The sequence below is a fragment of the Schistocerca piceifrons genome, chromosome 2 (assembly GCF_021461385.2).
Source record: "Schistocerca piceifrons isolate TAMUIC-IGC-003096 chromosome 2, iqSchPice1.1, whole genome shotgun sequence".
Lineage (NCBI taxonomy): Eukaryota > Metazoa > Arthropoda > Insecta > Orthoptera > Acrididae > Schistocerca > Schistocerca piceifrons.
Window position 1 is genome coordinate 894,579,463 of NC_060139.1, and position 72,089 is coordinate 894,651,551.

At 43.2% G+C, this 72,089-nt stretch overlaps 1 protein-coding gene across 1 annotated transcript; it reads left to right on the top strand.

Moving 5' to 3' along the window:
- The first annotated feature begins 17,666 nt into the window (after positions 1-17,666).
- LOC124777271 lies at positions 17,667-35,703 on the top strand. Its single transcript, XM_047252603.1, has 3 exons — positions 17,667-17,799; positions 32,632-32,890; positions 35,407-35,703. Exons 1-3 carry the CDS (start codon positions 17,677-17,679, stop codon positions 35,637-35,639), a joined length of 615 nt encoding a protein of 204 aa, XP_047108559.1. The 5' UTR covers positions 17,667-17,676; the 3' UTR covers positions 35,640-35,703.
- Positions 35,704-72,089: the final 36,386 nt, after the last annotated feature.

Genomic DNA, 72,089 nt, shown 5'->3' on the forward strand with positions numbered 1-72,089 from the left:
TCAGGATAGCAAAGCAAAAACTTGTTCATAGCTATGGCAAAATAAATTTGACTCAGTTTAACTTTACCAACAATCTGTCCATTTTTCCAGTAGCAAATACGTCTTTCGTGTTAGTAAATTTGTTTTATTAACATTTGGTCGTTTCTCACCATTCTTAGGACATTTGATCAGAAACATAAAAAATTAAAATACTCTGGGCAGAATTTTCCCATTTAACTTTCTTTCTGAAATCAGCGAATAACTGCATTATATTCATCAAATAATAACAATTTTCCCCAGAATGTATTCTCTTAGGAATTTACATATGTGCCTCTAATCAAAACCCTTCCAAAACAACATGCATTATAGATTTAATCTCACAAAACATACCCCTAAAATTTTGCTTGTACTTTGTATGTAACCACATATTCTACTCTCACGAGCAGTTAAAATTTTAGTGAGGTCTGATAATTTTCACACACCAAATTCTGCTTGAACGATAGCTACAAATAAACTAACTCAAGTACATAGAAATCCATCCATTATGCGACAAATAACTTATTTGAATAACAGCTTGAAGTTTTCCCCAAATCTTAAGTTCTGTACAAGTTATAGTTCTCCCTTTCGTAAATACTGTAATTATTTACGTTCTGGGGGCCTCCGCGTACCAAGATTTATTGCATGAAGTTGTGCCTCCATGCTTTACAACATGCATCTTAAATTCACCGAATTAGCCCTTACACGGGACAGAAATAATCCCCAAAATTCTTAATACTACAAATAAAATTACACTTACTTACATTTACCCACAACACTTTCTTCTTCACTTGGTGCAACCCTGCAACTGTTTAATCTTACACATTTACCTCTCGAGTGCATCTTTTAACCCTCATTTTTCTGAGTTTTTTGAACTGCTCAAATTCGTGGTCTTTTTCCTCGTTCGCCAATGGACTTATACGTTTACATTGTAAATTTTTGACTTTCGATGGACCACAACTTTTAGATTGGAGAATAATCTCCTTTCTTTTCTCCTCCATAGTTATGGTAAACATTATATCTTCAAACCATCCTTCAGTCTGATTGTCCATTCCTAGATTGTCCTGGTCTATCTTTAAATTACTTGTACTATTTAAATCATCCTCTAAGCCCGTCGTTCCATCGTCCTCTTTAGCATCAGGCATACTGTTCCCTTCCTACCCAAGGTTTGATAACATCAAATCATGACGGCGTTATCCTATAATCACCAATATGGTGATAGGCCTGCACTTTTATGAGTCTTAGAGTTACAAGTGGTGACAAAATATGACAACAAAGTATCCCTATCGGTATAATCGTTAATTACGTAGTGGCTTTTTGCTTTCCCTATTGTCTGTTGCACCCTCTCTGTACAGTTTTTGTGCTGTGAATATATTGCGCTTGTTCTTCACATACGAATACATGACTGGTGACACAGTTATTTCATTATCTCTGACATAAAACTGATGCCCTGATCCATAACTAACGTTTTTGGAACACCAAACTTTAGTCTCCATTGCCTGTTCCACAGTGATGGGTTGCTGATTCAGGATAGTTATCACACTAATGTAGTGACACCACACTGGTGTTGGTATAAAGATTACCCAGGATATCCATCCCAATCGTTTCAAAAAGTTTACTAGCTTCCAGCAACCTTCGCAGTGGAGAACATTGAGAGCTCAATTCAGTCCGTTGTGCACGTGGTACACGTTATTTCACGTACTGTTCGACATCCTGTCTATGTACATTCCACCAGTAATTCTCGATTTCAAGACATACTGTTGTTCTACGACCCTCGTGGCTAATTAACAAGCGCCCAATTGGCTTTTTTAACAACGCCTCCCACAGTGTTACAGAAACTGCAATATGCAGGCCATGACTTGTTGTCTTGCATTACACACCATCGTGTGAAATGAACAGTGACTGCATTGCAGGTGGTTTGCAGTCCTCATCACGTACTTGCACATTTTGTCACTCCGCAAGTCATTGACTACCTTTCTATAATAAACTGACTTTCCTACAATGGCCATCTGAATTCCTACGATACTTACCAGGTTTATGGAACACTTCAAAGTTGAATTTGCTTTGTATCCACCACGTTAATCCTTATTTTATCGATATGTTATTCCATACCATTCGCAACAACAATTACATTGTCCAAATACAACACAAACTGGTGCGATTAGAGTCCCCTTGGCATGTCGTTCAACAAATGCTAGAATGTGGTTGGCATATTTTTTAACACCGATGGTCATACAACGATGGTGGAGTGTCCCCAAACTACTGTAAATGCCATTTTGGGTCGATCCCCTGGCGGTCCAACCAGGTGATGACTACCTGTCGCAGATTATCCAGGAATCCATTAGATTTAGGACTGGATGTACATTCATAATTGTATGATTATGGAGGTTCCTATAATTGCAACAAATTCATTATGCCTAAGTTCTAGTTGTGCTCATCTTCGGTACAATCTCTGCTGTTCTATGTTGTTGTACACCATGCGATGATACTTTCTTCAATATTACTGTCGCTTAATTGTTGGTTAATGAATTCCTCCTTATATGTCTATGGCTGATGAGGTATAGAATATGGTATACAGTATGCAAGTGATTCAATCTCAGTTAGGATTCTACTTTGTGTCAGCGGAGTTGATGTTAAAGGCCGCTGAGTCCTCAAATTAAAATAACAATTTATGCCTAGCTAATTTCTACATTCCTTTCAAATGTTTCACTTAGCCACATAATCCGGTTACACTGAAAGCTGTCTCATGGTTGAGTTTCGAATCTACCCTCTCCAGATCATCTGCATCTAAAATGTTCAAATCGACAACTGACAACACTTTAGAAAAATCATGCCTTTAGTCCAAAAATTTTATGTACCAGGAAGCAGTATCTTACTACTATATCTGACACTTACCGTATCTGTTCAGTACTCCTGTGCACAAATAACCATGCTGTAACCAGTTCATCTGTTGCTCTCAGTGGTTCAACTACACATAGCACATTTACCAGCAGATCTGTTCCCATGCCCACTCAAATCAGTTTCCTTGTACCTTGCAGTAATTTAGCGCACAAATTGATCATTAGTGCTATTGCACGGCATTTAATCTGTCATATTTCGCGAGAGATAAACCTTGCAGCAGACTGTCACAACAGTTTACACCGGGAAAAAGGTGCTTCACCAAGTTCTATCATGCGTTGCCTTACGTCAACTTTAGCTTGATGTCTGTAGAAGAAATGTAATTCTACCATCACATAGAAACCATCGCCTATACGAAGTATAAGTGTACTATTGGCCATTAAAATTGCTACACCGCGAAGATGACGTGCTACAGACACGAAATTTAACCGATAGGAAGAAGATGCTGTGATATGAAAATGATTGGCTTTTCAGAGCATTCACATAAGGTTGGCGCCGGTGGCGACACCTGCAACGTGGTGACACGAGGAAACTTTCGAACTGATTTCTCAGACACAAACAGCAGCTGACCGGCGTTGCCTGGTGGAACGTTGTTGTGATGCCTCGTGTAAGGAGGAGAAATGCGTACCATCACGTTTCCGACTTTGATAAAGGTCGGATTGTAGCCTATCGCGATTGCGGTTTATCATATTGCGACACTGCTGTTGCGTTGGTCGAGATCCAATGACTGTTAGCAGAATATGGAATCTGTGGGTTCAGGAGGGTAATTCGGAACGCCGTGCTGGATCCCAACGGCCTCGTATCACCAGCAGTCAAGATGACAGGCGTCTTATCCGCATGGGTGTAACGGATCGTGCAGGCACGCCTCGATTCCTGAGTCAACAGATGGGGACGTTTGCAAGACAACCACCATCTGCACCAACAGTTCGACGACGTTTGCAGCAGCATTCACTATCAGCACGGAGACCATGGCTGCGTTTACCCTTGACGTTGCATCACAGACAGGAGCTCTTGCAATGGTGTACTCAACGACGAACCTGGGTGCACGAATGGCAAAACGTCATTTTTTCGGATGAATACTGGTTCTGTTTACAGCATCATGATGGTTTCATCCGTGTTTGGCGACATCGCAGTGAACGCACATTGGAAGCGTGTATTCGTCATCGCCATACTGACGTATCACCCGGCGTGATGGTATGGGGTGCCATTCGTTACACCTCTCTGTCACCTCTTGTTCGCTTGTCGGCACTTAGAACAGTGGACGTTACAGTTCAGATGTGGTACGACCCGTGGCTCTACCCATCATTCGATCCCTGTGAAACCCTACATTTCAGCAGGATAATGCACGACCACATGTTGCAGGTCCTGTACGAGCCGTTCTGGATACAGAAAATGTTCGACTGCTGCACTAGCCAGCACATTCTCCAGATCTCTCACCAATTGAGAACGTCTGGTCAATGTTGGCCGAACAACTGGCTCGTCACAATACGCCATTCACTACTCTTGATGAACCGTGGTATCGTGTTGAAGCTGCATAGGCAGCTGTACCTGTACAAGCCATCCAAGCTCTGTTTGACTCAATGCCCAGGCGTATCAAGGCCGTTATTACGGCCAGAGGTGGTTGTTCTGGGTACTGATTTCTCAGGGTCTATGCAACCAAACTGAAAATGTTGTCAGATGTCAGTTCTAGTATAATATACACTCCTGGAAATTGAAATAAGAACACCGTGAATTCATTGTCCCAGGAAGGGGAAACTTTATTGACACATTCCTGGGGTCAGATACATCACATGATCACACTGACAGAACCACAGGCACATAGACACAGGCAACAGAGCATGCACAATGTCGGCACTAGTACAGTGTATATCCACCTTTCGCAGCAATGCAGGCTGCTATTCTCCCATGGAGACGATCGTAGAGATGCTGGATGTAGTCCTGTGGAACGGCTTGCCATGCCATTTCCACCTGGCGCCTCAGTTGGACCAGCGTTCGTGCTGGACGTGCAGATCGCGTGAGACGACGCTTCATCCAGTCCCAAACATGCTCAATGGGGGACAGATCCGGAGATCTTGCTGGCCAGGGTAGTTGACTTACACCTTCTAGAGCACGTTGGGTGGCACGGGATACATGCGGACGTGCATTGTCCTGTTGGAACAGCAAGTTCCCTTGCCGGTCTAGGAATGGTAGAACGATGGGTTCGATGACGGTTTGGATGTACCGTGCACTATTCACTGTCCCCTCGACGATCACCAGTGGTGTACGGCCAGTGTAGGAGATCGCTCCCCACACCATGATGCCGGGTGTTGGCCCTGTGTGCCTCGGTCGTATGCAGTCCTGATTGTGGCGTTCACCTGCACGGCGCCAAACACGCATACGACCATCATTGGCACCAAGGCAGAAGCGACTCTCATCGCTGAAGACGACACGTCTCCATTCGTCCCTCCATTCACGCCTGTCGCGACACCACTGGAGGCGGGCTGCACGATGTTGGGGCGTGAGCGGAAGACGGCCTAACGGTGTGCGGCACCGTAGCCCAGCTTCATGGAGACGGTTGCGAATGGTCCTCGCCGATACCCCAGGAGCAACAGTGTCCCTAATTTGCTGGGAAGTGGCGGTGCGGTCCCCTACGGCACTGCGTAGGATCCTACGGTCTTGGCGTGCATCCGTGCGTCGCTGCAAAATGGCTCTGAGCACTATGGGACTCAACTGCTGTGGTCATAAGTCCCCTAGAACTTAGAACTACTTAAACCTAACTAACCTAAGGACAGCACACAACACCCAGCCATCACGAGGCAGAGAAAATCCCTGACCACGCCGGGAATCGAACCCGGGAACCCGGGCGTGGGAAGCGAGAACGCTACCGCACGACCACGAGATGTGGGGTGCGTCGCTGCGGTCCGGTCCCAGGTCGACGGGCACGTGCACCTTCCGCCGACCACTGGCGACAACATCGATGTACTGTGGAGACCTCACGCCCCACGTGTTGAGCAATTCGGCGGTACGTCCACCCGGCCTCCCGCATGCCCACTATACGCCCTCGCTCAAAGTCCGTCAACTGCACATACGGTTCACGTCCACGCTGTCGCGGCATGCTACCAGTGTTAAAGACTGCGATGGAGCTCCGTATGTCACGGCAAACTGACTGACACTGACGGCGGCGGTGCACAAATGCTGCGCAGCTAGCGCCATTCGACGGCCAACACCGCGGTTCCTGGTGTGTCCGCTGTGCCGTGCGTGTGATCATTGCTTGTACAGCCCTCTCGCAGTGTCCGGAGCAAGTATGGTGGGTCTGACACACCGGTGTCAATGTGTTCTTTTTTCCATTTCCAGGAGTGTATTTGTCTAATGAATACCCGTTTATCATCTGCATTTCTTCTTGGTGTAGCAATTTTAATGGCCAATAGCGTATTATATATTCTCGGAAATATCTTTCTGCCACCTGAAAACTGAACATCGCTGAACGTAGTGAAAGCGCGCTATAACACCACTTTACTTGCAGCATGGAGGTCTTTATCAACACTTTCTCATCATATCCTAACTCTCCATTGACACGTGTGCATCTTTGCCCAATAAAACTTGTGTTCCCTGCCATCCACGATGCTCATCAAGTAAAACTCCCCCTCTGCACATGTTTCGGTTGTCCTAAATTTCACACAGAGCTTTGCTGATGGGCCCTGCAACTCTTTTGGCCATTTATAAGTTATCACCATTTCGTCCATACCTATTACATCTACATCTCCATTTACATAAATACACCGCTAGCCACCCAGCTGTGTGTGGCAGAGGGCACAATTCGCGCTGAGGTCATATTCCGCCCCCCCCCCCCCCCACCTCTTTTCCACTCGAGGATAGCGCGACGGAAAAACGACTGTCTCAACGCCTCAGTACGAGCTCTTATTTCCCTTATCCTTGAATCGTGATCATTGCGCGATTTGAAAATTGGTGGTAATACTATACGCTCTATTTCCTCGGTGAAGATCGGATTTCGGAATTTAGTGAGCAGCCCCTTCTGTTTAGCGCACCGTCTATCTTGCAAGTGTGTCTCACTTCGAACTTTCTATGAAACTTGTGCCGCTTTCGCGGTGGTTAAATATACCAGTCACGAATCTTGCCGCTCTTCTTTGGACCTTCTCAATGTCTTGAATCACACCCAACTGGTAAAGGACCCATACAGACGAACAGTACTCCAAGACTGAACGAACTATCGTATTGTAAGCTATTTCCTTTGTTGAAGGACTGCATCGCTTCAGGATTCTACCAATAAATCGCAATCTAGAGTTTGCCTTACCCGTTACTTGTGTAACCTGATCATTCCATTTGAGATAATTTCGAATAATCACACCCAGATACTTGACGGACGTTACCGCTTCAAAAGACTGGACATTTATTTTGTACTCGTACATTAATGGGGATTTTCGCCTTGTTATGCGCTCTAGTCCCACTTCTTCCATACTGTGACTGACGATAGTTTCGTCATCTGTGGCCCCAACGATGAGATTTCTCAAGATTTTATATCAGTGGAAAAATAATACTTCTTTTGACATAGACTCAAGTTAGGACGTCCATTTCTTTTAGAGGCGTCGCTGTTCCTGTGGCATCAATTAGGTCCTGACTATATTCTGAATATACTTTTACCGGGATAGTAGATGGAAGAAGGACGCTATTTGTGCTATAGCTCTCCAATAATTCGTAGGCACCAACTTTGGGTTCTCTTATTCTATCCACGATTCGCCGTGTCACTGCGACACACCTTTTAATCTTTTCGAATAATACTTGCAATAATTTTGGCTTCTATACCACGGTGATAAGATTTTCTCAGTAGTATAAATGTGTGAGAATTTCCTCAGATCCTCGTGGTGCATATGTTTTAGCATCACGTCTTTACAGTATCTGTCCTACGATGGATTTCAGCAGGAGGCCGTCCATCATGTCGTGTTCTGTGTCTCTCCCTTCGTCTCTTTGTATGTTCATTCTCTTATAATGTCATACGTCATTCCATTTCTCTTCCTACCCCTTCCGCTCATTTCTTCTATTTCTGCCTCTGTAATTGTTGTTGCATACAATTACTATCCAACTTGTGTCCCAGCAATGAATTTTTTCTCTGTCTGATCATTCCAACAGCCTTCTGCGTTCCCCTATTTCCCCCTTGTGTTCTGCATTCTTAAGTCTCTCAGTTCACTTCACCTTGAGCATTTTTTTCCACAGCCGCATATCCAGACTTTCTGTATACACTGACGAGTCAAAATATGATGACCACCTGCTTAATAGCTTGTTTCTCCGTCATCCATGCCTATCAGGGATATGATTGATTGTTGTTACGTTTGTGGAACTATGTGACATTAGATGTCAACGCACAAATCATGCAATTTGCGTAAATAATGGGCCGCTGATTTCCGTACGCGGTGATGGCCCCGCATATGAGTTCCAGAGGATTCACATCAGGTGAATTTGGTAGCCGAGACATCAATATGAGTTCACTGTAATTCTCCTCGAACCACTGTAGCAAAGTTGTGGCTACGAGAGACGGACAGCTATACTGATGCAAGATTGCCGTCGGGGAAGACATCAAGCATGAAGAGATGCAGATGGTTCGATGAGGACGGTTCGCAGTTGTCAGAGTGTCTTCGATTAGTGCCACAGGTCTCGTGAAAGCGCAGAAGAATGTCTCCCATAGCGTAATACTGCTCCCACCAGCCTGGGACCGTGACGCACTGCACGTTTTGAGCCACCATTCACCTCGTTGATGACGTCTGTGGAGACGACCAGTGACTGACGAGAAGAGCCGACACGTTTCCATTGGTCGGCGGTTGAATGCTGATGGTCCCATACCCACTGCAATTGTAACTGGGTCAACAGCATTCTGATCTTTCGGAAGAGATGCCGCTGATCACCATCTATCCTACTTTACCGAGCAGACAAGCCTCCGAAACCCATCTTATGTGAAGAGTCGTGGACGTCCAACCATTCACCTAGAGAAGGATGCTCACGAGAATAGTACTTGAACATTCAATCAGCTTCACTGTTTTCGAGGTACTCGTTTAGAGGCTCTGCGTAAAAATAGTTTGCCCCTTGTCAAAGGCGCGTCTCTCATTGGATTTTCTCAGTTAGAGCCCGTGTCTTCCCTAGGGTTATCTCCGTCCGTGTCTGCTCCACTTACGTACTTTTGTTACCGCGTCAGGAGCCCGTAACGCCACCATGCGGAACTCAACGTCGCCGTGGGTAGTGGTAATAATGTTTTGGCTGATGAATGTATCTTAGTTCTTTGTTTTTAATTGTCCATAATCACCGCTGTATTACGCTACACTTCAGAAGTAAGATTTAGTTAATCTTTTCGTCGTCTCCATCGGAATTATTCTAGGTGCTAGTAACCCCTTCACGTTTTCAAACGCTCTCTTTCTCATAGATACCATCCTTCTTATTTCTTCTGTCCGGCATCCATTCCATGTCATTAAACTTCTCAAGTATAGAGAGGATTTTATTCGTTCTGTTTTCCTTCCACGTTAACTGGAGCTTCTTTCCTGGTTATTGTCATTATTTTATCTTTCCCAAATTTTTCTTCATTCAGTACTCCTTGCTTCTATGGGAAACACAAAAGTGATAACAATAAGAAAGAAGTAACGTATTCCAGAATGAAATTCTCACTCTGCAACGGAGTGTGCGCTGATTTTGAAACTTCCTGGCAGATTAAAACTGTGTAGCTCAGTTTCAAAATCAGCGCACACTCCGTTGCAGAGTGAGAATTTCATTCTGGAATATGTTACTTCTTTCTTATTGTCATCACTTTTGTGTTTCCCATAGGAGCAAGGAGTATTGAATGAAGAAAAATTTGGGAAAGATAATGCTGGCAGATTAAAACTGGGTAGCTCAGTTTCAAAATCAGCGCACATCCGCTGCAGAGTGAAAATTTCATTCTGGAAACATTCCCCAGGCTGTGGCTAAGCCATGTCTCCGCAGTATCCTTTCTTGCAGTAGTGCTAGTCCAGCAAGTTTCGCAGGAGAACTTCTGTGAAGTTTGCAAGGTAGGAGACGAGGTACTAGCGGAAGTACAATTGTGAGGACGGATCGTTAGTCGTGCTTGGGTAGCTCAGTTGCCGGCACGGTAGCTCAGCCTGTTCGGTCAGAGGGTTAGCTGCCCTCTGTACTAAAAAAACTGAGGGAAAGGTCCCGAGTTCGAGTATCGGTCAGGCACACGGTTTTAATCTGCCAGGATGTTTGAAGTAACGTATTCTTAGGCATAGAGAAACAAAATGAGCATCCCTATTGAATGTGACTTGAGTGCCAATTGAAAGCAAAACAGCCCTCGGTCACGATTTTTACATAATTAACCGGGTTTCAACACTGCTAGGAGCGTCTTCCTCAGAATTCAAATTAAAGAATGGTCTATAACATGGTCACAGAATTATGACTAAAAACGTATGATACAAAGTATAAGTACAGAATCATCGTGAAAGACTGGCAGTACTTATATGTCATTTATAAAATAAAAAATATGCCAAAAGGGCATTAGTCCCAAAGATATTTAAGATAAAAAATTGTGATGGCGAGCCACTAAGGGCTGCTCGTTACTTACGCGGTTACAGGTTGCAAACGGACTGAGGTGCCCGCGTTAACAAATGCGGCCAGGTGAACATTGCACTGCAACGTGCGCGCCATCTAGTAGCCGCAGATACAATTAGGCTACTTAACATTTAAATCTAGGCAGAAATGATTACAAATGAACAGTATTTGGTACATAACGGAAAGCAATGTTTGTTTGAGAGTAGCATACAAAATAAGATTCTGTCTACATCAAAGCTTATAACAGTGAGATAAAACATGAAAAAATCATTATGAAAATGTAGATAAGACTGAATGACAACTTGTAGAAAGCAATATTGACATGAAATACAGCCAAGAAACATTTGATAATCAGAAAACGTAGGAGTACCTTAGAAAGAAAGGAACATTTCGGCAACCTGCACAAGGAGACCCGAAGTCACATATCGAGTAACGGCTTTATACCGTTGAAAGCGTTTTTGTTACGTAGCTGTAGATGTTCGTCAAGGATGAGGGTATCCTTTCGAGCAAGATGTTTGAAAATTTCCAATTCTTCTAGAATATCTAGTCTACGCCCTTTCTCGCCGGTGTGCAAAATGTTGCTATCGTAGATGGATTTAGGTGAATGACCTGTAATTAGAAGATGGCCGGCAAAAGACGAAATTTGGGGGCAAGTGCTCTTTATATTTGTTAGTGAAGGCCCGTCAAGTTTGTCCTTTATAGTAAGAGGAGCAAGTATCGCAGACAATTTTGTAGACACCAGAATTTTCTAAAGGGGAACGCATAGAATGTAAATTATGAATGTTTTTTTTTCAAATTGTTATTAGTAGAAAAAGCAACGCTGCAATCGTATTTCTTAGTGTCCGAGGGCTCTTTTCTTTCAATTGTAACTATTCACAGTCTCTGAACGTGCAGCCACGTATAAATGTTTGTAGTTTGAGTGTATGTAACAACTTTTCATCTTCACTACAATCCAGCTTTGTGATTGACATCAAATTGCCCTCAAACGTTAAAACATCCTTCACTGACTTACCTGAGAAAGAAGAGCCCAAGATAGAATATTTACAGATAAATTGCACGAATGTTTATCCTCTTTCAAAGGGCCTTATCTGCCCTTCCCTCAGCCATTTGATTCAGTAATGTCCTGTAACGCCGGAAATGCATATCCTCCTATTTCCATCTATTGTACTATTATTTTTTTCCTTGTTTTGTTACCTCAAGATATGACATTTCTGTCTCTTTATATATTGTAATTGCTTTACTGTTTGTATATATATTTATGCATTTATGTCGATGTATAATTGGTTTGTTTCGTAAATATTATTTGTATTTTTACGCTGGGTCTTGCCTAGGGAAAACTGCTATCGAACGATTACATCGATAGGTCGTGTGAAGACTCAAAGTGTGTAGGATCTTTGGTAGTGTTAACTCTGCCGCGTGGAGCGCGGGCAGAACAGTCAGAGTCGGGCTGGAGTAGCGAGTGGAGCAGGTGTGTTGTGTGACGCTCCCGCGAGTTGCCGCGCTTTCAGGGTTTGGCAGCATGTAATTGCGCTCGACTCGCGATGATAGTTTCGGACATGGTGTCGCGGACGGGAAGCATTAGCTGGCGCACATCAAGAGCCCGTTTCGCCTGGTGACCGTGTCGAGAAGAAGGCGCGCCAACATCCAGCTTCTGCAACAGCGACGGCCGACAATGAGTGACTGTCGCCACCTCCTCGATCGACGGCTTCAAACCTTCAATCAACCAACAAGGAAGACTAAAAGCACGTAAAGTTTCAGAACTGTATGGCAGACCTCAGCTTTTCAAATTGTTCCATTTGCCTCGCAAAATTACAGCAACTTAGCATGAACCTTTGTTGCTCATTGTCCCAATTGCATTGCCAAGCAGGGTCCCTTCCTTTTCCGAAATGAGCCCGAGGGTCGTTGAAATTCAAACGCCAGCATCATTCGATTTCACTGCTTTAATTTCAAAGTTCAGCTGGCTACAATATTTAGATTGCACAAGCACAAATTAAGAGTGCGAGTTTTGTTACCGTATTTTAGTTACCTGTGACTGCAGCTCAGCTTGGTACGTACTAAATTTTACTATTGTTAATTGTTCAGAATCATTTAATTCAAGTTCAAAGTTAATTCTCTTATTTCTAAATTGCGTAGATTCAAGTAGCTTTTGAAATGATTGTTGAGGTAGTCCAAGACTAACCTTATTTTACTGAATGTCGATGTGCTTCAGAAAGAAAGCTCACTATTTAACTTCAGTCACTAAATTAACTTTCGATTTTCCAGTTTTATTAATTCTTTTGCTAAATTAAGTCAGAGTGTAGCGAAATTTATTACTTCTGACAAACTTTCAGTTTTCACACTACACGTGTCAACCTTCAGTTGCCACGCTTCTAGTGCTAATTATATGTGTAATAACCTTTCTTTTTCAGTTATTATAGTAATTGTCCATAGGACTGGCGACCGTAATTTCCCCCAAATCTCAAATATCTAATTACCGCTAGTTGATTGTTAACGTAACGGCCGCACATTTACTTTCTTTATTAACTTTATCTCTATTTCAAAATTAATTTCCACCAGTTTCACTTGCATTTTTCCTTTCATTTAGATGTAACCCTTTCCTCCCTCTTTACCGACAGGTTAACTTCGGTGACGATTGCTTTTCCAAAATTCCCATTAGGTACACGCGGTTTCATTTTTCACTGTCATTAAGGTCGATAAGTGAGGGGGAGGTTACAGTCCCCTGACTTACTCATTGTTAAGCACGTGTCTAACAACGGGCCATAAATATAATACGACGAATATAAGGAAAAAGTAAATGTCAGAAATAGTTTTTAACGCTGTTTAATCTTTACATCAAAGCGCGAACCATGTACGCTCGTTGCGTCACTTGGCGTAACGCTCAACCCGTCTACGTTTACAGCAAGTTACAGATAACGATTAAGCAACTGAGGTACCATAAACCACCAAATTACATTGCGTATAACAGGTCTCTATAGTGCTCTCTCTGAACTCGCTCAAATTTCAACCAGAGTCACTTTTACAAAAATCGCACTTTTAACTCCATTCGCCAATATAACTGAACGGACATCTCCATCAGCTCAGACAGCAAACAGCCAAAACAGTTTTTCGTCACTCACCACATTCCGATATCGTTGCTGTAGGCTACCAACAACGCTGCTCAACGTTAATAACTGTTCTTAACCCAGCTATTAAACTCTGGCATGCGTCTGACGCCAGTTGTCACGGGGTAGGCAGCCCCATTAGCGTCAGGGTAGTCCTGTAGTCATTTATACTGTAAAATGTCGGGTTGACGACCCAGTATGGTGAACAGGGCTGTGGATGAAATGCAGCAGTCCCCGGCGTCCGTGTCGTTGATGTGTGTCGGCCTCAGGCAGCAGGACCTGTGTCAGCGTAATACAGGTGTTTTGCCAATAGGCAGCAAGGCAGGCGCAGTGAAGTCGCTGTGTCAACGGCCTTGCGAACGCATCTCAACGCCGGGCGTTTGGCTGACAGTTATACGAGAAAGCGCTGGACAGAACAGCGGTAGAACAGGTACGGGATGTTCCTGATGCGGGCTGCAAGCTCTGGACCACTTGGAGACGTCCAAGAGATGGATGATAACAACTAGGAGGAGACCCCTGTACAACACCGACATCATCGGGCCTAGGAGCAGACCAGAGACCGACAGCTGGCAGAGGCGGCCGTTAGTCGTAGACGAAGCACGGTGACGCACATTATATCGACGGCTGGGTTGCTGCAGTTTTCGGTGTAGGCAGCAGTCGACTAAGGGCGTGAGAGATGAGAGATTGTGCGAGTGAATGCGAGTGAGCTGGGAGTGAGTCAATGCTAGTCATTTTATATGCTACCTCTTTCTTGTGTGACAATTTTATTCACTTTCTCCAAATTCGCTTCTTTTAATATGCACAAGGACACTGAAAACGTCGGTGTTGAGCGCCCGTTAGCACCAAACAAACACAACCCCACACACGCGCGCGCGCGCACACACACAACACACAACAGTCGACTACAGATATTCGCAGGCTGGACTGGATGGTATTTATACTCGCCCGTACTGGATTTATAAGAGCAAGGCACAACATGTGCCGTAGACGGGACGACGAAGCGCAGTATGAGCTTGACACCGTCCACCACCGCTCCATATTGGTGGCATGAGCAACGCCGCCCCAGCAGGAATCTGACCGTGGCTACCGAATTTCCGAGACAGCCGTCTGGTATGCCATGGATTGTGACGTGTGCTAGGGAAGGTGGTGGCGCAACAAATCGTAGCCAATTAGTGATACCTGCACTTTTACTCAAATATAAATTTTTTTCAGCTGCAGCAATACTCGCTGCATGGTTGACGTAACCTAGAACTACTGAAATAAATGTAGATGAAAGTATTGTTTCATTCTCTGTCTGGCACAATCGGGAAATGTGCACACAAATAACACAAGGGCAGGCATACATACCCAAGCTCTGGAAAACAAGCGGAAAGTTCGAGAAGTATATTAGGTTTACGGCTCTTCTGCCTTTATCTTAGTAAACATTTTAGTTGAAATTCTGATACTTGTATCTCAACTTCGTTTTTACGGCTCTTTTTGTAGCTTAAAATAGAGAATTGTTAATTTCTGATATTTTAGAAGATTATAAGGAACGTAGTTATTATAGCTGCAAACTTCAAAAAATTCTTTTTTACGTGTTCGGCAAAAAGTACATCTGGAGCATTAATACACAGAAAATCGTCAAACAAATTCACAAATTTAAATAGGAGAGGAGGTTGTGTTAGTTTCACATGCTGTGTCTGCTAACTTCTAAAAGAATAACTTCCTACTCCTGTGTACATCGTGCCACTGACGCCAGTTATCTTTCATAACAAAGTATAACCATAACTTTACCAGCAACTGCCATGCGACCATAATAGAGTTGCTAATAACAACAGGGGGCGGCACTAGAGGTATCCTATTATGAGCACAGCATGACGCAAAGAAGCGTAGTTCAACTGCTTCGTCGACGATTAACTCACAACAGTGCTGCAGTGTTAGTGATGTTGATGCAAAGCAGAGCCAGTGGCAACGATAAACAGAGCTAACACTGCATTCTGTCTATAAGAACACTTGCCAAAGTTGACATTTCGTCAGAAATGAACCCAATGAATTTCGCAGAGTGAGAAAGATGTGGCAGATGAAATATTAGTTTTTTCTGCAAGCTATGTCAGTGTAATGTGTGGAGTATGCTCTCGACTGTGCGGCCAGTGTATCTGAGGTGTACAATGACGACGATAAGTGCTCAACAAGTGAAAGTGATATTTAAACAGGAGTCGAACCTCGTAGTTCATCTGCCCTGTCGGACAGCGAGCCACAAACCCCGTCTCCAATGAAATGTAGTAAACAACAATCGTTGTCCAGGGAGCGGGTGCTAAACATAAATAAGTACATATCATCCGCACCATGGTAAAAAAAAAAAAACTGTTATGAATAGGTTTCGAGTGAGAAGGTATTTCGAATACGTCAGCGGCAATATGACAGTGTAGTGGATAAGAAAAGCTGCCGATATTCAAGGGAGGAAAAGCCGCACTTGTTGTAGAAACTGGTGTTTAAAGAATGCTGGATACAATTTACAGGAAGTGCGTGATAGGGACTTGCTACGTTATGCACATCAGACAGCGCGTGACATACACTACAGTGATCTCAAGAGAAGCAGTGGATGGTCGCATAATTTCAAGCAACGCTACAAAATTTGGAAGACGTAAGATAACGAAATTTCAAACAAAGAGTCGCCTTAGGGGGAACACAGGGAACTGCGAAATCGGCCCGAAAATTTGTATATGAGGTAAACAAACTCATCCCATCGTTCAGTAACGAATTGGTTTTCAACTCCGACAAATCGCGATTTGATGAGGAAATATATGTGAAAGGAACCCTGGAAATTAGAGGTATCAAGAGAGTTGTATCAAGGTCAACTAACATCAGTGCCTTAACGGATTCGTATAAAATTATGATGACCGTTAATCTGAATGGTAAATTGGCTGGGGTGTTATTTACTGCGCTGCGAGAAGTTGTAGGTGCTCTGCCCTCTGCGATGCCTTCCAGTGTGCGTGATCTTACAAGGGCAGTAGGGAAAATTTACATCACAGTAAGCAAGAGTGGGAAAGTGGGCGTAAAAGAACAATTATGGTAAGAGCATTGCTTTTGCGTGATTCCTGGTCTGCGTATAAAAATCATATTTCTTTGGAGCAAACTGCGCCCCTGAAAAGTGTGTGACATTGCAGTTCATACCACCCGGAACCACTGATCAAATTCAGTCTCTGAATGCTTGTTTTTTCCGTTCCTATAAAACATATTATCGCACTGTCTGCAGCTACGACTTAAAAGGGCAGCCAGTTTCACCATTAGTTCCACAACAGACATTTTCGCATTCGATTGCATGCCATGACATTCCATCAGTTCTCATCACACAGTTACACCAATATGGCCCTACGAGTATAACCATTCCTTTAGAGTGGATACTTAGTTGAACGTGCTGCACGGTTTGTAACTCCCAAGTAGTTCTCCTCCGATCTCTATGGTGCGAAATTTGTGTTCACTGTGGCGCGTCATTTTTCATAAGATATTCATGAACCAAGTTAATGATGTGTTTTGAAGATTTCTTAAATGTCAGCTGTGTCCTTCTTCTGAAGTATAATACATACATCCCAAAGAAAGCTGATCTCTTTACCTTCCGTGCACTCACTTTCTGTCGCCCTCCTGAAGCACATGACGAGTTATCAGCAGCTTATATTTTTCCTGATATAACTGTTAACACAACACTTTCAACCGAGCCTTAATAATGATGGAACTTGCGACTTCACACCCAATGAGTTCTTTGTGAGATATCTGATATCACTTTAATTTGTTTTTGGGATACTTTCTGGTTTTTAGAACTTTCCACGACCGCCAGCAATATATGGGAACACACACTTCGTCCATTATTACTAACCACGTCATATTAGACGTCAAGATGTCAGTGCCACCTCTGCTTAAAGAGCGGAGAGAACAAGGCTTTCCGTTGCGCAACGTGACCTTACCGTAGCACCTCAGGCGTTGCAGAAGAACCACACATAGTAGCGGTTGAGTTTTCTTCCTTTTGTCGGTAGACAGCAAAGGACAAAAAGCCGTGTGAACCGTCTTGCAGGATTCGTACATATAAGAGCGCTACAGTAACGTTCGGCACCAGTTGTGCTTGCAAATGATGGCCGTGTTGTACAAGGTAGCGATTATTCTCACCATAGCGTCCGTGTCTATCGGGCACGACCACAAACATCACATGTGTCCGCCACCATTTGGGATGAAATCATTTGATGCCGACAAGGTGAGACGTGTATTACTTTTAACTAAAGATTCCTACAAGTACCTAACAATTTACAAGCCACCATATAGTTTACGACTGAGGGTATCTTGTACTTCTTTTCGTCATTCCATTCCCTGTTTCACTCGCAAATGGAGAGAGAGGAAAACGACTGTCTACAAACATCCGTACGAGCCTTAATTTACTTTATCTTGTCTTTCCGATTATTTCGCGAAATGTGCGCTGGTGGCAGTAGAATCATTGTGCAGTGAGCTACAGATGAGGGTTCCCTAAATTTTCTTAATACTGTTGAGCCGTGGCGGCTCGCTCCGATCGATTTCCGGTAAAAGACTATCTTTGGTCGGCTGCCGAACGAAGAAACAGGGTGGCGCTCGGCCGAAGCGAGATGAGTCGGGTTGTGAAGAGGAAAGCGAACGGCAGTTTTTGCTGCGGTGGATTTGCCACACGTTGCCTTAGCCGCAAGTGTTTTAGCTTCCTTCCGCCATTCCCGATATGGTTTTTGGGCCGACGTGAACGAAGGATTTCTACTATTGAGAATATTACTGTTCGCTACACTTGCTACATGCTTTGTGGTCGCTTCTCCCTGAATTGTAACTTGCTGGTTGTCTGAGTGGGAAAGTGACCTCTGAATTGCTGTGAGGTCTTTGTACACAAACATACACACATCAAACAAAAGTTTTGCATCACCTTGGTTCCCAGAACACCTGAAGATCGACGTTAACTGTGGATATTGCATCACAGACACAGTCCCTTTGACTGTTCAGAGATGTCACTAAACCCGCCCAAATATGTAAACAATCATGCATGAGCAGCTTCTATTAGACGGAGGGAGTCCGACAGCCGATTAGTTCCAGCCATTCCATCAAGAATGAGGTACACAGCTGGTGTTGTCTGTACTTCAGCCATGCCTAGACAGTCAATACCGCAGTTCGATCGCGTCCGCATTGTTACTTTGTGTCATGAAGGCCTCTCAACAAGGGAAGTGTCCAGGCATCTCGGTATGAACCAAAGCGATGTTGCTCGGACGTGAAGGTGATGCAGAGAGACAGGAAATCGCGATGACATGCCTCGCTCAGGCGGCCCAAGTGCTATTACTGCAATGGAGACTGCTACCTACGGATTATGGATCGGAGGAACCCTGACAGCAACGCCACCATATTGAACAATGCTTTTCGTGCAGCCACAGGACGTCATGTTACGACTCAAACTGTGCGCAATAGGCTGCATGATGAGCAACTTCACTCCCGATGTTAATGGCGAGGTCCATCTTTGCAACCACGACAATTTGCAGCACGGTACAGATGGACCCAACAACGTGCCGAATGGACCGCTCAGGACTGGCATCACGTTCTCTTCACTGATGAGTGTCGCATATGCCTTCAACCAGACAATCGTCGGAAACATGTTTGGAGGCAACCCGGTCAGGCTGAACGCCTTGGACATACTGTCCAGCGAGTGCAACAAGGTGGAGGTTCCCTGATGTTTTGGATTGGCATTATATGGGGCCGACGTACGCCGCTGGTGGTCATGGAAGGCTCCGTAACGGCTGTACGATACGTGAATGCCATCCTCCGACCGATAGTGCAACCATATACACAACATATTGGCAAAGCATTCGTCTTCATGGACGTCATTTCGCGCCCCCATCGTTCACATCTTGTGAATGACTTCCTTAGGGATAACGACATCGCTCGACTAGAGTGGCCAGCATGTTCTCCAGACTTGAACCCTATCGAACAAGCCTGGGATAGATTGAATAGGGCTGTTAATGGACGACGTGACCAACCAACCACTCTGAGGGATCTACGCCGAATCGCCGTTGAGGAGTGGGAAAATCTGGACCAATTGTGGATAGCACACCACGACGAATACAGGCATGCATCAAAGCAATAGGACGGGCTGCTGGGTATTAGAGGTACCGGTGTGTAAAACAATCTGGACCACCATCTCTGAAGGTCGCGCTGTATGGTGGTACAACATGCAATGTGTGGTTTTCCTGAGTAATAAAAGGGCGGAAATGATGTTTATGTTGATCTCTGTCCCAATTTTCTGTACAGGTTCCGGAATTCTCGGAAGCGAGATTATGCAAAACTTGTTTTGATGTATGTATTTTAGTGTTGTCTACGGAGCTTTGGTAAGACAAAGTGTGTACTACGTCTTCGTGGGGTTGTTACGGTTGTTTTTCTGGGCGTGTTATTTTACCTAAGTGTGTGCTGACGCGAGCGGGGCAAACTGTAAGCTAGAGGCACATTTGCTACTTCTCCGTGTATCTGAACTTCACAGTATTTCAATCTGTGATAGACGTTCCCTCAAGACTCTGAGCTACTTGTAGGTTCAAGGATTTATGAAGTTTCTTTGAATTTCTAATCACTAAGAAAGATACTTATTAGGATATGCTTTTCACGCTTTTCAGTGCCGTCCAGGCGAAAAATGTTCCGGGGATGTTGTTGTTTTGTGTTGATTACTCGCTACATGCCACTGAAGTCTCTAAATTGAAGATGCACTTGTACTCAGGCTAATTTTTTCGACAACCTTGTTAGCTCGGCCGTAAGCATTGTGCAAAATGGTTTTTCAGCGTCTCTGTAGATGGAGAGCAGTTATGGAACTTGCAGTTACGCTCCTTTCGGCTTATTTGGGAAGTTGTTGGTAATCGAAATTTGTACATTGGCTATTGAGTGCCTCCGATGGACATGTGATATTTGAACTTCAGATGCGCCTGTCACTTTTTTTTTTTTCAAAGAACTTGGTATAGTTCGGTCGGCCACGTGTTCAGCCTTGTCAGACCTTGCAGCCGATTGAGCAAGCACTACCGCCATCCGTAGTGATCGGTCTATTACACCAGCACCTTGATATCCGGACAGAAACCCACACGTTGGAGGCGTCAGTCTGTGTGCGTAAGATGACAAAGTGGTCCCCATTCCGTAATTAAAGCCTAATACTTCTGATCTGTGGCCTCTACAGAGAAGCCAAATTTCATTAAATTTTAAAATCTTGGCTAACTGCCTGATCCGTGTTTCCATATTAATCGTATTTTTTGATATTTAAATAACTCTTGGCCTTTGAAACACTTTGGAGATTAGTAGTGCTGACTCAGATTAGATTTGTGATATTTTACTCTCTTTATCTTGTGATCTTATGTAGAACTGTTGCATTGTCTTGTATCGTACAGAAGAAGAAGTAAGTGAGCCTCACTCACGATTTCAGAGCTGTGGTTTTCCATTGTTAAAGACAGAAATCATGTTTTTCAGGCACTTAACCTTTGTCCAAGTTGTCTGATGAATTCATGCTTCTATCTTTGGAGCGTGTGTCTCCTCAGAATGTATCCAACACTTTAAATGATTCCTTATTACCGAATTTGGCACAGTTAAGTCTTATGATGGCCCTTTCAAATTATTTCAGTTATTTAGTCTCACATATCTGTTTCCCGAATTTGTCTGTTGGTATAGTAAAATTGTATTGCAATATTTTGAACAAGATTGCGCTTTAGCAATGGTTAGAGATCAGTAAATGAATCCACAGCTTCGACGGATCTAACCCCATCTTCATCAGACAAACGTGTAACAGAATTCCACGTAGGAAATCTAAATAAGGAAGCGATCTGACATTAATCCAATGAAAATCTGCTGTCAGAGCACATCTTTGTATACATTATAAAATTCGTTGGCTCCTACGATTAGAGATTTACAAGTAAAAATCGTTAAAATCCAGAAATAAAACCAATCAGATAAAATGACCGTCCATGTTATGAGCTGCAAATCGATTCTGTAGCTGTATTTTCGGTAAAACGGTGAATGTTTTTGAAAAGAAAACCCTTGGGGCACAGTCATTTCACTTCGGTCCTTTCTAGGCATTCTTTTGGGAGTGAATACCCTGTAACAAGTGTTCCGCGAAAAGAACGCTCTCTTTCCTCCAGGGGTTTCCATTTGAGTTCCCGAGGCATCCTCGTAACATTCGTGTGTTGAGCGAATCTACCGCCGACAAATCTAGCAGCACCCCTCTTTAGGGGACGTTGTATATCCTATGCCGCCAATGTTAAATTATCGATTTTTGTCACCCATTATCTAGGAAACTTTTTAAGACACCAACTTACAATTTCCCATAATTATTGAAAGCACCTTTCTAGATACAATGAACTAGAATTTTTACTAAAATTTTATTGATCTTTTTTTAAACACTCAATTTTTTGACAGAATTTTGGAAATAAATTAACGTAACAACAAAAGAACTCAGAATATTTTAATTATTCCAATTTCATATGTGTTGAATCTCACAGTTAGCATGCTGTGAAGATTTCATGTCTCTACCATCAGTAAGTAGTTCTAAGTTCTAGGGGACTGATGGCCACAGATGTTAAGTCCCATAGTGCTCACAGCCATTTGAACCTATGTACACACTTCCTTAGTAACTCAGGATTTGCCAGATCTTGTAAATACGCTGGATTGCCTGCATTAGTACCAAAGGAAGAGAATGTTTATGTGTAAATTCATGTTGGGTGTCAGAAAATTCAGCTTGCCTCGTGGATATGGACACAAAGCTTGACATGGCTTTTCATCAGATGTTATTCGATGAAAGAAATTGTCACAGTTATCTCTAATGGCCTTGCCATAATATTCCTGTAATTCGTCAATTGCTCTGTCCGTTAGTCTTCCAGCACATTTTATTGTCTTCCCATCAGACAGTTTTGTGTTACCCAGCTTGTTCTTTAGGTTATGCAGACGAGTTCCCATTCTTTTCTTGACATGTCTTACACACTCAAGTTTTTGTATAGGAGCATCATATGGCTTACTGTTTTGTACTGCAATGAAAGCCTTTCTGTCTCCATCACCTAAGTAATTCGTATACCTGACACGTCTCCCCTTCTGTGGACACTGGAAAATGTTAACTGCTCCTTTTACCTCCATTCCTCGACTTGCGCCATGATAATTTTTTATACAATGCTGCTTATGAAGTAATCTGTTTTTGTGGATCACTGTACAACCTTGGCAGTACTTACTGAGAACTTCAAAATCCAAAACTTTTCCAGTGACAAACCATTTTTAGAACCAAACCCACGCTTTTGGCAGGATCCATTCACAGCATTGCTGATGTCTGTGTCACCCTCATTCTGTTCAACAGCTTCTCATGCAACAGCAACCATCGAATCTTCAGCCACAGCATTTACAGAGTCCCCAATTGCTGTCACATATTTTGTGTACTTAGAAGGTGATTTTGGCAAATTTAATGCAGTGCAGAGAACATTACCAACCCTGCACCTTACCAATACATCTAAGGCCATAGAACAGTCACGCATTAGTTTCATACTTGAACACTTTGATGAAGTATGAAATGCTTTGTCGTTTTTGCACTTCTGACATTTAATAATTAATTTAGACACAACACCTGTTCTAGCTTCAATATCTTCATAAAGTTTAACTTCACTATCACATGGACAGCAAGAGACAGTTTCAGAAAGGATTTACAAATCAGTAATGACGTTATCCATAATATCATTACTTTTACCACTGTCACCCATTTCTTTTCGGTGCACTAGGGGGCGTGGCCACTTCAGAAACATTATCGTGGTTTCCTTCACTGCTAGCACACTTATTTTCAAGTACTTCAGAAGTAAATGCAGGTCTCACATATCTGTTACCCGCAAATTTGCGTTTCTTGAAGTTACTTTTACGCTTAGTCATTTTAATTACGTATAAAAATCAATAAAAATTAGCTTACTACAGAAATAGCCGATAATCACACTACTTTCAACGAAAACTAGTATCAGAAACAAAGGACTGATTTTGTTATTCGTAATGCCAAGTTCTGAGACGTAGCAGTAGGCACAGAACAAAGCAATTCGCAGCCTTCTAGACTGTGTAGTTCCCAAAATATGACCTGCTCAACTGTGGCAGTACATGTGTAGCCGCGAAATTTGACACTCACACGTCAACATTCAAAATACTATTTGAAGGTCTCACAATTGCCTGATTTTTATGTATTATATACCAAAATGTTTAGGAAAGTCCAAAGTACATTATGGCGTAGAAAACAGAATATGTCAAATTTCAACGAATTTCACGTACAATATCCCCTCAACTGATTCGATTCTTCCTTCAATCCGAACTGGCGGGAATCCCAAAAAATCGATCAGTACTGAAGAATAGATCTCGCAAGTGTTCTATACGTGGTTTCCTTATAGCTGAGCTATAATTTCCTGAATTTCTCGCCGTAAATTAAGTCAACTATTCGCCTTCCCTACTGTGACCTTACGTGTTCGTTGTATTTCATATCGCTTTATAATGTTTCTCTTTGAGATTTAATCGATGTGACTGTGTCGAACAGCAGATCACTACCATATTATTCGAATATTGTGGGATTATTTCTCCTACTCAGCTACATCAACTCACATTTCTCTACAATTAGAGCTAGCTGTAATTCGCCTCACCTAATAGGTATGCGCGACTGCTACGGTCGCAGATTCGAATCCTGCCTCGGGCATGGATGTGTGTGATGTCCTTAGGTTAGTTAGGTTTAAGTAGTTCTAAGTTCTAGGGGACTGATGACCAGAGATGTTAAGTCCCATAGTGCTCAGAGCCATTTGAACCTAACAGGTATTCTGTCTTTGTCATTCTGAAATCCTCTACATTCACTCAACGACGATAGTTTCCCGTGCACCGTAGCGTCATCGCCGAACAATCGCAGATTGCTGCTCAACCTATGTGTCAGATCACTTATGTATACAGGGAGCAGGACCGATCCTGTCACACTTCTTTGGGTCCCTGCTAACAGTAAGCATGTCCCTAACGAGCCTTCGGCGTTGAATACAACATACTGGGTTCTGTTACTTAAGGAGCCTAAGAAAAACTCACATGCTGGAAACCTGTTCCGCATCCTCGCATCTTCGTTTAGAATTTACAGCGTGGTACCGTCTCAAAAGCTTCTCAGAAATTTAAGAAAGTCGAATCTGCATGTTGTCCTGCATCCATGACCCGTCAGATATCATGTGAGTAAAGGGCAAGTTGAATTTCACACGAGCGATGCTTCCTAAATCGGCGCTGTCTTGTGGACACACACGTTTCTGCACCAAGGAAAGCTTGGGACGCATTACTATGCCCAATACAATGTAGGAAACCCGTTGGCATTCAAAACAGCTTCCAGTCACGTACAAGTGGATAAATTTGCGTCCTGTATGATTTTCAAGGGAATCTCGTACAATTCTTCCTGCAAAATAGTGTCACGTTCAAGTAACTATGATGGAGGTGTACACTCTGATGTTCTCTGTGGCACATTTTTTTGGTAGCTTTGTTTAAAAATACTTGAGGATCGAGCCATGTAGTCTTTCCGTGTCGGAAAGCTTTAACACTCTGTGAATAGTTCTGATGCGGCCGTTGGAGGCAGCGCTGTAAAATTAGCTTGGTAGAAAATGAATATGAAGTTTATTGTAACACACGTAAACATTCTTCTCTGAGAGGAGTTAGTTTGGAACGCAGTAACTAAAAACAAGTCACTTCATGACTACTGAATTAACATTAATAATATCTGGAGACTGAAGGCCCGAAAATTTCATAGCAAATTGAAAGTTCCAACATACAGTGTCCACACACTATCCATGCCGCAATAGAATTCCTAAAAGGACTCACAATAGCGATCAAGAACCTCTCTTTCCAAACTAGACCACAACAGATCAATAACGCTGAGATCTTGTGACTGTGGTGGCCAGGCTGAATGGGACAATTCATCCTCCTGCTCACGAAATCAGTCATGCAAACTGTCTGAACAGGGGCCCTGTTGTCTTGGAACACAGAATCACGTCTGGGGAGAAACATTGGAATGGACCCGATCAGACAGAGTGGTCTCATAATTATTGGCTGTAATGCGAACATGAAACTTAACCATATGGTGCATGGAATACCACAATATAGTAACCCAAATCATCACAGAAACTCTACCATCTTTCACTCTTGTGACTTAAATTTGGTCAGAAGCTAGAAACAGTGTAAAACAAGACTAATCCAGGAAGTGGCTTTCTTCCATTCTCACACAGTCCAGGATGTATGACTTCGGCATCACGTTTGCTTATTATGGACATTAGCGCCACTGATGAGTGGTTCTGGAATTCTAGCTGTCCCTGCAATTACCTGTTTATGAAGTTCCCTTCGTGTTGTTTTCTTGTGAAAGGATTCGCGATCGGGACATGGACTTCTGCAGTGACTTTTGCAGCTGTTGTGCTATTATCTTTCGTCACAAACCTGTTCAGCGACCGGCCGTTACGGTCACTTAACACACACTTTCTTCCGCACTGTGACTTACCACAAGATATCTTTCCACCCTACTTGTATAAGGTATAAATTTTCTACAAGGCGCCTCTTGAATCTCCAATCACTTCGACGCTGCTGGTTACGGAACCCCGCCATATGAGCACCAACAATTTGCGCACGTCCGAATTCACTTGCAAGTTCCAGTATAATCCGCTCACGACTGTACAGAACCTGACAACGAACGACACTAGCATCACATTGAGGTCACTGCACAGGGGCCATTCGCGGTCAAATAAAATGACGTCACCAGTGGGTTTGGCTAGCATCTGCAATTAGGTTAGTTATCAGTATCTCGTGCTGTTTCCATGTCTTTGTCCAATCCATGTTTCAAAGAAGGTGCTAATTTAATTTTTGCACTTCTTAAGCTTAATAATTTGTTACAGTGCCTCGAAAATACTGTGAATAATTAAAGTGATTACAAGTAATGAGCGGTTTACATTTATAGCGCTCCATAACAAAACATCAGCACGGAGATGAGGGCAGCAATGTGAACATTGTGACAGGTAACTGGTCAGTCATTCAGAGCGAGCGACTTGGCACGGTGGTTGAGCTCTGGACTGGCACATATGTGTTACTAGCTATCTAAATTTAGGTTTCCCATTGTTTCCCAGGCCAATGCCGGCCTGGCGTATTTGTTAAGTATGTTCCCTCAGTCTCGAATCACCTAGTTATGAACGGAGATCCAAAAAATGACTCTAAGCACTATCAGTCCCCTAGACATAGACCTACTTAAACCCAACTAACCTAAGGACATCACACACATCCATGGCCGAGGCAGGATTCGAACCTGCGACCGTAGCAACAGCGCGGTTCCGGACTGAAGCGCCTAGAACGGCTCGGTCAAAGCGGCAAGGAACCAAGATCCACTTGACTTCTTTTCTGTACTTGTACATTGGGCGGCTCAGGGGCTCAACGCAATACTAAGCACTTGAAGGTTACTGTACAAATGCTGTTGATTTCTAAGATATTTATCTGTCACTTATCACTTCTTTCACGACTGGCAATGTTTATTAATGTGGGAAACGCTCAACTGTCCAGTGCTTTGAATTTCACGTTAAATCTAGGTCCACATCTAGCTCGGAAAAAATAGTATCTGTTAGCTGACGATCGGCTTGGCTTTAAGTTCTGACACAGCTCTTGATATTGCAGGCAAGACTCATAAATAATCACAGAATATTGATACAGAACAAGCATTGAACACTTCAAAACAGTAAACAAAGTTCAACATATTCAGGAAAGCAGGTGTAAGCTGTAAGGAAAGAGGGTAATGTAAAACACATTAGAATCAAGAGAGAAAACGAATACTGACCATAAACGGAGTGCTCAAAGTATAAAGCGCATAAGGGAGGCATGCAGTCTTCAGGCAATACTCTTCAGCCGAAACATCGAAGAAGCAATGGTGGAAAGAAAAGAAATGTTCAGGAGAGAGGTTAAAATTTAGGAGGAAAGATGTGGAAAGCTTCGCTGATGAAATTATTATCCTCAGTGAAAGTGAGGCTGAATTGCAGGACCTGTTGAATTAAATGAAAAGTCTCATGAGAACACTGAGATTAAGCCGAAGAGAGATGAAAGTAAGGTGGAGTAGCACAAACAGATATGTGATTAACTTAACATCAGAACTGGGAATATAGCAAGCAGACTGTCACTGCCGAAGAGGAAATCCTTAGCCAATGTAGTCTACTAGTTTCTAAGAATGTGTGCTAGGAGCAGAGCATCTGGTGCTGGAGAAGGATGACGAGAATCTAGTGGATTGATGAGATAACAAATGAGTGTAATTGGTAGTCAGAAGACTGATGACAAAAAATTACTCAGCATGGGTGTAAGAAAAACGCATGAGTGAGCTTACAAAAAAAATGGCTCTGAGCGCTATGGGACTCAACTGCTGTGGTCATCAGTCCCCTAGAACTTAGAACTACTTAAACCTAACTAACCTAAGGACATCACACACATCCATGCCCGAGGCAGGATTCGAACCTGCGACCGTAGCGGTCACGCGGTTCCAGACTGAAGCACCCAGAACCGCACGGCCACCAAAGGCCGGCAGTGAGTTCACAGCTTTTGTTATTCATACACAACATCCAGGAAGCAATGGATGTAGATCATTACGAAGATTCCATTTTCTTCAATTTCTGAACACATTTCGTCAACTACTGTCTAATATACGATCGTACGGAGAGTACTGTCCCGGATAAGTGATTGATCTCTAATTGGTTCCTAGAGTATTTGATTAATGGACCTCATTATGTTACACTGCAAGGCGGATGTTCTGCAAAAACGAAAGAAAATCATTTGTCTTTCGATTAAATCTAACAGAACATGTAAATTTCTCAATACACATAAGCGAATTATCATACACTATCAGAGGCAACACAAGACTGCGGCTGACCATGCTGTTGTCTACAGGACGATTGCGTGATTGGAAGAAAATACAAAAAGACAAGGACAAAATTGTCACTCGATGTAGTGACTAACAGAAACCGTCAAATGTAGATAAATATAAGACAATGACTACGACAAATCGAAGATACGAGACAATATACGATTACAAGGAAAGTGGTGAACATACTAAGCACGTCAAATTGTATATATATTCACGTACACAAAATTGGAAAATCACATAGAATCGGTATTTGGGAAGACATGTGGAAGATTTAAATTAACTGGAAGGATTTTGGGCAAGTATAATTTATATACAGGGTGTTACAAAAAGGTACTGGCAAACTGTCAGGAAACATTCCTCGCACACAAATAAAGAAAAGATATTATGTGGACATGTGTCCGGAAACGCTTAATTTCCATGTTAGAGATCATTTTAGTTTCGTCAGTATGTACTGTACTTCCTCGATTCACCGCCAGTTGGCCCAATTGAAGGAAGGTAATGCTGACTTCGGTGCTTGTGTTGACATGCGACTCATTTCTCTACAGTACTAGCATCAAACACATCACTACGTAGCGTCAACAGGTTAGTGTTCATCACGAACGTGGTTTTGCAGTCAGTGCAATGTTTACAAATGCGGAGTTGGCAGATGCCCATTTGATGTATGGATTAGCACGGGGCAATAGCCGTGGCGCGGTACGTTTGTATCGAGACAGATTTCCAGATCGAAGGTGTCCCGACAGGAAGACGTTCGAAGCAATTGATCGGCGTCTTAGGGAGCACGGAACATTCCAGCCTATGACTCGCGACTGGGGAGGACCTAGAACGACGAGGACACCTGCAATGGACGAGGCAATTCTTCGTGCAGTTGACGATAACCCTAATGTCAGCGTCAGAGAAGTTGCTGCTGTACAAGGTAACGTTGACCACGTCACTGTATGGAGAGTGCTACGGGAGAACCAGTTGTTTCCGTGCCATGTACAGCGTGTGCAGGCACTATCAGCAGCTGATTGGCCTTCACGGGTACACTTCTGCGAATGGTTCATCCAACAATGTGTCAATACTCATTTCAGTGCAAATGTTCTCTTTACGGATGAGGCTTCATTCCAACGTGATCAAATTGTACATTTTCACACTCAACATGTGTGGGCTGACGGGAATCCGCACGCAATTGTGCAATCACGTCATCAACACAGATGTTCTGTGAACGTTTGGGCAGACATTGTCGGTGATGTCTTGATTGGGCCCCTTGTTCTTCCACCTACGCTCAATGGAGCACGTTATCATGATTTCATACGGGATACTCTACCTGTGCTGCTAGAACATGTGCCTTTACAAGTACGACACAAGATGTGGTTCATGCACGATGGAGCTCCTACACATTTCAGTCGAAGTGTTCGTATGCTTCTCAACAACAGATTCGGTGACCGATGGATTGGTAGAGGCGGACCAATTCCATGCCCTCCACGCACTCCTGACCTCAACCTTCTTGACTTTCATTTATGGGGGCATTTGAAAGCTCTTGTCTACGCAACCCCGCTACCAAATGTAGAGACTCTTCGTGCTCGTATTGTGGACGGCTGTGATACAATACGCCATTCTCCAGGGCTGCATCAGCGCATCAAGGATTCCATGCGACGGAGGGTGGATGCATGTATCCTCGCTAACGGAGGACATTTTGAACATTTTCTGTAACAAAGTGTTTGAAGTCACGCTGGTACGTTCTGTTGCTGTGTGTTTCCATTCCATGATTAATGTGATTTGAAGAGAAGTAATAAAATCAGCTCTATCATGGAAAGTAAGCGTTTCCGGACACATGTCCACATAACATATTTTCTTTCTTTGTGTGTGAGGAATGTTTCCTGAAAGTTTGGCCGTACCTTTTTGTAACACCCTGTATAAAGGAAATCGCATACATGTCGCTAGCCCGACCGATTTTAAAGTATTGTTACACTTTTCATATTTAGAGTCAGTTGTCAGTTTTTGCACCATACTGATATCATATCTAAATCATCTTACAATTCGTTTTGATCATCTGATGACATTACATGACCGTAGATGACAGCATCACATGCAATCTATCTAAGGGCATATCCTAAATCTTTTATGTAGATTATGAAGAGCAGGGGACTATGGAGTCTTGCTTCAGTTGTGTGAATGGATTCATGATTTACTAGCAGAAAGGTTACAGTACGCAGTGATCGACAGAAAATCATCGAGCAAAACGCCAAAGTGATATACGGCGTTTCGTAAGGAAGTGTACAATCTAAGGGCACTGCTCAGATTATTTCCTAAATCTTTTATGTAGATTATGAAGAGCCGGAGGCTTATAACACTTCATTACGGAACGCCGGATATCACTTTGGTGTTTTACTCGATGATTTCCGGTCGACCACTTCTTGCCGTAACCTTTCTGAGAGTAAATCATGAATTTAGTCGCACAGCTGAAACAAGACCCCATAGGTACGCAATTTAGTTACAGTCTCTTGAGAGGAACGGTGTCACAAGTCTTCTGGAAATCTAGAAATGTCGAATCAATACGAGACCCTCTGTTGATTTTCGTGTGAATAAGGAGCCAGTTGTGTTTCACAAGAACGATATTTTCTGCATTCGTGTTGCCTGTGTGCCAATAGGCCGTTATGTTACAAATAAATGATAATGTTCTAAAACATTATATGTTTCAAAATCCTACTGTAAATCGACGTTAGTGATATGGCTCTGTAATTCGGTGGATTACTCCTATTTTCTTTCTTGATTATTGGTGTGCCCTGTGCAATTTTCCAGTCTTTTGGTAAGAATCATTCGCCAGGAGAGCGGCTGTATATGATTGCTAAGTATGCGGCTATTGTATCACCATACTCTGAAAGGAAATTTATTGGTTTGCTATCTGGACCGGAAGACTTGCCTTTATTGCTTTAAGCTGCTTCGCTACACCCTTGGCAACTGTTATCGATTCGAATTCTGGAATATTTACTTCGTCTGCTTTGGTGAAGGAATTTCGGAAAACTGTGTTGAATAACTCCGCTTTAGTGGCGCTGTCTTCGCTAAGATTACAGTGGTATCGCACAATGAATGTAATGACTATATCTTGCTGCTGGTGTTCTTTAGACAGAACCAGAATATCTTTGAATTTCCATTCAATTTTTGAGACAAAGTTTCATTGTGGAAACTATTAAACGCATCTCGCTTTGATGTTTCGAGCTTCAGTAAAACATCGGGAACCCTGAAATTTTTGCGGTTTTGCTTTTTTTTATTTGGCAATGCTTTTTTCATTGTTTCAGCAACAGTATTATAAACTGTTTTGTGTATCTTGGAGGATCATCACCATCTTTTATTAATTTATTTGATATAAAGGTCTCAAACGCCTCAGATTCTATTTCTTTGAATTTAAGTCATGTCTCGTCTACACTTACATAGTTGTGAGAGAGTGGAAAGTCTCTTCGGAACACGTGAAACGAATTTTTATCTGCTTCCTTGAATAGGTATATTTTGCGTTTACTTTTAGTGAATTTGGATGTTGTGGTGGTTGGTCTCGCTACAACGACCGAGTGTCACTTATTCCCGTGTCCTTCATTTTTCTCTCAATTTGCCCAGTATTATGCCCAGTATTATTTGTTGTTAAGGGATCAAACACGTTCTCGTAACCGTTTAAACTTGAAGAGCGCTCCTGAACCAAAAACTGAAAATAATTTTCGGAGAAAGCAGCTAGCACAATTTTTGACAATCTTTAATTCCTACCACTGGGGCTGAATACGTATTTTCACCAACAAATCGAGGGTGGATTAAAGTCACCAGTAACTATAATTGTGTAAGTGGAACACTTATTTGTAATGAGATTAAGTTTTGTTTGAACCGCTCAGAAACTGTATCACCGGAGTTGGTGGATTGTAAAGTATAACCTCTATCCATACTAACTCACAGGAACTGTGTATTTCAATTTTGCTACTTCTACCAGCAACAAAGACGCCGTCATTAACTGTACTGGTATTTAATCTGCACTTTCTAAACATTGTTAGGTCCATTGTAAAAATTTCTGCTTGAACTTATCACCTAGCACCTTGTCAGTATTTCCACTCACAAGTGTCTCTTTCTGGTAAATGCTTGCAACTAACTCTGTTCCTACCTACCACGCTCTTTGTTTTAGAATTTTTTGTGTCATTGTAGTTCCAGGGTGACTGGTACCTGGTGTCTCAATATATGAATGTACCATTCGGGCCGGAAGAAAAGATGTGTCTACAATTGAACTACAATCCTTCCTGGAGCGGTGAAGAGCCTGAAGTGGAACTTACAGTGAAAATAAAAAAGGAAACTGAACAGACGAACATGGAGATGCGGTGTGTTCCTGCTGGACCCCCCGGGCCGCCTGGAAAGGGAAGTGCGGTATCAGTGTGTGTTCTCATGATGAACGAGACCGAATGGTACCGTAAGTATCTCGATACACACAAGCAGTTACTCCTTCTGATGACACAGCAATAGTAACGTAACACTACATATCGCAGACACGTTCACATCCCTCTAAACAATACAGGTTTATGTTGCGCACTGCGTACAGGATCTAGGGAAAGCATCTTCGACAACCAATCGAATGGTCTTATGTCGCGGGCTCCATTCAAAGTCATCGGTAATGGTGGCCGAGGACTTCTGTTATATGGATGTATCTTCATGACGAAGAACTTGAACAGGTGCAGGCAAATAGTGCACGCAATGTGTTTCCGATGAGACACCGGCTTAGCGAAAGGATGTTTCTTTCCAACCGCAGGAAGCCTGATCCCTCAATACATCAAGGGGAGGGGGAGAAGATACCCTGTGCCTCTCGAGTTAGTTTATATTTTAAAATTTTGAAAAAAGAATATTTATTGTTTTTAATAAATTCTTCTACTAGATTCCATATATGTTTTAAATTTTTAAGTCAAACTTGACCTGAAAATTTAAGTCTCAGCAGCAGCTGTCACTTGCTCCAGTGTATGTCGTATTCAGTATATCACGTTCTGAGCTCGCTTGCACATGAATATCACATGACTAAGTCAGAAACTATGAACGAAATTTTCTTTTTCAAATTGTTTGTGGTGGTCATAAAGTCGGTACCACACGTTATTCAAAGTGAGTTGATATTACTAACAATATGCTAAAAGGTATTTTTAGGCTTTGGGCCCTACTTACAAATCAGTACCTCTTTACAAGGGACGTTGCTGAGGTATTTCAACAACAAGTAACGAATTTTTTTTCCGGGTGAGCATTAAATACTTCCCGCCGCCCCTTCCCCCTCCTGGTAGCGCGTTGTGGCGTTGGTATTGCTAGAGTTAACCTGGCCTGAAGTCCAGTGGCAGAGGAGTCGTACTGCCAAAGCCCTTCTCCTGATTCTTACAAAATACTTAGCGCGTCCTTTCTGGTAATCAACACCTTTCAGTGGGAATGTCTGTCTGTGGGGAAGGAATAAACTGCTGTCACGTCATCACGTCCACCACTCGCAGTTGAGACCAGTTTCTCCCGACATCGCTAGTAAAAGATTAAGCTGCTTTTGTACGCCACTCTATCACATTCACTGCAGCAGACTAAGTAAATGTATTAGCAGATTCACAAAAAAATTAAGGATAAAGGTACGAATCATTACGAAAATAATTCAGATATTGGGAAGTTGCGACATTTTAGAAGAAACCTGAGGAGGGGTGTTTCTCTGATTGATGTGAGATGCTTAGGGCCGAAAGTTCCGTACTGAACACTGCATCGACACAGAATTCCAGCTAGAGAGGTCGGACACTATTAAAATGTGTACTGCATCTGCCAGGATAGCAGCGTGCGCGTTAGTACGCTGCTTTCGGGATTTAGCGAGACGCAGCGGCCCCAGAACGAATCAGTCCTGCGAATTAACTACAAGGGCGTGCTGAAAGGCTTGGATGTTGTTTTTACGCCTATATCACATACGTCTAGTGATAAGCGGGCTGGTACCCACATAATGTCCCGGTTTCACTACTGACGAATTCTTCTAAGACTATCTCACACTTTCGTATGGGGCAACACTAGACGCAGACCCATGTGGGACATAAATGCCGTCGTGCGAGAAAAGGGTGTAGACAGTATGACCATCCGGCCACCCTCTACAACTAACATTTCCAAACCCAGATTAATATGCCGATCCAGTGAAGATTCCCGGCCCCGCGGGATGGCCGCGCGTAGTTTCAGGCGTCATGTCAGGGACTGCGCGATCCCTCCCACCAGAGGTTCGAGTCCTCCCTCGGGCATCGCTGTGTGTGTGTTGTTGTTAGTTTAAGTAGTGTGTAAGTCTAGGGACCGATGACCTAAGCAGTTTGGTCCCTTCGGAACTCAGACAAATTTGAACATTTTGAAGATTCGCGATAAGGCCAGAAAAACAAATACTCTGAGAGTAGCTAAAAAGTTAATTGGCAACAGACTCTTAGAAAACACGTGACACGGAATGTTGACTCGCGCTAAAACAATTTTAGGTTGAGCATATGCAGAGTGGTACCAGTCACGTGATAAAATTTTGACGACGATGACTTTCCAGCACACCAAATGTTGACATTATTGGCAAACAATTCCTACTCTGAAGTAGTAAGTGGATAACCTAGGTGTGGATAACGAGTCGAAGAAACTCATTCTTCATCCACATGATAGTGAAGCCAGCCTATTGACGCAAAGAGAGAAACCTCCTGTTCCGTCATACTAATTTCAGTGATATCTTTCGTCTTTATGTTCACCTACCCAGACAAAGAGGAAACGAAAACAAATCTTGGCTTGCCCATTTCGCAAGAGTTGGTATAGGAAGATTTTTCCCCATATCGTCTTTTCTTTTATTGCCTTGTGCCACTAGAGACTATGGAGGTGGTTTCTGCAGCCTAGCTAATACAAATGTTAAGTGGCTACCTTTGGCCACTCAGTATGTCATCAGTAACGAACAGACACCGTATATTTGTTTTTCAGCAACACTGCAGCACCAGATACTGTCCACTGACTACACCAGCTACGCAGTGACGCAAATGTGCCTCGTGTTTTACGACCCGCGCGACGACGAATTTCGGCGAATTTTCTTCGTCGATGTGCTGTCTCGTCAGCCGTCGATGCCCAAAGAAGAGCTGCAGCTTCTAAAGTCGATCGCCAGCGGTGGTGACGCAGATATTGACAAGTTTAGAGACGCCGAAAATGTTGGCTGCTAAACGGGGATTGACAGCTTGTACAAACCTACCTTGCATGAATAAAACCACTACGATTGAAGTGAAAGATATTCACAATGTTCTAAACCTAGCTACTCATAATATTATTAAAGTTCTTCTATATTTAATATTAGCGAAGCGCCGGCCGAGGTGGCCGAGGTGGCCGAGCGGTTCTAGGCGCTTCAGTCTGGAACCGCGCGACCGCTACGGTCACAGGTTCAAATCCTGCCTCGGGCATGGATGTGTGTGATGTCCTTAGGTTAGTTAGGTTTAAGTAGTTCTACGTTCTAGGGGACTGATGACCTCAGATGTTAAGTCCCATAGTGCTCAGAGCCATTTGAACCATTAGCGAAGTATTATTAGACGTTTTTATATAAATCCAAGGTGCTTTGTAGGAAACGAGTTCCATTTATGAAAGTCTCAGTCAGTGATTCCCACTACCTGGGAGCCTATACACTTGCGCATAAATCCGGTTCTCGTTTATAACCAATGTTTTGATCATATTAAACGTCTCAAATACATCATTCTCAGTTGGATCAGTTTCTGGAAGTCTGACTGCTTTATCTTACTGCAACAACAAAGGAACAAAGATATTGATCCTGGTCACTCGGAACACCTTTCCCGCCAGACAGTGCCTTTATAATTTCAGACTGCTCTCCGAATCTGAAGGTAATGGTATTATCTTTAACGAGAACCTAGTTATAGCTTTGAATTCTAGAGAAAAGCTGTAAATATGAAACCAAATTTTACACTACTGTGAGCGGTTATTATTATAGTCAAATCTTGTAACCATAAACGGTCAAATCTTCCAGCAAATAAGAGCACGCATAAGGAATGTTACTGAGAGAAAAAACTGAACTAAGGAACTTCGATGCTCTCGAGAGGAGTTTAAGTATTTGGAAAAGTGAATCTAGTAGGCACTTACAAAAACTATACTTCTGTAGTGATTTATACCATTTTTAAAATTACGGCAACTGTGACTAATAAACTTTGAGAAAAACTCCAGCACAAAGCCAGTGGTGGAATTACTTGTTTTGTTTATTCATTTACAACGCATTCCATTACATTATTTCTAATTCTACGTATTTGTATTGTGTGTGTGTGTGTGTGTGTGTGTGTGTGTGTGTATGTGTGTGTGTGCGTGTGTGTGTGTGTGTGTGTGTGTGTGTGTGTGTGTGTGTGTTTTGATGGAAATAAAACGTTTGCGTTGTGTAATGATGATGATTAGTGAAGGGAGGGTGAATCCCGGTGCCGGCATATAGGCTAATCCTCGCTAAAGCACCAAGGGGTCCGCCAAACTTAACGTCCGCATTCGACGGATCACCATCAACAGTGTCTCATGGCGTCACTTCACGGGACAATGCAGAGAGGTTTGGCATTTAAATCAGAACACTGCCGCAATGTCTGGTGATCAGGAACTTTACGCCACCACCACTCCCCCCCTTGGCCGCTAAACACTGGCAGTGAAGACTTTTTCCACCACCAGGATTCGTAGCGGCCTACCCACGGGTCGAGCGCCACAGCACAAGCGTGCGTTAGCGACCTCGGCCACGGAGGCAGGTTATGCTGCAAATATTGTTCTCAAATGTACACTTGACGCGTGTTACAGAGAGAGTACATCCCGTTAGTGCTTCTTTATCTACATATACATACACCATGTGATCAAAAGTATCCGGACACCCACAAAAACATACTTTTGTCATATTAGGGGCATTGTGATGCAACCTACTGCCAGATACTCCATATCAACGATCTCAGTAGTCATTCGGCGTCATGGGAGAGCAGAATGGGGCGCTCCACGGAACTTACGGATTTCGAAAGTCGTGACAAAATAAAACACCTACAGCTGTCCTTATGACTTTATTTTACTTTGTTGCTACCAGTTTCAACGCTTCAGTGCGTCATTTCCAGGCTGTTTTAGATGTGGTACAGGTTGATATGAGCCCCATACATAACACACCAGTTGCCAGCCTTGCCAGATACGCATATAATGTGTCAGCACTCCAACCACGGCAAGTACTATGACAGTTAGGAGGCAGTTGAGAAAACTTGGGTTCCATGGTCGAGTGACTACTCATAAGCACACATCACGCAGGTAAATGCCAAACGACGCCTCGCTGGTGAAGTGACGAATCACGGTACGCAATGTGGAGTTCCGATGGCAGGGTGTGGGTATGGCGAGTGTCCGGTGAACGTCATCTGCCAGAGTGTGTAGTGGCAACAGTAAAATTCGGAGGCGATGGTGTTATGCTGTGGTCGTGTTTTTCATGGAAGGGCTTGCACCCCTTCTTGATTAGCGTGGAACTATCACAGCACAGGCCTACATTGATGTTTGAAGCACCGTCTCGCTTCCCACTGTTGAAGAGAAGTTTGGGGATGGCGATTGCATCTCTCAACACAATAGAGCACCTGTCAATTACGCACGGTTGGTGGTGGAGTGGTTACGTGACAATAACATCTTGGTAATGGACTGGCCTGCACAGAGTCCTAACCTGAATCTTACAGCACACCTTTGGAATTGGTACGCCGACTTTGTGCCAGGCCTCACCGACCGAAATCGACATCTCTCCTCAGTGCAGCACTCCATGAAGAATGGACTGTCATTCCCCAAGAAACCTTCCAGCACGTGACTGAACGTATGTTTGCGAGAGTAGAAGCTGTCATCAAAGCTAAGGGTGGGCCAGCACCATACTGAATTACAATATTACTGATGGAGGGTGCCACGAACTTGTAAGTGATTTCCAGCCAGATGTCCGGATACTTTTGATCACACAGTGTAGCTCCGTAACACTAGCATGTTGATCAAACCTACTCGTAACAAATCTAGCAGCACTCCTCTTAATTTATTCTATGCCTTGCATTAATTCTACCTGCTAGGGATCTCAAACACTGGAGCAATACTCCAAAATGAGTCACACTGTAAGACCACCATTCGCCTTCGATGCTACAGACTTGACATAATAGTCACATTTCGTTTTGATTTGCAACGTTGCGCCCTGATATTTAATTAAGGTTGATTTGTCAAGCTGCACACCACTAATAATTTACTATGATAATACCGGATTTTTTCCTGCTAGTCTACATTAACTTGCATTTTTCTACATTTAGAGGAACCTGCCTTTCATTATAGCAGCTAGAAATTTGTGCTAAATCATCTTTTATGCCCATATAATCACTTAACAACGACACTTTATCTCACACTACAGCCTCATCAGGGAACAGTCTCATGTTGCTGTTCATCCCGTCTGTGAGATAATTTATGTACATGGAGAAGAATTGTGTTCCTACCATACTTACTTGGGGCAGCTCTGACGATACCCTTATCTCCGGTGAACTCTCACTGTCAAGGACAAGGTACTGGGTTCCATTACTTAAGAAGTCTTCGTGCCTCTCACATATCTGGGAAAATATACAGTGCACTCGGACCTTCGTTAACAGTCTCTAGTGGGGCAATGCGTCTGTTGAGAGTTTTCAGTGGTGTAGATATTGCCAGGTAAACTACATCTGTTAAGAACACTAGTGAATGAATTTCTGTACAATTTGTTAGACTACTTCAGGTTACAGAAACTCGCACATTATACCGCGCTGAATGCTACATGACATACTGTACGACGAACATAACACACGACAGGACATTACACAGGCACACACTATCAAATAGACATGCAGGCAGATGGACATAGAGTGAGGAGCAAAGCAAAGACATTCGTACACTCCCCCCCCCCACCACGGAAGTTCGAGTCCTCCTTCGGGTGTGGGTGTGTGTTGTCTTTAGCGTAAGTTAGTTTAATTAGTGTGTAAGCATAGGGACCGATGACGTCATCAGTTTGGTCCCATACTCCTTACCACAAATTTCCAAATTTTCATTTGTATACAAAAGCAAAAGCATAGAAACATCTTGGCTCAGACGAGTCCGCAGATATTTATTTGTATGCTTTTGACTAAGCGGTGTCAAATGTTTTCCGGAAATCTACGAATATGGAATGAGCCTCTTGTCTTTCATCCGTGGGTCACAGGGTATCATGCGAGCAAAGGGGAAGCTGAATTTTGCAGGAGCGGTGGTTTCTAAAATCATACGTTTCTGTCTCAAGGAAATTGGTGACGGACAATGGTCTGAAATTTTTCATGTACGTTCTTTTACGTTTCATAAATACAGGAGTCAACTGCGTCTTGCTTTTTTTTCAGTCACTTGGAACTTCCCGCTAGGAAGGATATCCGCGGTAAATCCAAGTTAACAACGAACCGATGCCAATGTAACACGAACTGAGACTCCATTCGGTCCTGGAGACTTACCTGTCTTCAAATATTTTATTTGCTTCCTGCGCCATATATGTCTATTATAGTTGTCCTCCGTACAGGAGTAAGTGCTACGCTCAAACGTCGGTAAATTTAAAGATCCTCCTGGATGTATGATTTTTTAAGACCGAAATTTAAGTCTTCAAATTTCCTTTGGCTCTCTTCTTTTGCCACACCAGACTTGTAAACTAGTGACTGGAGAGAAGTCGCCCCTTTAACAGTTTTATCTGATAAATGAAAAGCACCAGATTGCTGTTGTTCTACAATATTATTTTTATTGTTAACCGGTTTTCGGCTTACAAGGCCATCTTCAGACATTTACTGAGTATTATCACCAAAGAAGTTAAATGTTAGCAGACAACATTGGAAGAGAAGTAACACATCTAGACTGAAGTAGAAAATACAGTAAGTAACATCTTTGCAATGAAATAGTAAAAACTGAACAGTACATAAATAACAATGGAGTTGACAGGAAAACCCTTAGCACAAAATAGGAATAGCATGCCTACATAACAGTTTCTATTAATAAACAAAACTAATAAAATAAAATAAAATTAGTATTAGGCAAGGCTGCATCAGGAGGTATGAAACATGGAGAGTGATACACAACCAACTAAAAGAAGAGACAGTTGTCAATGTAAATAAAGAATACATAAGGAACTTAAGCAATATCAATAAGATAAACAGAAATTAATAAATGCAGGAAAATGGATGTGTTTGAGGGAACCTACAGTTTCAGAGTGTGGTGGTACTGCATTTTAACACTAACACTATTATCAAAGCAGTGGCTGTGTACCAGTTTTCATTAAATAAATGAGCAAAGTAAAATATGAACAGTATTTGATGAGACAACTACAAGGTGTATCAAACATGGACAGTAATACAAGTACCAGTTACAAGAAAGCCTTAACTACTGGAATTACAGTCTATGTGGAATACAAAGACAACTTCAACAAATAAAACAACTTAATGAATACAGGAAAATGGTAATATGTCGGAAGAGAGAGTGTGGGAAGTAATGAACATCAAAGATGATTATACGAAGTTTAGGAGAGGGGAAGTGTTGAGTTGTGTCTGGTCATTTAGGATGAGATCTGGACTGTGAGCAAGATGTTTGCTAATTTCCAGGGCTTCGAGCAGGTTGAGTTTATGACCTTTGTTTGCTAAATGAAGTACATGGGACACTGGCCTGTAGTTGTGAACCTCACTCAGGACATGCTCAGCAAATGCAGAGTGTGAATTCTACAACCTCCAGCTGGACTCATGTTCAGCCAGCCTAGTTGATATGTCTCTTCCTGACTGACCAATGTAAAATTTGTCACAATCAGAACAGGGGATTTTGTGTACCCCACTCTTAGCTAAAAACTGGATCTTGTCTTTGCTATTAAAAACACACTGGGCTAGCGTGTTCCTGACATAGTAGGAAAGCCTATACTTGCAGGATTTCAGTGCTTTGGCTGCAATCTGTGATACCTGACTTAGAAATGGTAGTGTACACCATTTCTTGCAGACAGTGGATGGGGAAGCAGGTGGGGCATACAGGAGGGATATAATTTTCCGTTTTTGTTTCCTGTGCAAGATGTGGTCAATAAGAACTGGATTGTAGGCATTGACTGAGGCAATAAATTTTATTATATCTACATCTGCTTTAAAATCATCTCTGGACATGGGGATGGATATGAGACGGTGTACCATTGAGTGAAAAGCTGCATGTTTGTCAGTTATGGGGTGTTGTGAGCAAGAAGGTATTACTGTGTCTGTAGTTGTTTTTCTGTAAATTTTGAAACAATGTATGTGTGTGTGTGTGTGTGTGTGTGTGTGTGTGTGTGTGTGTACTGATGTCAATGGTGAGATCTAAGAAGTTTATGAATTTGTTGCCAATTTCCATAGTGAACTGGATATTTTTTTTTTCTGAGGCCAGATTTCTTTTGGATTTTCGGCAAGGTCTTTTTGTTAAGATATGACAATGGTAGTCATTGTACGCTTCGCGTTTTGATCTTTTTACAGACGCACGAATTTCTACTAACTTTTATTTGTCGTTATTTGTGTGTTCTGTTTTGAACCTAGAGTGCAACAGTCTCTGCTTTCTCAGTACTTTCCGAACTTTGCTATTAAATTACCGTGGGTATTTCCGGTTCTTAATGCATACTTCTCCAGAGCTCGATGTAAAATCCGTTTAAATTTACTCGACGTCTACCGTACAGGAAGTAAATGAAGTCATTCGGCATTCGGGATGCTAACACTCCTTTTCTGCTCTTTCTAGAAACAATACTCTCCTAGCCTTCTTGAAGGGTTTGTTAACTGTAGTAACCATTGTCGATATGGTGACAACGTGATCATGAATGCCTGTCGGTAGGCCTGTTGGTAGCTACTAGATTTAAAACAGTTGAATTGAGTGTAGGCTGTGAAACTACATTTGATGTTCAAAAAACGTCTTCAAAAGTACTTCACAGGATTGCCTGCACATACCAGCTGCAATGAATCCATACACATCCCCAGTCTATACTCGGTAGGCTAACGCCACCTGTAACTAATATTTCCTAATGTCGGTATTTTCGCACTACTGAGCGAAGACTTCTTTAATAATGGCACCCGATAAAAATATTCGATAATTACCCTGAGGTCACCAGAACTTGTTACTCGTTTCCAGATAACTTTACAGTCAGACAGACATAATGATTTAATCGACTGCAGTCAACACTCCCTCTCCTATGGGTTCTAGTCCGTCTTTTCGATAACCGTTTCACGGCTCGCCATATATTTCAGAACTGCCTACTTCGATTTTCAGCCAGGTTCGGTTTCAAGAACAATTTGAGAGTGGCAATGTACCTGGAGGACAGTAAACGCAGGAACTTTGTTACGAATGCTTCGACAGGTTAGTGTTATAATTTCGACAGTAGAAGTGCCTTTACTTTGTAAGCGGTCTGATTTCGCTCTTCACATGTTGATTGTCGATTATTCATCACAGGACCTCAAACTACCGCCTAGTGCAAAATACCCCGTGTGCACTACCTGAGTAGCTGCTTCCTCTGTGCAGTGCACCACTGACGCATCAAGGTGAATCCTACATCTTTCCATCCCACAGAGTAGGTCCAGACACCTGGAGCCAAACCCGTCGCAGAATCGAAGGAGCATTTGGTTGAGACCCTCGACTTGGCTTCAGACTATAGAACCTCGATCAACTCTGGGAACGATGCTGCTAATTGTGAGCTCTACGTGCAGCCTGCGAACGAGGCCAGCAGTCTTCACCACCTCCGCCAGCCGCCCATACAAACTGAGGATGACCTCAGAACCCAAGAAACATACATCACTGGTGTCAAGGTGAGCCATAGCTTGCGCAAGACGGCAACCTGCATGCTCGATAGGTGCAGGCAGGACTTTCACCACATCTTGGATGAGATTCTCCTTGGAGATTTTCCGACACACTCTGGATTCCTTTCTAGCCCTGGATGCTACTTTCGTGTGGGTCTGCACAACATGCCTAGCACTGGAGCTCCCGATAATTAGCAAACCCCTCGCCACAGATGCCTGTCCAAACCCCACTGAAGGATCGGCCGCCTTTCCAGTCAGAGGGTGAATAGCCGAAGCCAGCTGGTGAGCCTCCACAATGACTCTGTGCCTCGAGCATGCTAACCAACCGCCATTGACCCTGCGGTGAGGGCAGATCTCCCACGTCGTGTACATTGCAATGTGTCCCAGCAGAAGGAACTGTGGGTGATACAAGTGACACCTGAAGTGTCTCATGAGACGTGCTGTATTCTCCGCCACCAATACAGTCCGAAACAACAGCACGATGACGGATGACCAAAGCTAAAAGCATCTTCAAATGTTAGTGAACTGCGGCTAGCATCTGTTGGGTCCGCACACCATGCATCCTAGTACCGTAGGGTTGGTGCGTAAGTTCGTAGCGTTTTCCATAAATTTAATAAAAAGAGCAGATACACTTACCAGAGATTTTAGAAATCAATAATATATTCTCCTTCACTACTTACAACAATCTGCTAACTTTTAGACTCCGCGACTATAGAAGTAACGTGGTTTTGCAAAAACTAGTTGAACCGTGTTCGGAACGTATTTTCTTCCGGAAAGGTAATTCCTTGAAGACTGTTCGGTAGAGAGCGGAATATCTAAGGGAGCCGGATCACGTGAAAAAGGCAGATGCGGAATCGCTTCCCAACCCAGCTCCTATATTGTGTTTCCTGGCGGTGTAACAGAACACGAGTAGGCGTTATTATGGAGTAGGATCACTTCGCACTGTTTTCCTGGTCGTTGTTCTTGGACTGCATGTGTAAGAAGTCTCAGTTGTTGACAATAAATGTCTGCAGTGATGGCTGCACTTCGGGGAAGCAATTCGTGGTACATCACACCATCGCTGTTCCATCAGATGCATAACTTTACCTTCTGCAGATGCACGCAGGTCTTTGTACAGGGAATTGCTGCTTTGTTTGGGATCAGCTATTGTTTTCTTTCCCCTCGCCATTTCTCGTCACCAATAACGATACAGGATCGGTATTATTCACGAGCCAACTGATGACGAGCAAGCAGTAATGTACATATGGCCACCTCTGGATGTTTGTGATTTTCAAGCAGTACCCATACACCCAATTTTTGAACGTTACCCATTGCATGCAAATGTCGCATGATGGCAGAATGATGACAGTTTGTCACGTCATCCAGTTCTCGAGTACACTCACGTAGATTATTGTGGATTAATGCGTTGAAACGATCTTCATCAAACCCTGAAATCCTCCTGAACATCGGAAGTCACTAATGTCAAAACGATCCTCCTCAAAACTACAAATCCATATTCTTGTCGTCCTCTGCCCAGTGGAATTATCCCCACACACGGTGCAGTTATTTCTGGCTGCCTGCTGCTGTCATTCCTCTACGGAGCTCAAACAGAAGAACATGTCGAAAATGTTCCGATTTCTCCTCTTGGCACTTCATTTTCCAGCATCGACATTTCTACTCACTATCTCCAAATGACAAAACAACAATAAGTGTTCTCCGATAGCAACAGGGAACTCCAAATAAAAAATGATAACCGATAAATAAACCATAGGAAACGGTATGCTAACACGCAAAACACAATGGCTGTGGACTTATGCACAAACCTCAGGCTGACTTAAGAATTAATTATTAAAGCTCAGAGAGAAAGCTAAATGTGTAACTTTCTACCCTATTAATGTATCACCAAAGGAGGATGACACCTTACTGAACTGTGTAGGCGGCTGTTCAAAACAAATAACAATGTGCTGCAGACTGTGGGGAATCTATACTTTACAGTTACTAAAGCGCGAGATTAAATCTGTAATGGATACTGCATAAAGAGGAGCATCATGGAGTGTCGAAGGCTGCGTCGCTGGTCATTAAAAATGCGACACGAGTAATGATATTATATTGTACTATATTATACTGAACTCTACTTATTGCGTGTATGCAGTATAGTAGGAACTGTGTAACCCAGTTGGCCATCATGCTGAGCTGAGCTTTAATAACTTATGTGCGTTCGTAATTGCATGATATTATGATATTACGATGATGGGCCACAGTTGATCATTCATAGTGACTACGGTGCATACGACGAGAGAAGAGCTCTGACGACAGTTGACGTGGCCTCCTCGCACGTGCTTCGCGCGTTAACGATGGCCAGTCAGATCGTGAGGTTTTGTTTGCGTTACCGTGGCAACGCCCCATTGTTGCCGTACTGCTGGACGACCGCCGATGGCTCGCTAGCCGTCTATGTCGAATACTGGAAACAGCGCTTCCAGCTATCAGAACTCCTCTTTCGGCATACGGAGTATAGAGAGTAAGTAGCCTGTCGGTATCTGAGCAGCTCATAGCGAAATGAGAGATTTGGAGAATGTGTTGGCCTCGACAACAATCAGACACTCATTGTTGGTAAAGAGTCAGAATGGGCTGCCAGCAGTATTAGATTGTCTTGTTGAAAGATAACGTCACAGAAACCTTGGATGTTGGGCACAGGTGCCAGCCCCAGCACATCAGAAGTGTAATGCCTGCTGTCTAAATTACCGGCTATGCAGAACAGTCACTCAGTATCATGATGCCCAGGTGCTCAGCCTGTAACGATGACCAACGAAATGTGTCAACGTTCATCCTCCACAAAGCCTCCACTGAATTCTGACCTTAAACTCTGGATGCAGAAGTCTGTAGTACCAACTGTTCACATGAATTGTAGTTACCATGCAGTACTAACACACTTTTATTACAGCCATTATGAAGCTTTTATTTTGCAGGACAGTTCAGACATATCTGTCTACTTGTGAACTTACAGTTGGTAGACAAACCCCAGTACCTATTGTAAATGTACATTAAGAGTAGCATCAGATACCACAGGGTGATATTTTCTCTCTTTCATATTGTTGGCGGTTTGGGTTCAACTCACATAGTCTCCCTGAATTTCGTTCTGTCGCTTTTCACTTATTTCACCTCTAATAGTGATTTGTTAACATGAAAATCGTCAAGTTGAGCCTTACTTCGGTTTCCACTTTAATTTTCAGGTGCCTCAATAACTGAGCCTTTGAGTGGATTCAGCATATGGAGAAAGGCAAGAGCATACCAGAAGCAATAGCACCATGCCCGTGTTAAGTCAACCATAGTGTTGAGAAATGATTTACTTACGTTTTGAAATCTATTCAGACTTCGCTCACTTATCTTTCAAGTACTACTTTTGGCAAAATACGGACGTTGCAACCGTTAACAGTGCGCAATAAAGGATGACGATCCACTTGTTGTTTCAGATTTAGTGGAGGAGTCATTGACAAACTCTCTTGTTCGTAGTACTATACGACGAGCGTGTCTATATTTCTGACAAGAGAGAAAGAAATGAAACTCGAGAACTATAATCGTCGATTTCTTGAGTAACCCATTACTCCCTTTTGTAATAATAGAACGAGAATGTCATGTCACAGATTCTAAGAATCTCCTGCAGCACAAGTCGGGCAGGAAAATACAGGTAAGTATTGGAAGAACCCAAATAAGATGGGAATGATTTAGTTTGTGAATTCGGAACAAGCAGCGTCCTAATCCTTGAAAGGTAGATGACGATGATAATGATGATGGTATACTAATAAAAGAGCTATAACGCTCACAATATGATTGACAAAAGACTTTTTTTTAATTTTTAAGCATGGCTGCGTTGTCAGCGACCGTTATAAAGTAAAATTAAAGCAGTAACAGCCCTCGGTCGCTAGAAACATAGAACGTAGAACGTAGAAGGCAAGCCACTATGGGCCCCTTTACATGTCGATCTGAGCAGCTCGACATGTGTCAGCAGCACATGGTGGCTTGCCTTTTATGTTTTCTATTTTAAAATTTTGTGACCAAAGCGTTATCGCTTGATATTTATTTTATACGTGACATGCGAGTTTAAATGTTTTATTTTTGATGAAGGCACTCTTAGTAGTGGCCGAAACCTAGATAAAAAAGACTTCGTTTTTGCAGCCGAGGGCTGTTATTGCTTTAATTTTTATTGTCAAAAGAGTTTATATATTTCACCACACTAAAAAACGGTGTTTTAACGGTGTTAGAGATATACTAATCCCAGAAAAAATCGACATGTTCTTTTAGTCCTTCTACCAACCTTCTCAATTACTGAATGGCTGAATGTAATGAAACAGAAGTCATTATACTACAACATTTTAAGCCGGATCGAAATTATTTTAGTACCTCGACCATTTTGACTTGGTGTTATCTTCCAATTTTTTCGAATTTGACTACAAACGGACTTTCTTGTTGGAACATTGGCTGTGACTATTATAAATAACCTAGGAAACAAACTTCCGAATACAAACCAAGACACTGTCAGTTGAATAATTTATTACGAGAGATATGTCAATGATATCATCATTTTACTTGAAAGGAATGAACGAGACATTAACCAATTCTCAAACAAAATAAACTTGAAGCATCGTAACATACAATTTAGAGAATAGAAGGAGGAAAGCATTACTAAAAAGTTTATGGATGGCAGTAGCCAAAGAATTAACAGCAGTTGCAAAGTGGGTATTTTCCGAAAATCGTCGGCTACAGCCGCCATCATTAATGAGTGTTACTGCCATCCTTACAAACAAAATCACGCCTTCTTTAGTTGCATTTCTACAAGTTTACACAAACTTTCTTTGCGTGAATTCGGTATTGTTAAAGTTATCTCAGTATTGAAACAAACTGCAGCGGCTGACGGCTATAATACTCACATAGTTGACAGACTGTACAAAAGTGATTTATAGCAAGTCAGTAAGAATTAATGACATCAAAATAAATAGAAAGAAATCAATGATAGTGGCACGTAAAGTGCCCTCAGCCACACACCGTTGGGTAGCTTGCAGAGCATAAATGTAGATGTAGATGTAGACGCTTGGCAATGATACGCAGCGCAACGAGCATTGATATAACGTCCGTGGCAATCAATTGTTGTCACACAAAAATCTCTATATTAAAAGTATTTTTGTGTTTACTTTATTAACCGATCTAAAAAAAGAGTTATTTCATCAAATATACTTTCTACAGCCCCCCTGTTCTTGAGTAAAATAAAGACCATAGACTTATTATCGAAAAAAATAATGTCAGTGGTTGTTGTATAAACTAAACGGAATTTTTACATCTTGCTTCACAAATCTCTATTTTCCTACGACTAAGTTTAGAGTTTTTGAATCCATTCTCCAGTACACAGTTGATTCCAAACACTGCAACCAAACGAACAAAAAAAAAAAAAAACAAATGTCAACTTATTAAGTTACAGCTACTTCACTTCAGCTATAGGAGTGATGCTCGTGGAGTAATTTAATCTCTATTAGACAGCCTTATGATTTTCATTAGGACAACATTTACTCTGAGTGTTACTAGGTCGTCCACTGGAAGAAAGCCATGAGCACAGAAGTGGATATTTGCGTCATTAGCTCTTTATCGATGAAGTCACCGAGGCTCGCATGAACTTCACTTCTATGTACAAGATGAACACTACCTGAAACTGGTGAATAACTGAATTGAATCTGATCGTCCAGTAGTAAATTTGGGGGTGTAACATGTAAACATACATTTATCTGTGCTTGGTTGTCATATATGGAATCAACCATGTATCAGAAAATGGGCTCACTACCCGAAACCAAGGCAGTAAGAAAATAAAGTTTTGTGAAACAAATCAATAACGTCGCTCATTTGGTTTGTAAAAGATACTGTATAATGTTTTAGCAAAAACACACAGTTGAGTCAATCATATTTCTTGGAATATGTCATTCAACTGATTTTTGATAGCGTAAGCTTACTGGGCTCTCGAAACGAAACAACTTTTCCCTGCATAATTTCTTTTCTGACATACCAAAATTAACACATTCTGGTTGAAGAGCCTGTGCGGATTCAAAGCAGCATGAAATAAAATCTGCAATGACGGGAGATATATTGCAGATATTTCTCGATAACTGGCGCCGGGTGTGAGCAGAAGAGCTGACAGCGGAACAAAGCGGCGTTGTGCTGCGCAGCTGCGGCGCGGCAGCGGCGATGTGTTTGTCTGCCGGGCTGAGTGCAGTCAGCGGGGCGTGGTTTCGCGCCCGGCCACCAAATTCCATCAGCAGCTCTAACGAGATTAGCCAGCAGCCGCCACTAGCCCATCTTTAATGGACAGGCACCGCAGTCTTTGGTCTCTGTAATAGGCACACAAATAGAGCCGCGCAACGTGAACAATGTGCCCAGTCTAGCACCTGCTGTGTCGATGATACCACGCTCCACGGTCCAGCGAGCTCGTGTGTTTCGCACCGTACTCTTGTGGCTGCCTCCCATTATGCCCTGCCCTCAGTAACACTACGTTCGTTGCAATCAATAGGAGTCCTGTATCAACAGACATCTTTAATGTACCACTTATCTTGTCACTCTGTACACCACAGAGCTATAGTGGACAGCTGTGACGGAACTCGAATGAATCCAGCTGCTTCGTTATTTCATAGAATTTTTTTTAGAAGTCCTTCATAATAACAACCAAATGGAGTAGAGTCCTACAATGTGTCGCAACGAATAATTCTACAGTGATGTGGCTCTTTCTGCATACGTTTATTCTACCAAAAAATCGCACAAGTGTCGTACGGTATGACCGGTATCATTTGCCATTGCAACCTACTTCAGTCCGATTACTGCCCTGACAATCGTATTACTGCACGTTCAGGTACACTCCCTATAGTGCACATACATACTCCATTACCAAAATACAAGATGATGGCGACAGTGAGGTCAAACGGAGAGTCTGTGGAAAACAAGGACAGCAAAATTATATGATACAATCATCAGATCAACATAAAGAGATAACTTCTCCGAAAACTTTAAAAGGAAATTATGCGTAACTAACAGTAACTGTAGAGACAATGTTATCAACAGGAGTCAATAGCACGAGCTAAAAACTGAAAACAAAGACGATAGTAGCATGCCTTCCACATAACATGGCTAATATGTAACTGCAAATGAGTTATACAACTAATGCTTGCATACTGTGAACTATACAGCCGAGTACATGATATAAGGAGGGTTTACGTTCTTCAATGTTATTGTAGCTCCTGTCATCGTATACGGCTAATGTGTAGAAATTTTAGTATTATAAGAAATGAGGATATAGACGCACTGTGAGTAAAACTCTATTTAACACATTGCTAATACTCAACATACATTTATATGTACTAAAAATGAGTAAGGAAGGTCTGCGTTTTCCAACAAAGGCAAGCTGACATACGTGTTAGAAACGAATGTATATCTACGATCATAATGAATCACATCTGTAACATTTTATTATACTGAACACCACGCATAACAGACGTGGAAACTGTATGAGTTTTAATGATGGTAGCCACGCCTATGGACAGAGTTCAGAGTAAATCTCAGAACTCCGAATTGTTTTATGTAGTAAAATTAAACTTCCACAATCTGTAAATGGTAACGATGGAATCCAAGATTAGTAAGAAGTAACAAAATTAATCATACAATCTACATATCGAAAATACTTCCTCAGATACCTTTACAATGTGTTTACGGAGGAAGTAGAATCCATAAAACTTGAGAAACACTAAATGTGTCTTTGTAAACGTTAGTGCCGTAATGCCAGTTTTTCATTGCCCAAGATGTGTTTCACCTTCATATTACAAACAGTTTCAGTCGATGTTCTAAAATAGTATCCAGTGTGTCTTATTGCGGAACACCCATTGAGGATATGTTTAATGTAACAGGGTAATCACGTCTGGGATTAAAAATATCAATACTGCAACCGAAAAAAGCGTTTCGCTCAAAAAATCGTATTTACACAGCTACTGCGATAAATGACAACTTCAAAGAACTTGTCAAAGCAGTAATTATCCCACTTCAGAAGAAAGAGGAGTGACAAGACGTGAACCAAGTACCTGACAGCTTGCTCTGTGCACTGTATGACATACTAAAGTTATTAAATTTTTCCATTCATGGTTTGAAATCCCGTAATGCCATCAGCTAAAATAATTCATGACACGGTATCTGATGAAGTCTAATAGTAGCCACAACGCTAACATATGTACCCTCTAGTATAGTAACACTACCATGTTTGTCCAGAGTTGTCACAGAGTTTGTTGAAGTTAAGGCAAAAGTTTTCTGCATAAATGCCAGATACAACGCGAATTTATTCACAGTGATGTTACCATAATTTTTTCCCGACTTTCAGTTTCCCGCCCATTCCGCCTCCCCCCCCCCCCCCCCCCGCCCCCTCGCTCTCTCTCTCCTTCTTCCTCTTTATCGAGCACTGATGTCGTACTCCTAATTTAAGTACTATCTTATATAATTCTTGAGCATCCTATGTAAAGTTAAACACTAAATTAAAGACCCATGCACCACATAGTTAACAGGTGCTGCTTCTTTCAAGATTTCCTTCTCAATTTTATTTCCTTGGTTATTCTAAACGTCATTTGTTCTATCTCCTCTTGAGAAATTTCAGTTGAGGGAGCTTTTTCCCATCTGATGTGAATGTCACAACGACCTATAAGATTAATTTTGTGGTCCCAAATTACAAAATGTCGTCAGGAGTATAATAAAATGTAATGTATGTAGCCTTACTGTCCCAAGTATTAGTTTGTGCTGTTTTCCAACATTTCTAAAATATATTACACTTCGGACTGATAATAATAGGTATGTTTATCCCCCTGTGTTACGCATTAATACAGGTTCTGTCCTATTTGTAGAATTCCCTGTATATGTCCATTCATTCTCATTATATCCTGCAGTTTATTTAGGTAAATATAGACATGCACCGTTCTTTTACAAAGAAGTTCACAGTACATTAGTGACGTAAATACTGAGTTTATGGTCCCTGTTAGACTAGATAATTTTGGCGTGGACAAAGTTTGTCTCTCAAAGGCTTAATGATTGTAACTTCAGATAATATGACAAAGATATTGACAGGTCATTTGATGGCCAAAGGTAGAAGCAAACCATTAGAACATCTTCATTATGCAAAGAAGTGAATCACTTACAACGGAGTGATCGACGGATGATGGAAGATTATGTCCACAATTCAAGGATTTATTAAGATACGTGGTCTCTTACCAGCCCTTGGGCAATAACACTTTGGTCTATAGAAAGCGGCGCTGTGTACTAAAGCATCTACAGCTGTTTATGGAACTAGAAGATGGAATAATATACATAGTGATAGTCACTATGTCACGATCCGAAAAAGAATCCCCTTACGATACAAAAATATACAGATTGTATTGTTATTATTGACACTTGAACGTAGAAACTACCATGCCCCATCGCCAACATTACAGAGACATTGGAAAACTTAGCCAGTACAAGTGTTTTTCAATGATGGACCTAAGGAACATGTATCACCCGCTAGAAGTAGTCGCAGATGATGGATTGAATACTGCATGGGGCCGTTATCAGTATTATGGAATTCTATTGGGCTCAATAACACTCCAGCAAAGTTTTAGGGACTTTTAGATGGTGCACTTCTTAGACTGAAGAATAAGAAGTATTTGGTGTTTTTCGTTGATACCACAGTATTCTTGAAAGATGTAACAGAAAAGTGTGACATTTAGATGAAGTATGCAACAGACTACAATTAGATAGTCTGAAACTCAGCATGGGTAAATGCTGCTCTGCACAAACAGAAGTTAACTACCTCAGACATGTAGTTAGTGGAGAAAATGTGAAATGGGATCACTGATTAGTATCAGCAGTCTGTGATTGTTTGACACCAGAAACAACAAAGCGACGACAATTATTTCTTATGTAATTATTATCGAAAATTCATCAAGAATTTAACAGATATCATAAAACTGTTGCATCGTTTATTGAGGGGAGGTTTAAGATTTGTGTGGTCTGCAGAATGTGAAACAGCATATCGCACTGGAAAAAGGATTCATATCAGCCCAAGTACTTATAGTTCTTGACTTCAGGGAAGAGTTCTTCTGATGTCATGTGACGCCAGTAATGGTGCGGCTGGTTGTACTGTGAGTCAACACATAGATGGTAAGTAACACCCAGTGGCTTATGCCTGTAAACAGGTCAGAACAGAACTACATTTACATAAAGAAGGAGTTGTTAGCAGTTATGTATGGAATGATTTACTTTTACTATTTAGTCAGAAATTTAAGTTACTAACAGGTCATGCATCACTAAAATGATGGTTGCGATTAATGGATTCCTCTAGTACACTGACAAGATGTGCACTCATACTGAATGAATTGGACTATAGCGTTGTTTTTAAAATGGGAGGTAAGTGTACAAGTAAAAGTATACTAAGCATTAAAATTGTAGTGTTGCAAACACTAAGCAAAAGAGCACCTGAATGGCACGAAGCACAAGCATCTGGCATAGACTGTCAGGTTATAGTTGCAGTTCATGACGCAGGATGCTTTAGTCTGCAGATCGACAAAGTTCAGACCAAATGTGTTGGTTATGGTTGTACTCACTGATAATTATTTGCTGCAGATGCGTGGCCACATGTTAACAGGTCATCGTGGTCACAGAATAATGGATATACGAGTCACTGGGAACTTCTGATGGAAAACTTGATGTGGAACAGTATGTGACTGATTATGTACTTCGTGCACACACGGCAGACCTTATTTATCAGAAAATTACATTACAAAGATTGTCAGAGACATCCACACCTCTCGAACTGTCATGGCTACGTATTGTAGCACCACTTAACGGAATACAAGTAGGAAATAAGTATACACAGGATGCCCACATAAAACAGTACATCTCGCATCCAAGATTCAAGTAACAATGAACTATCTAAAAAGGAATAAACAACAGTAACGTTAAAAATATGTAGTTACCTGTTTACAAGAGTTTCTGGAAATGGTGGCCATGGGCATCCAGGCACTTAGTGTGATGACATTACTAGCAGGAGTGATGTTGTTAATTTCTCTAGGACCTGTGCAAGGACCGTCAGCATACATTTTAATTTTTAGTGAGCTTCTTAAATAATAATCACGCAAGGTTAAGTCCGGGGTCCTAGGGGGCCAGAGACCTTACCGGACAAGTCTTTCTTCAGAGAACATGTGGATGATATGAGCCACACTTTGGCTGGATGTATGAGTGGTTGCTCCATCTGCGTCTGTTACTTGTGTATAGAAAGAGTCAAAGTGCTCTAGACACCTACTACTGCTCAAGGTGTAATTGAAAAAGTTGGTAGCAATAACGCACTTGCTAGACATGGGCACCAAACACCCATCTTCTCTGAGTAGAGAGGTTTTTCATGCTGAATATGTGGGTTTTTCTACCACCAGTATCTGCATTTCTAGGAGTTTGCACATCTTGACAAATGAAACCAGGTCTCATCTGATATGAAGTTAAACAACGGTTCCAAGTAACTGCTAGCGGTTGATGTTAACAGGCAGTTACAACAATGAAATCTTTTTCCCTGACCCTCAGATTTCCGTTCTTGCCCCACACTCAGACGACAGTCTTTAATTTCATATCTTGTAATACACGATGATACGATGTATGAAATACAGCAACCTCCTGTGATAACTTCCTTACTAACTTGCAGGGACTTCTCGTAATGTCCATATCTGTCTCTAGTTTCAGAGGTCCTGACTGTCGGACGCCTATTCCCCGCACAATCTGAACGGCTCCTACAGCCATTCGTTTCTTGTACAGATTTTGAATAGTACTGGTGGCTGGTCGTGAGGACTTTCCCACCAGGATACTTCGTTTGAAACATGTTTTTACTTTCCCTGCGGGAGCCTGTCTTTATGTAATATTCCACAATATTTGTGCTCTATTGTAATGCGAACAGACCCATTCCTGTAACAACTCAACAATACGAGATTCCCTCAAGAACAAACAGTTGCACTCAGCTTTCAGGTAAAGTGTAGCAAACTTTCGAGACAATGTTGCCACTTCACAAACAATTCGACTAGAGATGATTAACCGCTAAGTTAGAAGTACCTGTTTTGTATGGTACACCCCAAGCAACTTATAATTGATGATTTTTCGAGATACAATTGACTGACAACAAATCCAGTGATGGTAAATAGTTGGATACTCAAGTTTAGTGCAGTGGATACCATAAATACTGCTCAGGGAACAAATTTCGCATCAGATTCAATGAAACAGCGTTGTCGCCCGCTTCGCATTTGAAAACTCTGCAAAAGTTATTTTCATCTGCAAGCTGATGGGCAAACAAGAGGGTCATATAACCATTTCTAAAATATTAAGCCGGTACGTTGACAGCCAACACAATGATTTGGACATGAACTAGACCTTGGATACGAAGTCTCACTGGAGATCGTAGTCATGAATTGTTATGAGAGCAGGAAACCCGAAACACATGATAAAAGTAGATTTACGAAAGCAGTGGTATATTGATACGTGAGACATCCTGTGATACAGTAGGAATACAGTTTCGCCTTCCAGCTACCATAACCGGTACGACTACAAGCAGGTTTCATACCCTGCGTCGTACTGGACGGAAAATCCTTTACTAATGTTATCACTGCTAAACATGACTTTCATAAAAAATACTTGGAACCACGAACTACTATATTCCTTGGACAAACTTACAGCATTGCAGAGAGGACCATTTTCCACAGACCAAACGTTGCAGCATATCCCTCAATACTGAGACAAACGATGTTATACTCACGACATCACGATTATAAGCACCACGGCTAAAGTGTTGCCATGGTGCGACTAGCAGTTTGTATACTCTGCTTTTGCTTTAAATGTAAAACTGCCCATCTCCTAGGTTTACCAGTATATCAGATACCTTTCGAGTGGCTTACTACTACAAGTAACGATCGAAAAGTGTAACATAATGAAACTATGATATTTTATTAGTACATAACGAGTCAACAGAGTCAACATACACTGAAGAGCCAAAGAAACTGGTACACCTTCCTAATGTCGTGTACGGGCCCCGTGATCATGCAGAACTGCTGCAGCGGGACGTGGCATGGAGTCGACTAATGTCTGGAGTAGTACTGGAGGGAACTGACACCATGAATCCTTCAGGACTGTCCATAAATCCTTAAGACTAAGAGGGAATGGAGATCTCTTCTGAACAGCGCGTTGCAAGGTATCTCAGATATGCCCAATAATGTTCATTTCTGGGAAATTTGGTGTCCAGCGGAAGTGTTTAAACGCAGAAGGGTGTTCCTGGAACCACTCTGTAGCAATTCTGGACGTGTGGGGTGTCGCATTGTCTGGCTAAAATTGTCCAAGTCCGTTGGAATGCGCAATGGACATGGATGGAAACAGGTGATCAAACAGGATGTGTACGTCTTATATCGACGTATCAGGTTTCCTACATCGCTCCAACTACACATGTCCCACACCAGTACAGACCCTCCACCAACCTAACAGCTCCTGCTGACATGCAGGGTGAATGGATTCCAGTTCGATTCCTGTCTCGGCCATGGATGTGTGTGATGTCTTTAGGTTAGCTAGGTTTAAGTAGTTCTGTAGATGCCCCGGTGGTCCCAGTCGCCTACGGTGGACTGGAGGCCGAGCGGTGACGTCTCCAGTTGTCAGGATGCTAGGAAATGACTGTGGACGCGTCAGAAACGCCAAATAAACACCTTTATTCCTGCTGAGTACAATGTGGCCTGTGTAACACAGGCTGGCTGAGCTTGGTGATATCAACGACCTTCCCCGAGTCCTCGCTGACTCGTAGCGATGACTCCAGCTCCGGGCCGCACGTCTTGCTAGCGCAGCGCCGCGTGCTGTGACGTAGCGGAGGAATGCCCTTGCTTTGACCACACATGGCCGGCGGCGCCTGGCTGGCCAGCCGGCTCGGTTGTGGACAGCAGGCTGCTGCGCGTAGGAGGCTACGGGTTGGAGTCCCTGCACGAGGAGCGTTCTCGTAGTGCAGAGTGTACTCTATCCCATCCCATCTTCTTCCTTGCTCCTCCTGGAGGCTCGTCCGCGGTGGGCAGGCGGAACGGGCTGCAGTCCCCCAGCGTCGTCAGCTCACCCGGTTGTGACGGCGGATGCACAGGGCCTAGGCCCTGCACGATCTCAACGACGGCTCAATGATGTGGTCAGCATTGGCGGCGAGCGAATCTGCCGCGATGTCTGCTAATCCTGGGTTGATGATTGACAGCGGCAGCAGAGAGGACCAGAGACCAGAGCTGGTACAGTCCTCTCACGCCTGCTGCTGGATGGGCCGCCCTTACTGCAACATCTCCTTAATAAAGATTAACATGTCGATCACCGAGCTGAGCGCTATGCAGCGACCCAGTACACATCTAACTGCAAGTCTAACGGAGAGTGCCTTGTTGCTATCAAAGCTGGCGTACTTAAAGGAAGCACGAGCGACGTCCTGACGTCATGCTCGTTTGTAATGAACGCATTCGTTTCACTTATACTGCTGATTCATCTATCGCACTCGCCCCTTAGGTGTTCTTGCGACAGAGTTACATGTTGTTACAGTGAAGTTGTGAAATGCAGTACAGCTGACGCTATACCTCTGTCTTGCACTCTACGAAAGTCTCCATCTAACACAAACCCGCGTGCTAAGCAATTCTCTCTCGCCTGTTGTGTGTAACTAGGCCATTGCCCCTGCATGACGACACATTCCGATATATGTGCAATCCTCCTACCTATTGGCTAACCTACTGCCTCTGGCTCTCGGCAAAGGCAACGAAACTTTTTACTATTCTGCGACACTACAGTTCTAAGTTCTAGGGGCTGATGACCTCAAATGTTATGTCCCATAGTGCTCAGAGCCATTTGAACCATTTGAATACGCATTCCTATGCCAGTTTCTTCGGAGCTTAAGTGTAGAATTAAGAAGCAAAACAAGAACCTTGTGAATCTGTTTTCACGTACGTTTAAATAATAAAATCTTAAAAGTATTGTAACAGTTAACGTAAAGTAGATGTGATTATATTGTTCCAATAGAAACCTGGGAGATATTTGAAGCCAACTTTCGAAAGAGAAGTGGAATTTTGCACTTTAGAAAGGAATTACCGCTGATAGTGAAAACCTTTAAAGATTTACACCAATAAGGGCAGAGCCGAACCAAGAAAGGCCCAAGTGCAGTGACAGTCAGTATGTAACCAAGAACCAAAGACTATGTAGCAAATATTGAGGCATACTACTGGGGCGTTGCAACACCACACTCCAGCAGATGGTTTAGAGCGCGACCGCAGTCGAAAGAACACATCATAACCTTATTCTGACACCACTTCACTGTGCCGTAGCAACACGTATGTTGTGCAGCTTTCAGTCTATTGAAATGATAGAAAGCTGCAAACAGAAAAACTGAAGCCACCGTTGGAACACAACATAAAGTGCTGTAAAGCTTCGAAAACATGGCTTAATTCGCCTATTGCGATTGTTCGATAACTTCATCGGCACGAGCCAACAAGCAAATTCTGCCAAACAAATAACGGGACTTCTCAAACACACAGCCCGCATCTCGTGGTCGTGCGGTAGCGTTCTCGCTTCCCACTCCCGGGTTCCCGGGTTCGATTCCCGGTGGGGTAAGGGATTTTTTCTGCCTCGTGATGGCTGGGTGTTGTGTGCTGTCCTTAGGTTAGTTAGGTTTAAGTAGTTCTAAGTTCTAGGGGACTGATGACCATAGTGCTCAGAGCCATTTTGAACCAAGCACACATTATACTCTATTCTAGTCAGTTGCGCCGGCCGAAGTGGCCGTGCGGTTAAAGGCGCTGCAGTCTGGAACCGCAAGACCGCTACGGTCGCAGGTTCGAATCCTGCCTCGGGCTTTGATGTTTGTGATGTCCTTAGGTCAGTTAGGTTTAACTAGTTCTAAGTTCTAGGGGACTAATGACCTCAGCAGTTGAGTCCCATAGTGCTCAGAGCCATTTGAACCATCTAGTCAGTTGCCAGCTGTCAGTCGTGAGTTGGTGTGACAGTCTTAAGAGGTCCAGCGAATCAACGTCTAGGCTGTTCCATAATGTGCTGCCTCATATTCGTCTGGTGACTTTATCTACGATGCACAAGCCATCTTGATGCACTTCACGCCGCTAATGCCTATTTTGCTGGCCCTGATGTGAAAACCTGAACTTCTTCGACCAGTATCTCGCCCTGGGTCAGTCGAGTGTGACCTCCCAGCTCATGGCGACATGCGCTGTACAGAAGAGGAGAATTCGTGCTGGTCTCTGGCTGTACCTGAATGCAGCTGCTGGAATCTTAGCTGTCTCTTTGCTGGAGGATAAGGCCCACTTCTGCACAGCTGCTGTCGTCCCTTGCGGAATTCTTGCCCGCTCACCTGGGCCCGAACTCCGATACCTTCAAGAACACCTTAGTAAAGGAGTACGCCATGCCGTCGGCGCCCTGGCTGAACGGATAACGCCTGCCACTGCTACGTCGGCATCCTGCACATCGCCGCACCTGCAGAAGCAACTCCTGACGCATGCGCAATTCTGCTGCCTTTGATGCTATCTGTATTGCACGAATCCTGAAAATAAATGTATTTATAGCAAACTCTACATCACTGAAGCAGTCGCGCGTTTCACCGGACACACACCCACGCTCACAAGGAACCCCTTGAGTGCGAGATCGCAAAAGGCCAATCTATGATGTTCATGGTACTCGACATCGCCGCGCATAGTAGCCGCCTGGTTAGAAGCGCCATGTCACTGATTGCGTGGCCACTCCCGCCCGAGGTTCGAGTCCTCCCTCGCGCATGGGTGTGTATGTCGTTCTTACCATAAGTTAGTTTAAGTAGTGAGTAAGTCCAGGGACCGATGACATCAGCAGTTTGGTCCGTTAGGAATTCACACACATTGCAACATTTTTTACTCGACATCCCACATCTTGTCTATAAGGTTGGCTGCTGATGGCAGCAAAATGGTTCAAATGGCTCTGAGCACTATGGGACTCAACTGCTGTGGTCATCAGTCCCCTAGAACTTAGAACTACTTAAACCTAACTAACCTAAGGACATCACACACATCCATGCCCGAGGCAGGATTCGAACCTGCGACCTTAGCAGTTGCACGGTTCCGGACTGCGCGCCTAGAACCGCGAGACCACCGCGGCCGGTTGATGGTAGCAGGGGCGGGATTAGAGGTATCCAATGGTGAACACAGCATGAGGTTACGGAGCGTAGTTGAGCTGCTTAGTCGCCAAGTTATTAACAACAATGCTACAGTGTTAGTGACATGGATATAAAGTGGAGCAAAGACAGTGATAAACAAATGAAACATTGCTTTGTATCTAAATAAACAGTGCCTAAGTTGACATTTCGTCCGAAAGGAAAACAAGAAATTTCGCAGAGCGAGAATGAAGTTGCACGGGGCACCCGTTCCAAAAACTGGTGTTTGCGCGTTTCAAGGATGCTCGATAAAATTTACAGAATGTACGCGATATGACCTGCTACGTTATTCACATCAAATTGCTTCCGAAATAGATTACAGTGATTTCAATGGAGGCAGCGGTAGAGTGCGTAACATCAAACAGTGCTACAGATTTGGAAGACGTTGGATAATGAAATATCAAACAAATCATCATTTTCACGGTGCACAGCAAAATGGGGAATCGGCCAGAAATTTATAGACGGGATAAAGAAAATTATCCCATCGTTCAGTAAACCGAGCTTATCGGCACCCCTACATATATTTAAAGAAAAGGAATTTGTGTTTTACTCCGACAAATTGGGATTTGAAGAGGAAATGCATGTGAACGGAACCCTGGAAGCTAGAGGTACCTGAGGCGTGCGTGGCTCGTGTTCCCGCCATCATGTGTTTTACACCCTGTTTTTAACGTACTTCCACCTCACTACGTTAATTTAAATTACTACTGTCACTGAGTTGCTGCTTTGCCTGACCGTGACCGGCGCTAGCAGCGCGTATCGATATATCCCCTCACGTAGTATCTTTGCTCTACTGCTATTACTTTCCGGTCGTTGTCTGTCGTAAGCGACTTCAAGTCGCCAATTCGGCTTGCGAGTTCGGGTGTGCCAGTCGGTTGTAACTCGTCTGCAGCGCAACCCGGACCTGCCAGTCGGGGAGTTGCGTTGCGGAACTAGTGCAGTCGGGTTGGAGCAATGAGGTCTGCATCGACATGGCTCGCCCGACCATTGCCGCCATGCATCACCTGAGCCGGGCCACGGTCTTGGTGGATCGTCGGTCGGTCGTCCAACCGAACGAAGCGTTTTCGCTTACCGATCGTTCATGAGTCAGTTGTGTGTGTGTGTGTGTGTGTGTGTGTGTGTGTGAGCGCGCGCGCGAATCGTCTCCCGATTTCTCTTCGTGCATGCTTAGTTACTGTTGTGTATCGTTCAGCTTTTCGTGCAAGTGTTTGTCAAGTTGTGTGTGTAGTTGGCGTTATGTCTACTGACGACGATTTTAGATGTTGTCGGCATTCTGAGTGAAGTCGATCGGTTGTTGAGGACGAGGGAAGTTATCTCCGCTCGGTGCAGTCGGCTGGGGCCGCTGGCAGCCCCTGCGCAGTGTCGGGGCGTGTGTGGAGCTGTCCGATCACTACGAGCTTCGTGGTTCGCCGAACCACGACGTCAAAGTTGAGTAGTGGTTTCAACTACCCACGCCAGATCTATTCGTGTTGTGGTGGTTCGCTTCGGTGGTTTTGCTGTTTGCTGTTAGGGAGGTTTTCCGATGAGCAACACCGAGTGGTTCTATTGCTGAGATTTAGCCGCCATGCGGTGCAATTAACTTTTTTGATCGACTACGATTTGAGTGCACCAGTGGAATTTTCTGTCCTGTGGCCGTTAGTGTTCTGGTTACCTGCCCTGGGCACTGACGTAAATTCAGGCACTGTTCTTTCGAGCGAGTTAACTATTACCGTGTTTCAAATTCAAGAGCCAGCTGGTGTGGCCGTGCGGTTCTAGGCGCTTCAGTCCGGAACCGCGTGACCGCTGCAGTCGCAGGTTCGAATCCTGCCTCGTTCATGGATGTGTGTGATGTCTTTAGGTTAGTTAGGTTTAAGTAGTTCTAAGTTCTAGGGGACTGATGACCACAGATGTTAAGTCCCATAGTGCTCAGAGCCATTTGAACCATTTTCAAATTCAAGGGTACCTGCGGAATTTTCTGCCTAGTGGCCGTTAGTGTATCGGTTATCTGCCCTGGCCACTAACGTAATTTCAGGCAGCGTCCTTTCCTCACCTGTTGTCGCTGTCCAACATGGTGTGTAATTTTGACAGCTAATACATACACCATTGTGGATTTTCACGTTTTTAATATAGCCGGTTTGAGTTCTATGTACTGATTGACGGGAAGCAAGTAGTGTCGGTTGGTCAGTGGCTGTCCCCTGGTTGGGTTCCGACGGATCAAGTATAGTTGGGCTCACCACCTGTCTCACGTAAGTGAACGAGGGCAGGCCGACCTCCCTGGAGGCCTGGGTGTCATCGGTGTGTTATTATCTGAAGTTAGCTGTTTTGAATTTTAGGCTTATGGTTATTTGTTTCTTAAAATTTTGCAAAATTAATTTTTAAATTTATTTTTCAAGCTTAAACACTGTGGCTTTCTGCCTTTAAAGATTATGGTAATATATTTTAAAATTTTGGAGTTTAATTGTGGCCCTCAGCCACTGGTATTGCAGCTAGCATATGTTGCTCCTTTAAATTATTTTATTGCTATCTTAATTGGATTTTGGTCTTGCTGATTTTTAAGATTTCCTGTTATTAACCATTCTGGCCTTATGCTTTTAAAGGTCTATGGTAATATCTTCTAAAATTTTGGAATTTAATTGTGGCCCTCAGCCGTTGGTATTGAACTTTGCTTATGTTGGTTTTGAACTCTTTTATTGCTCTCTTAATTGGATTTTTATCTAGTTAAGACTTCTTGTTGGAGTAGTCCGGCCATGAAAGAGTTGCATTTGGTAAAGATTCGGCTATGTGCGGCTTTGGTTGTAAGGGTTATTAAATTACATTAAATGACAATTAGAAGCAGAAACTGAATTCAACCCTCGGCCCGTTCCTAAATCCTATTACCTGTTCTGCCCAGCGGGTTTAGCGGGCGTATCAGTGCCAAGAGAAATCTGTCAAGTTCAATTAACATCAGTGCCTATACGCATTCGTATGCAATATGTAGACCGTTAATCTGGATAGCAAAATTGGCTAGAAAGTTGAAGATGGTGCTGTGAGAAATTGAATGTTCTTTGTGCCTTACGATTCTTTCTATAGTGCATGATCAAGCAAGAGCAATAGGAAATATTTACGTCACAGCAAGTAATGGTGGGGGAAGCGGCCTTAGAGAACTACAACCATGGTATGACACTGCTTTTGGCTCATATCTGGTCATTAGTAATAAAATGATGTTCCCTCAGGTGAAACTATATGTCTTGAGTAGTTTGTGACATTGCAATTAATACTACTAGGGACCACTGGACAAATGCAGCCTATGGAGATTTGTTTTTCAGTGCACATTAAACATATCAGCTCACTATCTGCAGCTAGACCTTAAAAGATAGTCAGTTTCAGTGAACTACATGACAGACTGTTCCGCATTTGGTTGCGTGCCATCACATTTCATTAGTTCTCATCATCCCGTTACAGCAACATGATTCTGTATACATTCTGGAACGGTAGATGTCTAGCTGAACGCCCTGCGCGGTCTGTAACACTCAGTTCGCCTTCAGTCTTGCTGGTGTGATCATTTGTGATCATTTGGTGCGGCATTTTTCATCCAGTGGTCGTGGTGCAGTCTTTTAAACACTTCTTGAATGACGGCGATGTCCTTTTCATGAGTATAATACATACATGTGGTGGGGTGACGGGGCTACTATCCCACTTTTGATATGAAATTGACGTCAAATTAATTACGCAAATTAATTGATCAATTAATTACCTCCATCCCCTGGTGACATAATGGGCTTTCACAGTTGGCATGTGTGTTCCTTCCCCATCCTCATCCCCTTTCCCTTCCTCTTCCTTTTCCCTTCCTCTTTCCCTTCCCCTTCCCCCTCCCCCTTCCCTTACCCCTCTGCCTCCCTCCTTGAAGTGGAGGCAAATTGAAATTTTTGTGGTAAATTCAAAAACGGGTGGGAAATTCAAATTTATTGGCAGGAATATCCAATTTTGTGTGTTCTTCTTGAGGTATGGAGACCAATGATCTAGTTCACAACATGACCACCAAGGTGGGCAGTTGTCCACTCCCCTCTCCCCTCTCCCCTCTCTTCCATCTGGAAATTGCCAGGAAAAGCGCTCTTCCTACACTGGGCTGCTGGATGGTAGGGACATAAGACTGCCAGAATACTGTTTGTTTAGACAATTTGCGCTGGCATTGGTCGAGCACTAGACAGTGGCTCCATCCAGATTCATCAATAACTGTTGGTTGTAGAGAGGATACTTTCGCTATTGGTCTAGCACTAGTGAGTAGCTCCATACAGTCTAATCAATAGCCCCGTATTTGAAGATTGCATAACAATAATGGGGCAGCAAACTATCACTGAAGCTTAGGGGACTAGCCTCCTGACGATGTTCCTACTGCTGGGTAATAATAATACTGGAACAGCGACAAACTGTCCCACTGCACCTTTTTGGTGGTAGATTGAGGTACAGATTCAGCAGTGGACCTTGTTCTTACTGTCCCAGTCTAAGGGTAAAATTGTTCTATCCCACGATGATATCATTCCAATGACATCACTGAAGTGCAAGTCGAAAGTGTGGCAGTGGGATGGTGGAAGTTCAAGGTGGCAAGCATTAGGTAAGACTACTACATAGGTACTGATATTGGTGGTTATATGATGTTCAACACATATCGAATGGTCTTATCAAGACTGATGCTTTATTGGTGGACATAACAGAGCTATCCTTAGCCATGGTCTAAATATGATTCCTCGAGGATGGTGAGAGGAACAGAGTGGTGGTGCCAGTGCTGGGGATTCATAGTGCCAATGTAATGTAAGCCGCTGACCTTGCCCTGCTGGGCATGCACTTTGTCATAGTGACGCCCTGCGTCTCGAATGGATGTCTTCAGAGTTACCATGTTTGCTTCCTCATCGAGGGTAATTATCCTCATGGGAGGAGGGGCACGCAGGCTCCACTGAAGCACCTTATTCTGCAAGTGCTGCAGGGTTTACATCTGAGAGGCACTAATCATGGCCCACACAGGGTATCCATAGGCAAAGAAGAGTGGACAACCATCTGGTACAATTGGATCTCAGGTTATAGTTTCAGTTCCCTGTTGTTGAACAGTGGGTACAATGCTTTCATCAGATTCTGTCTTTTTTGGGTGACTTATTCTACATGTGGATTTAAGAGCAGTATTTTTATCCCTTTGGATACCTAGATATTTGGTATCGGGAGACCATGGGACCCAGATGCCTGGAATAGTGATGTTGTGGTACAGGACTGGGCACTGTTTGGTAAAGTAGACTAAGACAGTTTTGGTGGCATTGAGGTCAGTCATGTTTGAATGATGCCAGGTGACTGTGACGTCCACGTGCTTATAGAGGCGAGCAATGAGTTGTTCCATGTTACAGTCTCCCGTACAGAGCGCCGTGTCATTGGCGTATTGCGCCAGGTGGCAATGTAGGGTGACTGGCATATCATTAACACAAATGTTAAAGAGGATGGGAGACAACATAGAGCCTTGAATGGTACCGTTCGACTTGTGATGTAAGCGCGAGCCTTTTCCTTGCTGAATAGCCAGTAATGCTCTATCATGGAGGAACTATCCATGATCTCGATATAGAGGTTTAGGAGGGTCGTCTGTGTCAGCATTTTGTACAAAATATTGTCCTGCCAGATATTGTCTTATGCATTTTGAAGCTCCAGGGAAACTGGGCGTTGACGTGGTGGAGTTGAAGCCCTAGCTGACTTGTTCCATGATCCTAAGAACTTGTAGTTTGCCCAACTGGTGGGAAGCGAATCAGAACCGTTCTGAACAGATTGTCCCAGCCGCCGCCAGGGGCTGGGAAATGCGGTGGACGATCAAGGTTTCTAGGACCTTTGCCATGATATTCAGAAGGCTTATGGGCCTGTTGTTATTATGGACCATACAATCCTTTGAGGGGTTGGGGATGGCAATCAGTTTTGCCTGCTTTCACTGCTGGGACAGACGGGAAAAAGCCAGTTGTGAGACAGCACTTTAGGATGTTGTTAAATAAGACCAGTGACATGCATGGGCAGTGGCAGGATTCACATTGGAGACGCTTCATGAGAGCCTCAAAACTGCTTGCACCACCAGTTGTAGCGGTTTTTCTAGATTTTCAGCTCATACATTTCTGGAGGCAATTCATCCGTGGGACAACGAAAGTAGAGGACTTCATTGCCTTCAGGATTTTTGTGGTTAGGCAATCAACAGCACTAACCATATTGGCATGCTTTGTGAGGTCGAGGTTTTGCGGAGTGGTATTCTTGAGGATCCTGGATAATTTTGTCTCAATCCATGATGGTAAAGGTATAATGGACATCTATGGACAGGGCGACATCAGTAAGACGCAGAAGCATGGAGTGTTTCCTACAACAGCTGTAACCCAATGTTCTTGAAAATGGCTACACCCAGAACATACAGCTGTCATCAGAACGAACTGGTATATGGATTGGAAGGTGAGGGCAATAGACCAATAGTCCTAGAGGATCTTCCAGTTCAAAGAAGAGTCTGCCCTTGGGATTAGCAAAGTGGGAATGCCAAGCCTGATGCTTGGTATAGAGATCTGCTGCAACAAAGAGTTTGCCAAACGATGTCAACATATGGAGGTCCACCTCAAGATGTGGTAGGTTAGGGCTCAAATACGCTGCAGCAAAAGTAATAGCACCAAGGCAGGTACAAACAGTGACTCTCATAGCTTCTATATGTTATAGCGGTTGGAGAATCTCGTGATTTTGTTCGAGAGTCTTATGTAAGAATGCTGCCTCGGCGATTGAGTCAGTCAATGTGATAACAAACCATGTTGTGGAGACAAAAATTGTCTGTGGGCTTTAGGAAGGTTTCTGCAACAAGTAAAATGGCCACATGGTGGTTGTAGAGGAAGGTGTTCAGTTCAGTGTTCATACGTTTGATGTCATTATCATTAAAAATACAAATAACTAGATCCTGAAAGGGCTAATGGTGGTGCGGTGACCTTTGTATGGCTGTCCTCCGATCGATGGATCTTTTGAGCCGTTGTACGAATGACAGCCCTGATGTGGGGTTGCATGAACAGAGAGATGGCCTGGAGGATCTCTTTCACGTCATCCCGGGAAGAAGCATCTGTTTCCACCACTGGGGAATATCCTGGGGGTTGGGGGGGCTGCTTGACCCAGCCATGGGCAGGAGTGGGTGTGGTGACTGGTGGAGAAGGTGCCGAAATGGAGGGTTGTGGCATTACAACAAGTGTGCTTCAGGAGGTTCCAAACAGTCTTTCTGTTTGATGGGCGTTGGTATTCGTCACAGGAGACAGACGAGAAGTGCAATGAACTGCAGCAGCAAACCTGGTTGTAGGCGATAGAGACAGCGGGGGCTCCTGCGTCGCACATGCTTCAGATGCCTGAGCACCAGTGGTTTTACAGTCGTCAGGTTTACCCCATAAGATGGGGAAATGGGTGCAGTCCCGCGATGGGTGACCGATTCGTCCTTGGTTTCCTTGTTGGACGTAGGGAAGGCTTCATACCTTTCTGGTATATAGGAAATCCTTTTGGATCGCAAAAGGGAGGATAAGACATAACCCAAGATACAGACAATGCTCTTCAGACACAGACAGCAACATGACATACGACTAACACTCTGGAATACCACCCTACAACTAAACGACCCAGCCAGATACCTAGGAGTATGCTTAGATGAACATCTCAACTGTAGGATCCGCATGACGCCCCTCCTTAACAAACAAAACCTAATATGACAGGTTCATTCGCCCAGTTTTAGAATATGCAGCAGCCCCCCTGAGAGCCATACACGCACCAACTGCGAAAAGACTGTTCAGCACAGAATGTAGACTCCTATGCAGTGTTGCCAATATACGTTATATAACAACCAGCAACGAAGTTCACGAAACCTCCAGACAGGAAACCTCAAAAACTATACTAGCCAGGCTTAGAGCCAGATACAGCAACCATACCCAGAACAAAAGACCAGACATGGAAGATGAGCCGTGGTAAAATTTGCTGTTTTGAAGAGCGCGCCGCAGCGCGTAGTGTAAAGCAGTCGCCTTCCGTTTCTGGTGGTGGCGCCGCTGTGGCAATCGCAGCTTGGGTGTCTTCCTCTGGTGGGAAAGGGGAAAGATTGCCTGTTCACGCGCATTTAAGGGGTGCCATGAGCTCGGCACGGGGTCAGTCTGTCAGTTTCGCTAAGTCTGGTCAGTTGGTTAGCCGGGTTAGTGTGGAGCAGTCGGTGTCTGTCAGTCGTCCGGAGTGCTAGTGTATGTTAGGCCTCTAGTCTGCTCGAGTTTGTTCAGGCAATGCCCATTGGCAGTTGGATCGATCGGTTGGTCGCACTGGGACACAAGGTGACTTGTCCGTCTTGAGCGTCGGCGCATGTAAGGTCACCACGTCAGTCCAGTGGGCCGCGCCATATAGCGAAGGGTAGTGGCTTCGCGGCCGACACGAGAGCAGCAGGAGCCAACCCACGACATCGGTCTGGCCTGTGCGAGCTGCGACGCCGTCGTGAGACGGAAGATCGGCGCGCCTTCCTGCATCCGTTGAAGCGGCTGGCAGCGGACGGTTCGGGAAAGCGTTTTGGGGGTGCTGCGCCAGGTCTTCGCCAGACATCGCAGTTTATTAGAATTTAGGGGATTCGTGATATGTTGTTTAATTTTCTTGTTAAATTCTACTTGTTTTCTTGGTCAGTCTCTCGTCGCCAGCTTGCTCGCCTGTCTCCCGTCCGCATTTGTAAGGCAGTTAGTGTCTGTCTGTCTGTCTGTCGGTCTGCCGTGCGTTAGTAGCTGCCTCTGTCATGTTTGTCGGATTCGGTGTTAACGAATTTATTGCTTAAGGTGTAAAGGCCGATTTCCTGAAATATATTTTTATCTTGCCTATCATCTTGCGAGGTGGTATATGTGTAATGTAGAGCATGTTGGTTCATTTTATGTAAAACTGCATTTCATGGATTTTATTTAAAATATGTTTTAGTATATAAAGTTGCCACCCTTCCACCGTAAGAGTTCTTTTAAAAACAAGTTGCACTTTCGGTGGCAAACAGTTTTAATGTGAGTGTTTTGTACCATGTCCATCCCTCTTATGGTGTGGGCAGTTATGTGTTTGTGTGAGTTGTTAAAATTTTTAGTTTAAAGTAATCTGGTGTGTTGCAGATTTGCACTAATGTAGTCTTTTAGAAGTTGTTGTGAGCGGTCGTGACTACGGCCGTGTTAAAAGGGAGTGACAAGGTTCTCAGCCCGAAAGCTCATAGTATATAAAAAAAAAGTTATTTCTGCCTCTGAATAAATTGTAACTTGATATTTACAGGGTACTTTCTGATTATAATTTTAAATCTGTTTTAAAAAAAGGGCTTTTAGGAACAAAACTTCCATTTATTGAAAAAGAAATTTAATTTGTTTCATCAGTTACCAATTGGCAACTACTTCCACGCTCACATGGTGTGGTTAAATGTGTTAATGTTCTTGATGAATCGCAAGTAAATAAAGTATATTCTTTAAGAAAGGATTTTGAAAGTAAATTCACGGTTCAGAAGACATTATCGCCGTAAATCATACATAAGCCGAAATTCAAACACACAACACCCTCTCACACAACCGCACACAACACAGCCAAAATGTACCCCGATCTCGCTCCCATCCTGACACCACTCACAAAAAACACCACCACCATCCTCTCGCACTCAGAAGAAAGAACGCACGAATAATAGACAAACCCACCCATACTTACAACCAATCACACGAACACACCACACACTACCATACACAAGAACATGGCCCATTAAAGGAACCTCCAACCACATACCAAACAAAGTCCCCACTCCTTTCCACTCCCCCATCTTTCGCTCTTCACTCTAATCAACACAAAGAAACAGCATAGAAAACTGATTGTAAATATAAAATGTTATGTACAACTACATGCAACAAACGAGAAGGAAAAGTACCACTATTCATGGACACCATCCTTCCAACCATTATATTTAAAGTATAATTTTTTCTTATTATTTTTTCCGCTTATCTTCCCTGTGTTTTGCTCCTTTTGTGTTAATTAAAACAGTAAAACACATGTATTGTAAAATTAACAAAGAACTTGTGTTATAAATTAGTTACAAATATGAACTGTAAATTGTTAAAGAACCGATTGCATTGTAAGTTAGTTAAAAATATGAATTGTAAACTGTTAAAGAACGAAAGAAAACTGACACGTTATAGAAAAACAAATATAATGAAAATAAGATTGTTAACCCAATAGTTGAAAAGCGCAAATAACAATGTCTCAAACATCCCGCTCAGGGCAGAGAATGAAAAGTGCGAAGAAAAAAAGGTTGCCAGATGGGGGGCATCGTGATTGGTGCCCAAACTGGTGGTGCATGATATTTTCTATGAGGCCAGGAGTTTGCAGTACTTGACGCACGCGAGCTAGCACCCCTCACACTCCGAAAAGGCAGTGAGCAGTAATTGCAGGTGTGTCGCAAACGTTGATACAGATGGCAGACGGAGAGGCCGTTACGGTCTTCATATGATCCAATACGCACCTTGGTCCACGAGAGATATCTGATTTGGTAAATTCGTTCGAAGTGCTCTCCCCTAATAAGGGAGACAACATAGATGCGAACAGGGATTAACTTCCGGGTCTCAAGGTCCCTCTTGTTGTATTGGTGGGCAAAAGAGGCCAGGAACTTGAGACAGAGTAATTCATCACTGGCGTCTATTTCTGTAACTCCGCAGGTGAAGGTCTCCGATGACGATTATTGTTCTTCGGGTCGCCAGAAGCCTCATGAATCCAGTAGTTCATAGCCATCGATTTCACAAAGTTGGCGACTTGGAGATAATCATCGTTTGTGCCAAGCAAGTATTTGACATGGTCTTTCTGGTAAACTGCCCACATTTGGCTTGCAATAAGGCAGTTTAGTGTTCAAAGTCATGGAATTGTAACCCACGATAGAATGGATTTACTTCTTTGGTGGTTATGGTCCTCTCCACCCGCAACGTTCTCCCCCTACATACACGACTGCTCTAGCAACATCATTTCGGAATGAAACACACTTATACCTATTTACATCTCAAATAGCATCGTAGGTAACAGAAACATGGGAAATATACCACACGATACTTTTTTATGAATGTAGTGCTCATTATCGTGCCGGAACACGGTGTCGCAAGACGGAAATCAAAACTTACCAATCACCTCCGGTGTAGTCCAGCACCATCTAACGAAATATTGTGCACCTAAAGAGCAGGCCAGCCGAAAAAACGCCGGTCGCCCAGATGCCAGGCTAATCAACGACTTCCTACCGCTGCTGGATCCTCGTGGCTCCCGCCGCCGACCGTGGTACAGTGAGTGTCAGGTACCAGCGGCTGGGGTGTATACAGTAGTTCCATCACTGACATAGACCTCCCAGTTCAAAGAATCCGAGACAGGGATGTTGTTGACCATATATCTCGAATGTCTTATGCGAAATGTAGATTTCTCCCTTTTATACGAGTTATTTTCGAAGCTACAAGAAATCGGACCATACACGCGTTTTCATATCGCTAAAGTATTTTTACTTGTTCTGAAAGTCCTGTATGACACTATGGCATACGCTACATTTCCTCTGAGTATTCTCTAATCAGGAAAAATACATCTGGTTTATTTGTTACGTCTTCCATCTCACATTAAACTCAGTTTTGTCTCTTGAT

Bases quoted from the DNA above. Each gene is read 5' to 3' on its own strand.
- LOC124777271 (XM_047252603.1), top strand. From the start codon at position 17,677: ATGATGGCCGTGTTGTACAAGGTAGCGATTATTCTCACCATAGCGTCC. The intron at 17,800-32,631 runs GTGAGACGTGTA...GTGTCATTGTAG, and splicing joins AATCATTTGATGCCGACAAG to TTCCAGGGTGACTGGTACCT. The intron at 32,891-35,406 runs GTAAGTATCTCG...TTTGTTTTTCAG, and splicing joins GAACGAGACCGAATGGTACC to CAACACTGCAGCACCAGATA.